General features: G+C 44.1%; 3 protein-coding genes across 9 annotated transcripts in view; 2 read left to right on the top strand and 1 right to left on the bottom strand.

Annotated features, from left to right (window-relative positions):
- The first annotated feature begins 17,857 nt into the window (after positions 1-17,857).
- On the top strand, positions 17,858-55,822 carry rtf2 (replication termination factor 2). Its single transcript, XM_035387826.1, has 9 exons — positions 17,858-18,042; positions 19,679-19,773; positions 20,701-20,794; positions 21,629-21,768; positions 27,095-27,173; positions 50,672-50,785; positions 51,922-51,976; positions 54,128-54,205; positions 54,887-55,822. The coding sequence occupies exons 1-9, from the start codon at positions 17,974-17,976 to the stop codon at positions 55,087-55,089; spliced, it is 927 nt and encodes a 308-aa protein (XP_035243717.1). The 5' UTR covers positions 17,858-17,973; the 3' UTR covers positions 55,090-55,822.
- Positions 32,151-46,116, bottom strand: gcnt7 (glucosaminyl (N-acetyl) transferase family member 7). Of its 5 annotated transcripts, none has more exons than XM_035387824.1 (4): positions 45,284-46,116; positions 35,061-36,088; positions 34,510-34,605; positions 32,151-34,169 (listed from the first exon to the last, which is right to left on the bottom strand). In XM_035387824.1, the coding sequence occupies exons 2-4, from the start codon at positions 36,067-36,069 to the stop codon at positions 33,916-33,918; spliced, it is 1,359 nt and encodes a 452-aa protein (XP_035243715.1). In that variant the 5' UTR covers positions 36,070-36,088; positions 45,284-46,116; the 3' UTR covers positions 32,151-33,915. The 5 variants fall into 5 exon arrangements, with proteins under 5 accessions (XP_035243715.1, XP_035243714.1, XP_035243713.1 ...); XM_035387823.1 differs by lacking the exon at positions 45,284-46,116 and adding an exon at positions 40,551-41,182; XM_035387822.1 differs by lacking the exon at positions 45,284-46,116 and adding an exon at positions 40,641-41,181.
- An 8,140-nt stretch (positions 55,823-63,962) lies between the features above and the next one.
- Positions 63,963-71,586, top strand: part of tfap2c (transcription factor AP-2 gamma (activating enhancer binding protein 2 gamma)) — a 17,546-nt gene continuing 9,922 nt past the window's right edge. For all 3 annotated transcript variants that reach the window (XM_035387302.1, XM_035387301.1, XM_035387300.1), the window contains exons 1-3: positions 63,963-64,317; positions 67,078-67,539; positions 67,683-67,734. In XM_035387302.1, coding sequence (XP_035243193.1) covers positions 64,270-64,317; positions 67,078-67,539; positions 67,683-67,734 — 562 coding nt within the window. In that variant the 5' untranslated portion in view covers positions 63,963-64,269. The remainder of the gene's footprint in view (positions 64,318-67,077; positions 67,540-67,682; positions 67,735-71,586) is intronic.

Genomic DNA, 71,586 nt, shown 5'->3' with positions numbered 1-71,586 from the left:
AGGAAAGAGGGGAGAGAGAGAAAGAGAGAGAGAGAGAGAGATGACGGGAGGTGAGCGGGGCTGAGGGGGAGACGCAGGAACGATCGGAGGGAAACATCTGGAGCTGATTTGGCGGCTCGGTGTGGACATGGCCGGCCCGCGCTCGTTTTGACTGCCATTCCTGGGGACGTTGCGGGCTGTTTGTTTTTGAATAGCAAGTGGGCTGTTAACCGGTGAGTGCGCAGTGTGGACAGTAGCGGGAAATTAAATAAACGGAGAATCAAAGGGTAGGGGGAGGCGCTTGTCACACCTAAATATTTCCCCTCGCAAACGCTTATCATTAGTATGGTTCCAGAGCAGATTTGATTGAATTCAATTTGTATAGCACTTTTTACAGAGACACACAAATAGGCTTTAAAGGAAAATAAGAAAACTATAAATAAGAAAACAACCCTGAAACGCTATAGAGTGGGAGCCCATCCACTGGCTGGCCTGGCATCCATAGTTGCAGTTAGGCTAAAATGACAACACTGAGTTCAAAGGACTAATAGGCCTCCAGTTTGCGTCATGATGGTTGTTGGCTTGCTTCTTTTTGGCTTGCATCAGAAGAGGGTTGGTACAGGGATTCTCTGTGAACTCTGTGTTTGGGGGAAAGGGCAGAGTAGCCATGCAGCCAATAGTCATAGGCAGTGAATAATTAAGGAGGGTTAAACTGTAATGCTGCTGAACCTACCTAAAGAAAAGGTTGCTGGCTCTATGCTGGCACTTACATAAGTCTTTATTTCACGGGGGTGCTGCTTTGTAAACAAGGCTTAAATAAAACAGCGATACAAAACATTACATATTACATTACGTTTATTTGGCAGACGTTTTCATCCGAAACGACACACAGTAAGAAACAACATATGCGTCAGGAGACGTCATTCCATAAATAAAGCTCACTGCTATTAAACCTGCACAGCGATGAGTGAACATACTCAGTGAAAGTGGCTTCAGTCTGAGTATGTGCAATGTTAATGTAGTAAGTGCTGCTAGGAGCAGTGCGGGAAATCAAAGGGCAGTAGGGCTGAGCAGCGGTCACTGGCTGAACCCGGTCCTCTGAACTTGATGACACATTGAGGACGTGCGAACGGGATTTGCTCCAGGAGAACCTTGCATCCAAGGCGGCCCAGTAACCAGGCCCTGGGCCCCAGACGCTGGGTTCGAGCCGTCACCGCACTTTGGCGTCCGCGCCGAGTCGACACTTGAACGCGCCGCGCCGGTTTTGGAGCCTGAAGCGTTTCAGCCAACGTTTCGCCGGTTGCTTAGGGACGGATGAAGTGCGAGTGAATTCATGGCAGAGGGAGCCCCTCTCTGCTGGAAAGGCATCGACTGTTAGCAGCACAGGATGGCCAAACAAAACAAACCCCGGGTGCGGCTCAGACGAACGGGGAGAGAGCAAAGCAGGAAGCCTGGGTGGGAAATGTGCAGCGCAAGCAGAAATTAAGAGAGCTTCCCTGAAGACAACAAAAAAAAAAATAATGATGCAACCTCAACTTCAACCGACTACTGTACACAACTCTGAGCGAACGCTGGTCGTCTTCCAGCGCCCAGTGCTTTTATGTGATTGTCATCCGGTCCAGCGACGAAGAGGGCCGCAATTACGAGCTGCTCTCCCATTTCACCGGGGGGGTGGGGGGCGGGGGGTTAGGGGGGGGGGGGCAGACGTGGCCGAATGCTGAAAAGCGAAAGTGTTTTCAGACGGAGGGAGGTGAAACTGTAGAGGGGACTGGGGTTTTCCTCAGAGAGAGCACGGGGGCTCTGACGCTAATTGGGAGTGATGTGTGTTTGGTAGCTGCAGCTCCAACAGCAGCCAGGCCGCCAGGGCGGACTGCCACATCTCATCCAGCGTCACGCGCAGCGCACTGCGTCGCACACACACACACACACACACACACACACACCAACACACACAGGTTCAGAAAAACGCCATTCCAGACCCCTCCACTCCTGTGTGTGTGTGTGTGTGTGTGTGTGCATGCAGGATGGCTGTGCATGTATGTGTGTGTGTGTGTGTGCATTCAGGATATGAGTGTGTGTATGTGTGTGTGTTACTTTTGATGGTTTGCCATCTTGTGTAGGTTTAGCTCTAGCTTCTTGGATAAATGGAAATAATTGGATGGCAAAAAATGTAAACAACAACAACTTCTACTGCTGCTTCTGATGCTACTGCTACTGCTTCTGTTGCTGCTACTACTACTACTGCTGCTGCTACTGCTGCTACTGTTGCTGCTACTACTACTGCTATTGCTACTGTTACTAATACTTTGCCTTTGGCAATCACACTACTACTATCTCACATTTTATTCTTCTTTATTCCACCCATTTTTTGGACCACAACTCCAGAGTTTTCGCACGACATACACGTGCAATATGTCAAATCGAGAGGCTTCATCAGGAATGGTGTGGTATTACTTTGTGGAAAGTTTCGGTGCACGCTTTCTGAAAAATGTGACTTTTTGTGGGCAATTTTGCCCCATAGAGAATGAATGGTGGAATGATGACCCTCCTGACATCACAATGCCCTCTAGCAGCTGAAGAGAGAGCATTGTGATATCACGAGGGTGAACATTCCGCCATTCATTTAAATTGCCAATGTTCATTATTTCATAGGTTTTGAACTGCTTGTCATAGAGAGTTTTGGGATGACTCATTGGACTTGGTAGAGTCCTTTGTTCATTGGTGAACCCTAATCCTAACCCTAGCTGTAACCCTAACCCTAACCCTAATCCTAGCTGTAACCCTAAATCTAACCCTAGCTGTAACCCGAACCCTAACCCTAACCCGAGCTAGAACCCTAACCCTAACCCGAGCTGTAACCCTAAACCTAATGTAAACCTAACCCAAGCTGTAACCCTAACCCTAACCCCAGCTGTAACCCTGACCCTAACCCTAGCTGTAAACGTACAGTTACAACTAGGGTTAGGGTTAGGGTTACAGCTAGGGTTAGTGTTCGGGGTACAGATAGGGTTAAGGTTTCAGCAAGGATTAGGGTTAGGGTTACAGCTAGGGTTAGGGTTAGGGTTACATCTAGGGTTAGGGTTAGGCTTACAGCTAGGGTTAGTGTTTGGGGTACAGATAGGGTTAGGGTTTCAGCAAGGGCTAGGGTTAGGCTTACAGCTAGGGTTAGGGTTTGGGTTAGGGTTACATCTAGGGTTAGGGTTAGGGTTACAGCTAGGGTTCGGGTTAGGATTAGGGTGAGAGATAGGATTAGGGTTAGGGTTACAGCTCGGATTAGGGTTAGGTTTAGGATTAAAGCGGGGGTTAGGGTTAGGGTTACAGCTAGGGTTAGGTAGGGTTAAGGTTATTGCTAGGGTGAGGGTTATGGTTAAGGTTAGGGTTACAGCTAGGGTTAGGGTTAGAGTTACAGCTTGGTTTAGGGTTTGGCTGACAGCTAGGGTTAGGGTTAGGGTTATTGCTAGGGTTAGGGTTAGAGTTACATTTAGGGTTTGGGTTACAGCTAGGGTTAGGGTTAGTGTTAGGGTTACAGCCAGGTTTAGACCTCTTTAGCAACCACCTCACAGCACCCTAGCAATCAACTAGAACACCCTAGCAACACCCTAGGAACTGCCTTGAACTCCATAGCAACCACCTAGCATCACCCTAGCAACCACCTTGTACACCCTAGCAACCGCCTAGAACTTCGTTGCAAACCACCTAGGAACATCCTAGCAACCACCTTGCACACCCTAGCAACTGCCTAGAACTCCATAGCAGCCACCTAGCAACACCCTAGCAACCACCTAGCATACCCTTGCAACCACCTTGCAACTCCCTAGCAACCACCTAGAACACCTTTGCATCTGCTTTGAACTCCATAGTAACCACCTAGCAAATCCCTAGCTACCATCTATAATACTCAGCAACCATGTATAACACCATAACATCTACCTAGCAACACCCTAACAACCACGTAAAACACCATAGCAACTACCTAGCAACACCCTAGTAACCCCTTAGAACACTCTAGAAACCGCATACAACACCATAGTAGCCACCTAGCAACAGCCTAGCAACTACCTTGAACACCATATCACACCAAGTTTTGATGAAGAGTTAATTTAGCTCTGTATGTGTCGCAGATCAACTCATTGCCGTGATATTATAGCACATACACAATACTCTGTTTCTGCTCATACTACAGCCACTGTTCACTCTGTTCAGCACAAATTTGACTTTGCCTTGACGGCAGCTACACTTCACAATTTCTGCAGGAATTGTCTAGTTGTCATTATTATTATTATTATTATTATTATTATTATTATTATTATTATCAGGGTGTATTCCTGTCTTTCACACAGTGATAGCTGGGATTGGCTCTAGCCCACACAACCCTGAACAGGAGTAAGTGCTTTAAATAACGGATGGACGGATAATAGTAAATTTTGTTTATGCAGCGGCACGAGAGCTGCAGAAACACTGACCTGAGGGTGACAGCTGGTAAACAGCAGCGAGAAACACTAAACACGAGCCCCGGCTTTCCCGCTGCTTACCAAACAAAGCCCAGGTAAAGCGGGGGAAGTGTTTGCTTAAACAGGAATGTCTTAATCCCCTCAATTTAATCTGAGGTGGGGGAGACAGTTGTGCCCCCCCCCCCCACCCCCCAGGAAGTTTCAGTGTGTGTGTGTGTGTGTGTGTGTGTGTGCTTGCAAGTGTTCATATGTGTGTGATTGTGCTTCACAGGTGCTGTCACACTGCAGTTTTGGGTGAATTGGGTTGATTACTTTAACTTGTTTAAGCATTTTACAAAAAGGTTGTAATTTCCAAAAGTAAATTAATTAATTAAAAAAAAATCCTGGTAATTTGGAAACTTTAAAATGTTGTGTCATTTTAAAATAAATTCATTGCTTAATGTACAACAATGAACTTACAGATCTCTCTGCTCTATTTCATTTGATTTAATAAAAATAAATATTTAGGATTCACATATTTTTTCAAATATATCTGCAAATTCATAAGCTGTATTTTTACCCCCAAAATGCTAATGTACACGGTTGATAAATGGCTGCTTGAGTGTTATTTACATTCAAATTTTTGTTGATGGAAAGATTTTAAAAAATGTTTTAAAACCATTTTTAATACGGAAATCTGTGCCTATCATGGTGCATTCATGGAGCTTATTCTGATCTGCCACAATGACGGGGCGGAGTCCACGATATCTTGACTGGTTGAACCTGTGGAGAATGGAATATAGCCCTACTCAGTTTCACTGTCACAATGCGGAAACTCTGCAAATGAATAATTGGCTTGTGGTGGCCATTTTGTTTCATGTAAAAATATGAATGAAAAAACTGCTGCTGTGTGAGAAGATGTAGCTGGTGTGCAAATTGGTATGTGTACTAAGTCTAACTTGGGGCAATCTATCTCCAAAAACTCATCATATTTTTGTGAATTCATTTGAATTTCATTTCAGTTTTTTTAAAGTAATGGGAGGAAAAAAATCTCATTCATATCAACATGGGGCCTTTTTTACTGTTTGAGTGATATTTTATATCCATTCAAGTTTTCATCTTTTAAATATTTATGTTCCCACCCCCTGCAGTAATCTACATTAGAGTCACAGCTGGTAAGTAGAGCCACATACAGTATTAGATGACAGCTTATTGCCATTGTTTACTAAACAAAGCTCATGCAGGGGATGTGTAACTGCTTGGTTAAACAGGAATGCTTTAAGTCTTCAAAGTATTCATCCCTCAGATAATCTGAGGAGGTGGGCAGTGCTGTAACTGCTTCCTCAGTGTGAGTATGTATGTCTGTGTGTCTGTGTGAGTATGTGTGTTTGTGTGTGTCTGTGAGAGTATGTGTGAGTATGTGCTTCTTTGTGAATGTGTGTGTTTATGTGTGTCTGTGTATGTGTGTTTATGTGTGTGTGAATATATGTGTTCATGTGTGTCTGTGTGAGTATACGTGTTTATGTGTTTCTGTCTGAGTATAGGTGTTTGTGTCTCTGTGTGAGTGTGTGTTTATATTGAGTAGAGTATGTGTGTTCATGTGTGTCTGTGTGAGTATAGGTGTTTATATGTGTCTGTGTGAGTATGTGTGTTCATGTGTTTCTGTGTGAGTATGTGTGTTTAAATGAGTACAGTATGTGTGTTTATGTGATGTGTGAGGTTGTCCTGCTTGCATGTACGTGTATATATGCGTGTTGAAGGAAATGTGTATGAGTGTGTATGTGAGTGTGTTTGTGTGTAGTAAGTGTATGTCTGTGTGTGTATGTGGCTGGTCTTGCATGTATGTGTGCCTGCCAAAATGTCATAGAAATTGGAGTTCATGTAATCTGCATGTAATTGGTATGTGCCCTTTAAATTCACAATTTTAATGATGAAGAAAGCCAGGCCACTCGGACGATTATATTTCCAGAAGTCCGATGTGATTTGAGCTGAGCAGGTTGCCACAATCGAGAAGTGGTGTGGCACCAGGGCATACAATGGTAAATGGTTCTGCATAATCAGATCATTGACAATCACCCACAGAGGGACAGCTTTCATCAACACCATGGGCAGATGAACCTTATATTGTTTCACTTTCAAATATCATCAACCAACGGTTACCATAGACCGTCAAATTCCACCAGGTGGAAAAAGGTCCTTTCCAATACCAAATGGAAGCCACAGACACGGACGCTCAGACACGTGTTTTTGGCTCCGTGTTTCGTTAAGCTGGATTTGCGTTAGCACCCACAGGGTCGTGCCTCTCCCTGTTAATTCCATCCACATTTTCCGTGTTTGTGCCTAGCGCCGGCGCTCGCTCGACGTGCCGACAGCGCTGGCTTTGTCCAGCTGTAATTGCGTTAGCACCTGCAGCGCCGTGCCGTTCCACTCGCGTTTTCGAAGTTTCCAGAGAGCGACGCTCGACGAGCTGACAGGTGGCCTCTGCCGTTCCTTTTCACAGAGGAAGTTCCTGTGTGATCGCATCGCTCAGCACCCGAAGGAGAATGGAGCTATTTACTATCAAAATCCTGTTTATGCATTTTTAGCGGTGGAACATTGGAAAAAAAAGGTTTCCGATCATGCGATTATTTTTCAGGAAAATGAATGAATGAATGAACAAAACATATATAACACTTTTCACCCTCACCCACCACCAATGTATAGCACCCAACTGGGTGATGCACAACAGCCATTTTGCGCCAGAACACTCATTATTACACATTAGCTGAATATACTTGGATAATGTCAAGTCCCTGACTTAATTTGAGCTTTAATGAATTAATTTATAATAATTAAATAATGCTTTATTCATCTCATGATCTGAAAGTGAAAGCAGGAACCTCACCTCATTCACCACCAATTCAGGAAAATACATTCTGAACCTGTTTTTGTTAATATGTGAAGTTCTGATTTATCCATATGTACAGATCAATTTTTTGCAATTTAATTAACAAATACATTTCGAACAATTATCATAAACAGCCCTGAAGGTGTATCACATGCATGGTGTGCATAGTAATGATACTTGCTATCCAGGAAGGATGACAGTTTACAACAATCATGAAAAGGCCAACTGAGGGGGAGTACTGTTTCTGTAGAATCCCAACAGCATTAATTCACTCTGACACTCTGATTCTCTGGCATTGAAACGTATACCTTGCCCTGTATACCATCATCGTGAAAGCATTTTGATTCGCGAAAGAACATTACAAAGCCCGGAGTAAAATTTCAGACCACAGGAAATACCGCTCTATATGCATACTGTAAACCTATGAATGTGTTTATCTAGCTTCTATTTGTATATCTCTCTCTCTCTATCTGCATCTGAATCTGCACATACTCATGAGCACACACACACACACAAACGCACACACACTCATGCACACGTACACGCACACACACACATTTATATATGTTTTTTTTTTGTTGTTGTTGTGAAGTTCAAGAGGTCACTTGTATGGGGACAAATGAACATATTTCTGCAAAAGCCATTCAGTGATTCACCTTCATCTGCAATAATTAAGCCTGAAAATGAAATACAATCACAGGAAAATACAGGGTAAAGTTATAGATACTTTAAGCTGCAAAAAGAATTCTTCCGCCCATTAAGAATATTTATTGTCAGCATTTTTAAGAAGAGGAACAGGAAGGTGCTCTCATCTTTTTTGGAAAACACCTGTGTGTGTGTGTGTGTGTGTGTGTGTGTACGTGCATGTGTGAACAACCCTTTTTAACCGCCATTGCACCCTACCATGCCAGTGGAAACATTTGTTGCCACAGGTAAGTCAAAGCCTATACATACAGTAGTTCATATAGAGGAATTTCATTGGACAGGCTATAAAATATTTATCCAAGTCACTGGATTTTTCTGTGCTGTCCTTCAGCTGTCAAACCTCAAACTTTCAGTGCAGTACGCTTTACCTCAAACCACCCTTTGTACAAAACTGCACAACAGCCTCCCTTTCCAGGTTGTGCTTTCACTCTGATTCACTGTGAGGTCACATCGATATAAATCACATCGCTATGCAAACCTGAAGCTCACTGGTTCTCACCTCTGCTTGCACTGGGGTTCAAAAGTGCACATGAGCCATATATATCATTTCTATAATACCCTAATTGCACTATTAGTCACCTGCTGGATGTTAATGAACAATAAATCTTATGTATAGCCTGGAGCACAAACCTGACATGTTTGTGCGTCACTTGAATCTAAATCTTCTTCATTGATCATGCAAGTTAAGACCTTTCAGTAGTTTTCTCAACAGGAAAAAAACAAGATTCTAAATGTCTATCTTTCGTGCTCATTCAGCCTAAAAAAAAATGTAAACCCACATATTAATTCATAAATAGCATGAAATATTGTTGCAGTTTTAAAATAATCATAGTTTTTAAGTTTTTATCTGACTGTCTTATAAAAGACTGTGTGCACAGAGTAATGTCACCTCACCATTAAGAATTTCATAAATTTCATAAGCGGCAGGGAGGATACTTACCAAAGTTTAAAATGGCGGTCGAAGGAAACTACATTATATCCAGCCATGACAGAGTAGCCATTTTCAGAACTATTGATTTGGGAAAGGTAATATACCGGAGAAGCGTTTGAGTCCATCAGAAGATTGCTACTAGAAAATATACTACATTCAAAGTTCAAACTATTAAATTTAAGTCCAAGGTCTAAAGATTCTAACGTTTTGAAACAGCTTTGCCTGTGGATTGTCTTTTTTTTATTTTTTAAACAAAGGCTGACATAAAAGTGCAATAAATTTACATTTTACAGACATAAAAAATAAAGAAATTAATAAATCAACTTATAGCAACTGAGAATTGGAATGGAATTGAAGCCAGAAGTGTACTGGTGCTAATATCAGGATTGGCACTGTAGTCTTATCACTTAGCAAAGTACTGCAGCTTTCTGGCCAAAAAAGTAAATGCCTGGGCATAAGAATAGAAAAACATAAAGATTTCATCTGTTACAATTCCCTGGGTACACGTCTCTGTACAGCAAACAATAACACATAACATAGCACATTGACCATTACAACTACAAATCATAACAAATGCTACTGTTGACATTATTAGCACAGCTAGAATAATTCCAAGAGCAGCATAAATTACTTCTGCTTCTGCTATGTAGCCAAAAAAAAGCTATTTATACAGGGCTTCGAGAAAGAATGAATCAGTCCCACACTCTCAGAGCACTGGAACAGGCGATTACAGGTTATTTCTGTGAATGGGGGCGATTATCTCATTATGCTATCAATCACTCTGGTCACCTAGAGGGCAAAAAAAAGAGAGGAAAAAAACACTCAGGGACCTATTCAATCAATACAAGTAGGGGGGGTGGGCTTCTAAATCAGCTCTAATAGGCTGACAGGCGAAGGTGAATGTGTGGGAAAGTGAACGAGGTTGGCTTCAATGGGAGTGTGTGCGTGTCCAGGTGTACCACGGAGAGCTTCCTGTTACAGCCTCTCCCCCCCACACGCACACACACCCTGACACACATCACTCACTTGAAGTGCAAGGATTGCAAGTACATTATACCTGAGGACTCAACCCCGGAAGCCAAAATCAAATAAAAAATGATGACACGTGTTCCACCGCAAGTGAAATCAACATGATTTGTGATCACTGGTGAGCGCTGTAGCTCCACCTCGAAGGCCCGCGGCTTTTTTCAGATTAACTCTTAAGCCAGGTCAGGCCTTGGCTGGATGTTTTTTTCCTTGACATTTTATCACCATTCAGTTTTTTGTACATTTTATTATTATTTTTTTTTTTAGGAAAATGGAAGTTCTTTACATCATCCTTTACTTACATAAATCATTCTTCTCCTTTTTTGTTCTCTTAACACTTCTTCAAACTTTTTAACTTCAAAATATTTATGTTAACCCATTAAGTTTTAACATCGACTAGAATGCCCTTAACTGTACATTTTAGTGCTGATGCAACAATTACTACTTATAATTGACAGCAATGGAGTTCCAGAACACTGACTTTGAATTTTGAAAAAACATTCCAAAAAACCCACTCTTCAAAGAGCTAAACATAATGTGCTTTTTTCCCATCAGGAACATTCTGTTATGTTACTTTATCACTGCAACATGACTGAAAGATGTGAGCATGTGGTGTGAGTGTCGGTCTGTAGGGGGCGTGCAAACACAGTCACAGCTCAAGTCCTTCTCCTCTGTTGGGACAGTCTGGCTGGGCAACCTGTTGCTCTGGCTCCTCTCTCCGCTAATCTCAACACTTAGCTAAACTCAACACTGCTGCTGCTCTGGCCGCTCTCTCAACTCAACACTGCCACTGTTCAGTTCTTCTCTCAACTCAACACTGCTACTGTTTGGCTCTTCCCTCAGCTCAACACTGCTACTGTTCAGTTCTTCTCTTAGCTCAACACCGCTACTGTTTGGCTCTTCTCTCAGCTCAACACTGCTACTGTTCAGTTTTTCTCTCAGCTCAACACTGCTACTGGTTAGCTCTTCTCTCAGCTCAACACTGCTACTGTTCAGTTCTTCTCTCAACTCAACGCTGCTGGTGTCTGGCTGTTTTCTGTACGTAACACTGCTACTGTTTGGCTCTTCTCTCAGCTCAACACTGCTACTGTTTGGCTCTTCTCTCAACTCAACACTGCTACTGTTCAGTTCTTCTCTCAACTCAACACTGCTACTGTTCTGTTCTTCTCTCAACTCAACACTGCTGACGTCTGGCTCTTCTCTGCACTTAACACTACTGCTGTTTGGCTCTTCTCTCAACTCAACACAGAAAATTTATTGACAGCCTTTAAAAATATTTACTGCTCCACTTCCCCTCCCCACGGGCACACAGCCCGTAATCTCCCTGCCCGTTTATTAGATCATTTGTCAAACGCAAGAGCTTTTCTTCTCTCTCTTCTCTTTCCCCCCCCCCCCCCAACTTTCTTCCTTCGGGAAAATTATTGTGCAACAGGGCAGCAGATTAACTCCTTCCATCCCTCCTCTTGGTCTTTTTAAAACACAATTTACAGCTGATTGGTCTCTGCTGTAAAGACAGCCAATTCCAGGAGGAATGCTCCAAAACATTTGTGCAAGGCCAGGCGCACTGGCCTTTATAAGAAACACATGTTGCTGCTGAGGGGTGGGAGGGTGGGGTTGGGGGGGAGGGGGGGGGGGGGACCGTGCCGGTGGACGGGCTGGAGACAAAAGGCTGCAGCTCATTTTGGGAACCCAGTGGAACAGGCAAGGGTGTTGGGGGAGTCGCCGGGCGGACACGGAGAGAGTTGGGGGAAAACCGAAGACACGCTTCGCCCCACACTTTGTGAGCGACACACCCACGGCCTCCCGCTTCCGTACCCATGAGGGCCCTGGGTGGGGCTCAGTCGGATTCAGCGGCGGGTAGGGGGGCCCCCGTCACCACCCTGGCCGGCGGTGGAGCTTCCCCCGGGGGACGGTACATTCGGCGCGTTCCCGTGCCCACAGGTATGTACCCCCCCCCCCCTCGTCCGTCTCAGCTCCCGGCGCCCACCCGTGCCCCCGCCAGCGAGCTGTCAGATCCCCTCTCCCGTCCCCCTCCTCCTAATGGGAGCCGACGGGCCTGGAGCGGCCAGCGGCTCGGGGAGTTTGTTCCACTCAGGCTGGCTGAAGCGCCCACTTTCCTAAACCTCAGCCTGCCGGTTCGCCGGGCGTGTGCCGCGACTCCCGACCCCTTTCTTCCCCCTGTTCCTCGCGGAAAAGACGGTGTTGGAGGTGACCTGCTCCGCGGGGCAGGAGGGCGGGACCACTGGCAGACGTATGAAGAACAGGAGGCTGGCAGCACCAGAAATGCAGTTTTACCGTTTAGCAGATATTTGCAGATTTGGCACCCAACGTGGAGCTGAGCATGTCCAGTTCCTTTATTTAAAATGGCCGATTATCTGCAACCACAGCCGCGTTCATGCACAAACACCACTGCCGATACCATGCAACAGATACCCACTCTGGGCTGGGCGGAGAGGTCTGATTGGAGTGTATGGTGTAATCATTGTCTGAGGAGCGGAAAGGGCAGTACTATCTGCAGCTTGGCATATCAGTGAGAGATTTGAGTTAAATGTGAGCAGACACCAGAAGCCCAATTGAGGGCAAACTGGGGCTCAAACAAGAGATTTAAAGGGCTTGCACAAGGTGCTATGAAGCCTTTTGGGCAAGGAAGGGGCAGATTCTCTGGGTTTTGTGGAAAAGGACCACGTAGGACCAGGTGGTTGCCCCAACCTGTCCTGAGAAGCTCAGCTGGTCATCAACGTTCACACCATGGTTTCCAGCTGAACGAGCGAAAGACCAAGTGATCAAAGCATCAATCTGCAAGGAACCTTTGGCTGGCATTAAATATAGATATAACCTATACATTATTAATTATAATTTATGAAGTTAGAACTCAACTTTCAGAAGACATTTTGATAATTACAGACTACATTACCCAGCATGCATCTGAGGTCACTGCTGCCTATGACCACAGGGAACAGTAGAGATGCTTCAGATGCAGTTGATGAAAATGGATGACAGGGATTTTCATTCAGCATCGGGATCCAAAGCACACACAATTGGCTGCGGGTAGTATTTCTCTCCATAAAAATTCCAAACGTGAAAGAGAGCTGTCAAATTAAACAGTGAAAACAGCAGGAGAAAGCACAGGCGTGCATGTGAATATGATGCAATGTTTTTGTATGTGTTAGCCTTCAATTACTATATATTAAATATCACATAGCTAGCTAATCTGTTTTCCAGTCTCTGTACCTTGGATCTTTGTGTTGTGACAAGGCTTTTCATAGCAGCAGTACCAAACTGGCAGCAGCGCCTCTCAGTAAAACAAAAATACATATTCTACATGCTTTGTTTAAAAACCATAATCCCCTCATTAAATGTGAGTTTGAAAAAAGTAACCGCTCAACCACAGAACTCAATACATCATACCAGAGTGACAACCAAACAGAAAGATTTGTGATTCTTTTTTTTACTCTGGAAAAAGAAAATTGAGTCTGATTCAAACTGTTGTGCTGTAGTGGCTATTTTGAAACAGCCTGTTCTCTTCAGTAGAGTTCAACCCATTCCCTCTACTGACAGGATAATTTGCAGTAGCATTGAAAATGGAGTTTGGCCAGCCATTAAATACTAGTAGCCTATACGTGATATTTTCTTGAATAAGCATTTAATAATATGTGCATGCAATGCATACATGCATACATACATATATAGACACACACACATACTAACAACTTAAAAGATTGATTGATAGATTTTGCCGGGTGGGAAAGGACAGATGTTTGAGAGTACATGTTCTCATGTTTTGATCGCCCACTCGGACCTATAGTTTCAGTCGGGCAGACGCTGCCAACACAAACAGGACAATTCCTCTACAATTAGAGACGCTAAATGCAGTTGACTTGGTGCCCCTCGCAGCTCGATGTCTGCAATTAAACCCGCTCTCATCCCCGCGAACTGCCTGGCTGGAACTGATTGCGCTCCAGCTCCGACTCGCGTTTTGATTGCGCGTATTACATCCCGCTCGTGCAAACGCATTCCAGCCCGATCGCGTCGCTAACAAGTCCCAGTACAGCACGTGGCCGAGTTTGGTATTTAGCATTATCACCGAGCGCACAGTTCACTCCGTCGTGTTCCAACTAAAGAGCTCCAGTCTCAATTAGAATATTGTTTTTTTCAATCACGACAGAATCGAAAATGAAAGAGGCCACAATTTCAGAGAACAGCACAAAGGGCCATGTGTACAGTCGAGGTTCTGACGGGTCTATTGCAACATCGCAGGACATTTATATTTATAGTTTTGCCTGGGGAGAGGAATTTAATGGGGATACAGTACCTTAAACAGAATGTTTTGTATCACCCGCCCCCCCCCCCCTTTTTTTATACAAACAGTTTAAATGTGTCAGTGACACATTAGCCCCTGAAAAAGAAAAAAATTGAATCAATACAATAAAATTAAAAAAAAAAAACATTTAAAAGCATACAATCACAGGGAGTTCTACAGAAGCTGGAAGGGACTGCAGGGCCTGAGGTGAGTATGTTCCTGCTGTGATGGATGTGCAGTTTAAAGAGCGAGAATTAGGATGTGTACACACACACTTTAGTGATGATGTGGTGATTGGCAATTCAGTGAGCAGAGAGGGGGAAGACTGTGGCATTGCTGCACCCATGTGAAAAATTGCCTTGTTAAACTTAATAACTGGTTGCACCACCTTCAGCAGCAATAACTGCAACCAAATGCTTCCTATAATTTCATATCAGTCTTTCACATTCCTGTGGGTGGAATTTTAGCCTATTGTTCTTTGCAGAACTGCTTTAATTCAGACAAATTTGTTAGTTTATGAGCATGACCTGCTCCCTTCAGGTCCTCCCACTGTATCTCTATTGGGTTTAAGCAAGGACTTTGACTAGGTAACTTTAAAACTTTCTTTTTTTCTTTTCAGTCATTCAGATGTGGACTTGCTTTTGTGTTTTGGATGATTTTCTTGGTGCATAACCCAATTATGAACCAGCTTCAGCTCACAGACAAATGATAGGACATTCTCCTTATGAATTTTCTGGTATAGAACAGAGTTCATGGTTCCTTCATTAAAGCGGTATATAGTTCTATGGATGTTCTTCTGGGATCTTTTGTGACTTACTGGAGGAGTTATCACTGTGCTCTTGGAGAAATTTTTGCAGGATGACCACACCTGGGAAGATTCACCACTGTTCCAAGTGTTCTCCATTTGGAGATAATGGCTCTCACCTTGGTTTAGTGGAGTCCCACAACCTTAGAAATGGCTTTGTCACCCTTTCCAGCCTGATATATTTCAACAACTTTTTTTCTCATCTCTTCTGGAATTTCCTTTGACCTCGGCATAATGTGTGCGAATAAACTTTGTGGTGACTACTTGACTGTGATGCTTAGGTTCAATATGAGTGAGTTTTAGATTCAACAGGCTGGCTCCAATCAAGCCTGGCTGTGTTCAATTAGATGAAACTATTTATCAATTCAATTTGGTTAATTGGTTGATTTTTTTTACTTTACTCTTTCACATTAGCGATATTTGATCATTTTCCCACAAAATAAATAACATAATAATTTAAGAAATGTGTTTTGTGTTTATTCAGTTTCCCATTGTCTAATATTAAATTTTGTTTAAAGATCTGAAACCGTTCAGTGTGACAAATATGCAGTAATAGAGGAAATCAGGAACATCAGGCAAAAGCTTTTTCACAACACTGTATGTGTCTTATAACAAGGGAAACAGACAGGAGCCAAAAGTGGGAACTTCGGGGGAGTGCGTGTGTGTGTGTGTGTGTGTGACGTGTGTGTGTGTGCGCTCGCGCATGTGTGTGTGTGGAAGGGAGTGAGGGGGAGGAATAGTAGTTTCATGCTTATTCACTTTTTATCCTTTAGTTACTGTAAACATGCTTATACTGAGAGTCCCATGAATAAACATGTCCATGCAAAGCAAGGGCATATTTTGTGTTTGGTCAACCATTGAAATGATTGGGGCCAGCTGAGGTAGGGCATTTGAAAGCGAGTTTGCAAACTGAAAGAGCACTCTACGTCTTAATGAGAATCCAAATAGCAAAACATTTAGCAATGAGGCAGAAGTAATCTAATTAGACCACTAACTGCATTTCTGCTTTACTGGAAGAGAAAATCGAACACATGGAAATCAAGAAAGAGAAGACTTTTTTCCTTTGTTTATTTTGCCTGTTTGGATAATTGAAAGGCTTGTTTTTACAATTTACTACTACTGCTAATACTAGCACAACTAGCCTACTACTACTACCACCACTACACTACTACTACTACTACTACTAATAATAATAATAATATTGACAAAAGGTCTCATCTGAAATGGCTACCTTTTTCCTTTGTACTATTCTTAATAAAGTGAATGAGGACTATTTTTTTGATCAAGTTTCCTGGGGAGAATCAATCACATAACCACAAGGGTCCACACACTAATGGTCACTTCTGACGCTAGTGTCAATGCTAAACCAATTGGCAATCGCAAGGCCCAGGAAATAGATATCATTACCTCTCACAAAGCTATCCTCTTAGAAAACCTTTATCTTTGAAAAAAGGGATGAAAAACCAATTTACTGTCTGCAAGTCAATCATTTTTCAAGAACTATTAATATCAGACTGGAAAAATAAGTACGAATTTTACACTGCATACAGGAATATTTTGAGCCAAGGGCAAAGTTAAATTCTGTCTCTCAGTTGTTGATCCCAAAAGCTGGGATAAAATAATATGCTGTCATAACTGCTGAGGTTTTAATGTATGAAATTAAGTGCACGCTTTATTCAATCTGACTCACGAATACAATGAACAGTTGTTCGATTGTGAAGCTTCCCTTGCATAAGATAGTAAAGAATCCCTTCTATGTAGGCAACTCAATAGGCATACTCTGGTAATATAATGGCATTCTGGCATAGTCGTTAGTCCTGCTAAACATTGAATAAGAGGGTTGCAGTTTCAGATCTCAAATGAAGTTCAACTGTTTTAACCTTAAGTGAGGTATTTACCCTGAATGACTGGAACAGACTTCAACTGACATGGGCAATGCGTGAAGGATAATAACGATCTTCATACTAACCAATGTCGCTGATTTCCTCAAGCTGCTCCCCAAAAAAGGGTAAGCTATGTAACTCACCCTGGCCAATGGCGTCTACAGAGGAAATGAGTAATGACCTCTATGACTTACATGACTAGTATGATGCATCGTGACCAGAGCGGCTTCATAAATATCCGTCAAGCATAAAGCTCACGTTGCCTTCTCTTCATCCTTCATTGCACTGCAGATATAAAACTCCCTTTGTCATTCTGGCTATTGGTGCAGATTGAATATCCCTAGCCGCTCTTGGCAAGAACATTATAGATATTATAAAAGTCTTTATATGCTAATCCCCACGGTTATGAAAGGTTCCCCGCATTTTTATTATTTTTTATGTTTCCAGGGGAACCTCTTAGGACATCTCATTCTCTGTTTCTGCACAACACTTATAATCCTCTGCTGAGGTAATTTACCAGTCACATTTACCAGACTGCTCCTTATCACTGTCATAACACAGCATTTTTCTTTGCAAATGAGATTTTAAAATCTGTTGATAATGTCCCAGATCTCTTTCATGGCTCACTATTCAACCATTATAGCCTGATGTAGATACAAACAAACTAGTTGAACTACCATTCCATTACTTCAATGAGGATATATAATAATTACAATCGGGAGCTATGTGGCTTTAATCTCATGGTGGCTCAATAGGGTAGCCTACAAAGTACTGTTCTCCATGGTTGTATAAGGCTTATACTGCCCCTCGCTGGGCAATAGTTGAATTCCTGCTTATTTCATGCATTCCGTGAAGTCATCCAAACACTAGGCGGCGGCAGCCTAATAATAATAATAATAAAAACATTCTTTACGGATCTTCTTGGAAAAAATTTCTTGTTTGTGTACAGATTCGTATTTTTTAAGGTTCACATTAGCTAATGTCTTTCCATTTTTGTCATAAATAACAATTTAATAAAACCGATACAATGGGATGCGATGGTGGCACAATTCCAAAAAGACATGAGCTGGTAAAAGGACCCAAAAAAGTCGAAAAGGTGGGTACTGTGTGGACAGGTTAGGTACCTCCTTAGCATTTCCTTCGTTCGCTTTGTTTTTGGCCTTGTCTGAGTTGTAGTGTGAGTGAATTATACTGCAAATAAAAGTTAAGAAATTACAATTTATTTTTCAAGTGAATGGGCTACTTTGAGAAAGTACACAAGCTAGCTTGTTAGCTACCAAGTCGATTACCTGGATAGCTGTTTGGCTCAGTAAATCGATCAACTGTAACATTAGCTAGCCTACGGCAAGTGAAATGACTGCTCGGTAGCTAGAATAAGCGAGTTTACTTGTCATAGCTAGTTAATAGTTAACTGACTTTAGTTACCGATTTTTATTTCCAAAACCAGACTTGTGTGAGCTTGGTTAGCAATCTTGTCCCAAGTTTCAATTTAACGATAATGACCTGATAGCGCTAGCGTGACGAATTTAGCTGTCGTTCTGTATCAGTACATCCAATGACAGCACGAATTAACATGGATAGCTAGTCTAGATTAGCTATTTATTTTACAAATTTTTCCAATCATTACAGATAGCTAGTCTAAGCAAGTTTGCTAGACATTGTACATAAAGCTAGACGTGAGGCCGAAAGTACGTTAGCTAAGCTGATTGAAATCGATAAAGCTGTTACCATGCGCACTGAAATGACAAGTTAACGACCACGTTAGACTACGTATTTGTCGGCGTTCTGGCGTAACTTTATCTTCATTTGTAAAACCATTACAACCGCCCAAACCACGGACTTGACATATAGGGAATGTACTAATTGGACCCATTACATTAGTCTACATTTATTCGGCAGACGCCTTTATCCAAAGCGGCGTACAATAAGGGCATACCGAACGTCAGAACACATTCATTTGGGCCCACTATTTAATGTTAGAGTCCCTTGCTTAGCAAGTTTTGTTCATATGTTTTTTATGGATGATGGTGCATTGAAGTCCGATTTAACATGCTCTGGGGAAAACCTCTCTGTCGCCACTTGGTTTTTATATCAGTTGTATACCAGGTACCAGACAGATGAATTATTACTGGATGACTCTGGTTTGGGGTTTGTGGCAGGTCGATTCTCAGCCTCTTCTCCCTTCTCTGTATTCCTGGAACTGTCTGATAACACAGATATAATCAGTAACGGCACCTTTGTTGCACATATTTTTTTTCTTCTAAATATTCATTTTCAGTTTTGGGAGATTGAATGAGTCATATTAATTCACACGTTCTTTGTTTTTGCTTATGATTTGAAGCATTTTAGGCTAACCAGCCGTCTAGTGCTTTTTTCTGTATTCAAGATTTAGAAAATAGTTAAATCGTCAAATTAACGGATGCACACATTGCAGGGGCATATTTCGGGCTGCTTGCAATCAGTTCGTTTTCCCTTTTTTTCGTTTGGAATTGACAGCTGTGCACCTCGCTGCTGTAATCCTCTTTTATTATTAATCCTCTAATCTAATACGATCGCTCTCAGACCGGCGACTACACAATCACACAGATTTGTATTTCGCAGTGCACAACGGTCTCCTTAAATAACGTACTTTATTGCTACTTTGCACGATTGCCGTTACCCAAATTAAGAAATTACATTTTTCTTCAATGTATTTTGTTGAAAAGCTGTAATGTTGTTTTTTGCCGGTGTAGATTGATAAAAACGCGGAGCTGATCGCGCGATGGAGCTATTGTGCGCTGAGCCAGGAGAAACTGCGACGCCCCATCGTAGCCTGCGAGCTGGGGAGGTAAGCCACCTTCAACCAATCGTTCGTTGAGTTTTGTGTATTGCCAGTTGTTTACAAACAGGACGTCACATGGCTACACATCGCAGCGAACATTTTCCAGTGGGAGTAAAAACAACAAAAAATCACCTTTGACCAGGAAAAAATAAACAGCTTACTAATTTGACCTGTGACGTGATAACTGGACAATTACCCCTTGACTCCTGAAACGATAATTAAGCCAAACTGAAACTAGTGGGTTTCAAAAAGGAATAGCCTACATGAAACACAAACGTATAGCAAATTAAAAAAACAACCTCTTATTAGCTATACGATTATAAAATACTGCTGAAAGGCGGTAAAGTTTATACTGCTTTCCAAACAGCTGACGGCAGGTAGTTGTTGCAAGCAGTAATTTACGTGGTATTCACGTTACAAATTCATTATGTAACAGTGTTGAAGTTTGTTTACTAGAATGAAGTAACAGTGTTTTGCAGTGTTACTGGCATACTTATTGCCTTCATACACATTATAGCACTTACTTATTGTTCACACGTTATCATTCATTGTTATGAGCACGTGCAGACCCTGACGTGTACGGTCATAATTTGTGCTCGATTCCCAAAAGGGCTTGAGTTTGTCTGGGGCAGGCTGCATGTGGCCACCTGCTGAATGTGGAACTTGATCACAATCTCTGCAGGAAGTGGGGTGGGAAATGGAATAGCAGGTGTTTTCCTGCTGTAGAAGTAGTGTAATAAAGATAGGCTGAGAGGTAGATGTTGTAGGTTTTGATTTGATGCATCTCAGTCACCTTAATCGCGTGAGAAACAAGACTGCAAGAGAAAAATGGCCGATATAGGTTTAGAAGCCAGTGGAGAATATTTAGCAGGTGATTGATGATGTGAAGGGTTAGTGCTACGTGGTTTAATTTTTGAATTTCTGCGTTTGCAGACTGTACAATAAAGATGCCGTGATCGAATACCTGTTGGACAAATCTGCGGAGAGACCCAACACGGAAGTGGTGGTACATATCCGTGGGATGAAGGTTCGTACTGTAAACTTATACTTTAATCAGTCTCGGCTTATGAGTGACATCACAAGCTGCCTGTTTAAGCAGTGTGGGAAAAGCTGGTAATTAATAGCGTGCCCACGGTGTGGAAAGGGAAAGACCATTGCAATTGTGAACGGGGACGGGTTAATTAAAGGCTGCCTTGCCGGTGTGTTTGTGTGTGTGCTTTCAAGCACGTGTGTGTGTGTAAAACCGCGTATGGCAGTGTTTCTGTGTTTGTTTTTTATGATATGTGTGTTGGGGGGGCAAGCCCATTCCTCTTTGTGTGTGTTTGTTTTTATGATATGTGTGTTTGTGTGTGTGTGTGTGTGGGCCACCCCATTCCTGTATTTGTGGGTTTGTTTTGATGATGTGTTTGTTTCTGTGTGTGTGTGTGTGTGTGGGTGTGTGTGATGGGGTGCAAGCCTATTCCTGTTTTTGTGTGTTTGTTTTGATGATGTGTTTGTTTCTGTGTGTGTGTGTGTGATGGGGTGCAAGCCCATTCCTGTTTTTGTGTGTTTGTTTTTATGATATATGTGTGCATATGTGTGTGTGTGTGTGGGCAAGCCCATTCCTCTTCACGCATGTTTGTTTTTATGATATGTATGTTTTCCGTGTGTGTGTGTGTGGGGGGGGGGGGGCGGCAAGCCCATTCCTGTTTCTGTGTGTTTGTTTTTATGATATGTGTGCGTCTCTCTGTTTGTGTGCGTGTCTGTTTTAGGTGTGTGTTTCTCTCTGTTTGTGTGCGTGTCTGTTTTAGGTGTGTGTTTCTCTCTGTTTGTGTGCGTGTCTGTTGTATGCTCATTAATGCACACGTGCGTCTCCCTCTAGGATCTGAAGGAGCTGAACCTGACGGACAACCCGGCCTGGGAGGGGGAGAGGGCCAACTCAAAGGGGGACCGCTACGAAGACCTGCACTGCGCCATGTTCATCTGCCCCGTGGTGGGCCTGGAGATGAACGGCAAACACAAGTAAGACCGCCCCCTTCGCCCCCCCTTCCCTGCCCCTCCCCTCTCAGGCCTCTGTCAGTTAACAAACATTGGCATTCCTTGGACTTTGCTCATTCGGTTGCATCCTAGAATTAAGACGCCTGCGGCTGTGTAGCGACAAACCGCTCGCGCTTTACTTCATCAGCCAGGGAACTCCCATTCGCCGGGGATTGGTCATTCGGTTGACAACAGCGTCTTAAAACCGTGATACCGCAGGCCTCTGCGTACGTACAGAGGAGCAGACACACAATGGGGTCATGCCCTTGTTGAGAAACTGGGATCAGTTCTCTGCGAATGGGTCCGCGGGTGCTGGCAATTTTATTTTTACAACCCATCATTTAAAAGTCGCAAGACTGTGCGCTGGACGTTAATTAAAGAAACGTTTCACATGATGACGAGCAGGTATAAAACTATAATGATAATGTTATTATTATTATTATTATTATTAGCGGACCCTATAGTGCCTTTGGAACGTGGTTTGACCCTGGCCCTACTAAAGCTTAACAAGCACTTTACTTTTTGGCTAGCACTTAATAGTAATAATAATAACAGGGATTAAAGTTCTCTGTCTCTACGACGGATTTCCGTCATTTGGATTACAGAAAGGCCATGAATAAGATCAGTGTAGATCCAAAGGAAAAAAAAGTGAGGGGAGGGGGGTGTTACGGGACTTAGGAATCGCGCTACCAGGTGATAGGTAGCTGATTTGTATAGGCATACAATCTACTTGGATGTCGGTAATTATATACACTCACCGGCCACTTTATTAGGTAGAACTTGGTAGTACCGGGCTAGCCTACTGACGCTGCTGGAAGACTGGGCAGAGGCTACTAGTTAAAGCCACAAACTGAAAATCATACACTTCCTTTCTTGACAATATAACAATGATATATATAATAACGAAACAATCGGAGACGATAATATAGCCCCACGGTGTACTGAAGCAGGCTAATCAATTAATCACGTCGCGGCGGACGCACATTCAACTTTAGTCTACACACAAGCCGACGTTAGATTAACACCAAAATATACATTTATGAACGTGACAAAATAAACCGAAACCCCCAAATTACGAGAGTCTTAATGTCCAGCAAGCAATAGAAATGGTTCAAATGCGAATTAAAGCCGCAAGCGGCGTTGGGAGGGGTCCAGGCATTGGCACAATTGCGCCCCTATGGAGCGATTTTTAAATGGTTTTGTCCTCATGATCATATACCTTCACCCAACATATCTACTGCATCGCCATGGATGTCTCCTAGCCGCTAGGTGTAAAGGCCTTTACTATGTCGTAACACTAAAGGCGGTTTTATACTTCTGCATAGTACACGTAAAAATGGGTCTGTGTAGGGGTTGTGCGCAATGTGCGGCATGTGCGGTTGCAGACCACGGCCGCATTGAAGACGCATACCTCCTCAAGAAATTAAAAGCACGTAGTTAGTAACCAGTGCCCGCATACGCCGTAAAGAAGATGATTGGTTGACTGCTGACATGAGGTCACTGGCATGTGGCTCTGACTAACAGGTTAACAGTTGATTCACAAAACCGATAGGCAACGTTAAATATGCGACTAAAAGCGCTTTTGTCAGGTGAATGTTTTCGTTGCAACAAGTTACATCTAGCTGAGCATTTTTATGGTCATTGGTGCAGTATTTAGTAGGTTTGGAAATATGAATGAAGGTGTTGTCTTTTGATCTATAATGGTCTGTAACAAAATCTAATTACGTGGCCTGGGCAACCTGTGCAATATGCCGCACATGTATAAATGATCTGGGCCTTCGCGAGTGCCGCACACAACGGAAACTATGCAGACTACGCAAAAGTATAAAACAGCATTTAGATGGTCCCGTGTGTATGTAGAGCTGCAGCGCTTCTGCGCCACAGCTAAAATAGGCGTCAGACACATATTCCAATCCATTGCTCAGCTTAGCAGAGAATGCACATTTCAGAGCGCCTCAGAAACAGAATAATAACACATAAATACACATTTCAAATAATAAATACAACATTGAGAAAAAACGAAGCAAAAAACGAAATATCAGCTCGCGACCTGCGTGCTGCGCGCAGAGTAGCCTACCGTATCATTTATTTAGACATTGGCAGATAAGCAAATTTTCAGTTACGCTGACCTATAAAACGCTATTCCAAAAGCAAAATCAGCCACCTTCCCTAAAAAAAAAAAAAAAATGCCAGGCAGTGTGTGTGTACATGCCCTAATGGGGGGCCTCCTCTGTAACTTGTTTTACAAATTGTAGAGGGGGAATATGGCTTGGCCCCACAGCCGGCGGTGGCTATGGGCTAACACGCGTCTTGCTCACCCAATCAAAGGTTCCATCCAACAGACCCCCCCCACCCCCGGTCGACCGGCCCTGCTTGGCCTGAAAAAAACTTTCAGTCAGAAGTTTTTTTTGTTGCTTTAATCCCTGCAATAATAATAATAGTAAATGGGCTGATGTATTACTATAGCAGCATCAGTGAAATTAGACATACATTTTCAGTGAAGTATAAGTGAGCTATTTTCTGTAAATAACAGTTAATTACTTATGACATTATGTAACAGTTATACATAGCCATACACATCAAGTTCAGTTCACACAGTAAACAATGGCTAGGTCAGAAAGTTATGGTAAATCAAACTAAAATGAGGCATGACAATGTGCTACAACGTCAAGATAACAATGAACGTGCAGTATAAGTGCTGGATGAAGATACGAGGGTAACGCGAAGGTGCTAGAGGAACAGCACATAAAGATACAAGCGATATGAGTCATCCTAGACTGGGAGTGCCCTGCAGAGTAGTGACAGAGTTAATCTGGATACAGTCTGAAGAGGTGCGTCTTCAGACCAGGGCGGAAAAAGGGCAAGGACCGAGCGGTGCATGCAGGAAAAACGCTTTGAAGACCGTCAGCATGCGCCAAGGGCGTGTCGGACAGTCACAAAGGGGGGGGGGGGGGGGGGGGGGGGGGGGGGGGGGTTGGTGGGGAGCACGCGGTGCACCGGCAAACACAGGGAACACGGGCGCCCGAAGCAGCCGCTCGTTTAAAGGGGTTTTCAGTTTGGGTTTGGCCGTAGATGGCCACACCTTCATACTGTGTAAGACCCGCTAACGCGTCGCTTCTTTTAGGGAAATAGCCTGTGCTGCGGGCGCCGGGAATAGGACCGAGGAGAACTCGCCGCAGGAGCGTTTTACTGGCCGCAGGAGCGTTTAGGACTGGGGGGGGGGGACGGGGGGGTCAGTCGGTTCAGAGTCCGAAGCCGCGGTCGTGGTGCTGATGAAGAGACCGGAGCCCGTGTTCTAACAGAAGGGAGGGTGGGGGCGGGAGTCTATTTGCACAGCTGGCCGGCGGGAACACGAGGGTGTCGCCAAACAATCGCCGGACCCGCGCGGGAACCCTTCTCATCCCTCGCGGCCACGCCCGACCAGAAGCGCAGCGCGAACGTTGGCCGCCTCAGAGTCGCCCGAGCGATATTTTTGGAAACACTTTTATTTCGTCGCACGCGCGAACGAAACCATGACATTAACGCATGAGCCGCGCAAAATCGGGCTTGTTCTGCTAGGTCATCCATCCGACTGTGGTGTACAAAAGAGTTAAAAAAAAAACATACATCTTTACAAATTCTGAACAACGTTACTAGCTAGCTACACAGTACACATCGGTTCTTGTAATGGTAAATGGACTGCATTTATATAGCGCTTTTATCCAAAGCACTTTACAATTGATGCCTCTCATTCGCCAGAGCAGTTAGGGGTTAGGTGTCTTGCTCATGGACACTTCGACACGCCGAGGGCGGGGTTTGAACCGGCAACCTTCCGACTGCCAGACAGTCGGTCTTACCTCCTGAGCTATGTCGCCCCCAGTAGTTGTAATGGCCAGTAGTTGTACAAAAAAGTTGCTGAAATTCCCATTGGTGCATATGCACAAAAATATGGCACAGTGTTCGCTGTTATGATTCCCTTTTTATTCACTTGCAAGCCACTTGGTGGTAGCTAGCTTCTCAGGGTGGCGAGTCCTAAGTTAACAAAATCATATCTTGTTGGGAGGATATGTTTCCTCTTTCTTTCCCTTTTTGAACACTTTGACTTGTCAGCTGTGAATTTGACTGTAAAATAAGCCCATTAAAATAACGGACTTTTGGTGGTTGTGCGAAAAGTCAACACAGCGATGTGTTACCAACCACGTGTTATCGCAGTGAGTAGCTGCAAGGCATGGTTCTCTTTATTTAGCGGTTACTGTGGGTCGTGTACGCGAGTTCACCTCGGTGGGAGTGGCTTTGGACCTTGCGCGGCTGGGTCTGAGCGCGTATCTTTGCAAAGCATCCCGGGACACAGCCGACATTAGCGTGCCGCCTCTGGTCTGTTACACGAACGCAAACGGCACCCGCGCGTATAATCTTCTCACAAGGCCCGAAAAGAGTATTCAAATTTAACTGTCAGCATGGAAAAGATTGTCATTGATGATGATCCAAGAATTCATATCTTTAAATCACAAATAAATATAATTGGCAGATACTGCCGTACTACACACAGGATTGGAGTGACATAATGTATGGAGGCCGAGTTTATATTTGTTCACGTAAATGTGTGATGTAACGGACGGAAAGTTCCGGAGCTGTTTTTATTGTTCTGGAGGTTTTTTTAATATGGTGCTTTGTGGAGTGGTGGGGTGGCCCGAGCGCGTAGGGGATGAACCTGCATTAGCAAGCACCGTAGGCCAAAGTAAGAGCTGGCCATGCTAAAGATAGGGAGAGCTCTGGAGGAGCAAGCTAAGCACATCGTTCAAACACAGCGTGTGGCTTCGGTGTTCTTCAGCCGGCCACCCAGACATCCCTTTGCACAGCCGTGACGTGAGGTTAAAAACTGCAGCTGAAATGCATGTGAGATGTGAGGGGAAACTCAGTTGAAAATTGCAGAGAACGGTGAACATGCCCAGTTTGGTTAAAATGGCCTGCTTTTGCATTCGTTTGCATTCAAAAAAAAGCCCGAGGCTTTGTTTATGAACGCAATGCACTGTGGGATTGCTGGCTCTGGCGAACGGGGATCTGGCCGCTAGCTATTCTTAATTTCACGCCGTCTGCATTTAAATTTGCATTCTCTTTCCAGGTGAGCCTCCATTTTAATGAACTACCGCATTAACAGGAGCCGTAGTCCCTGGGAATGATTAGTGGAGTTCCGTCGGTCATTATTATCAGCTCTGACCTCTCTCTCTCTCTCTCTCTCTCTCTCTCTCCCCCTCCCCCCCTCTATCTCTCTCTCTCTCTCTCTCTCCCCACCCCCCCTCTATCTCTCTCTCTCTCTCCCTCCCTCCCCCAGGTTCTGCTTCCTGCACACCTGCGGCTGCGTGTTCTCCGAGCGAGCCCTCCGGGAGGTCAAAACCGAGATCTGCCACAAGGTAAGGAGCGCTCTTCTCCCGCCGGGGGCCGGGCGTCGCCGTGGGAACGCTTTATTTAGCGCCTCCGAGGTTTTTAAGGCGGCGCTCGCAGGTCTCTCTGGCTCCGCGCCCCGCCTGCCAGCCGCTCGGCCGCGCATCATGAGCGCGGGGGTAAAGGTTCTTCCTTTCGCAGGTGAAAGGGGAACCGCCCGGGGCTTCCAGCCTTCTGAAACAATGGCGGGTCGCGTGCGTGCGCGGTGCGCAGTGCTCTCGCGCGTGCCTTGGCATCGCAAGAGTAGATTTACAGGGTAAATAAATGTAGCCAGGGCAGGGAATGTCAACATCTGGGTGGCGCGTCTCGGCGTTGGCGCTCCCGGAGCCCCGTGTGAAGTTCCCGCTCCAGGCATCGGCCTTCCCCGTGGTAAGCACAGACTCCTCCGCCGAGTTTAAAGGTGCCGCGTCACCTTTAAGGCGACCCGTTGCTCAAGCTCGCCGTTGCGCAACGCGGAGAGGGGGGGGGGGAATCAAAGAGCACGCTCGGGCCCTCGTGCCTCTGACGCGGTTACCGCGGCGACCGCCGAAAAACTCGCATCCGCGCGCGAGAGAAAAAGAGTCCGGCGAGGGGGGGGGGGGGTAATGTCATTACCTCAGACCGCAATCCCCGTGCGCAAACAGAAAACCCTCCCGCATCAGGACAGGACGTGCAGCACCTTACGCTCAACATGTCATGCTTTTAAAAAAAAAAAAAAAAACAAGCATCAATAAGGCCCCCTCTGCAGCCTGTAATTAGGATCGTTAAAGCGCACTTGTGGGTTTTGTGTGCATGTTAGCTGGATGAATGTGAAGTGGGCGTGGCCTGTTGCTCACATGACTCATGAGGGTGGATGTGCTCGTAAGTGGAACTTCGCTATCAGATTGCTTATCTTTATAAACTTTGTTTGCTGTTATTTCAAGCCCTGTTTAAACTTTTAATTTCCTGTCCTCTCTCCCACACATTGTCTGAGAGAACGTGGGTGGAGCCGTCTTTGTGCAATCAAATTCTTGGCTGGCGTTGAGCCCGCCAGCCTGATTTACCTTTGTTTTCCTTTTAAAGCAATCTTGCCGTCGTCATTCAATAATACAACAACTGTATCTTGGGGTATTGTCTTGCTTCTACAGATTTGACAGCATAGATGTAATCTACACCCTCAACTAATTCTAAATTCCCATATGTGCCAACCTGTATTGACTCTAATCCGTATCGACTCTAACAATTGATAATAGGCCACTGAAACAAGGCCCGTAAATGGAAGTGTGAGGTGACTGGTAGAAAGGTAGAAAAGGTAGAAAAAAAAAGGATGACCCTGGTAGACTGAATGATGACGAGATTTCTTGGAAAAGAATGAATCTCCAGAATCATGTAGATCATCTCATCTTCTAATGTCGTTCTTTGCGCATTGATCAGATACAAATGGTTTACTACCAAAATGGTTTATTACCAAAATTAAGGTTATTGTTATACCATATTGAGGGAATGCCATTTGTTGTATCTCAGCAGTTTTTCTACTGCTCAAAGATTTGATGTCTTTGTTACTCTGTGACAAAACTTCAACGTTCAGTGTGAGACCAGAAAACAACACATCCTGCAGGGTTTCCCTTACACTAACTTTATTTGGGCGGCCCGCCAAATAAGATTTTCTGCATTTAGTTGTTTATTAATTAAATAAAAGCCCCAATTGCCAACCGCCCCCCCCCCCCCCCCCCCCCCCTTATAAATAGTACTAGATAATGTTGCGTAGATAATACTGGATAGTAGTATTATCTCTTCATTGTAACTTGTTTGCTGTTGCTAAATCTTGGATAAGAAAGTCAAGTTTTGCAGTGTTAACGACGACTGAAGACTCACCTCTTCAGGCTGCACCTCTCCCCATCCTTCCCTACCCCCCTGTAAATGACTGTAAGCTTAGGGTTGTAACTAGGCTGCTGTTTCGTAGGTGACTTAGGTGCATTAACTGTTTTAACTACTGCTTGTATTTTTTCCATAGACTGCGTTGTTGCCGTTCTCGTTGTGTTAGTGTTAATCAGTTTAACCTTCAGGGTCCAAGTTGAACTATGCGGTTGTTCCCTGCACTTGGACCGGTACTTCTCTCTAGGGGTTTCGTCATACTTGTTCCTGGTTATGGTTGTACACTTTGTTGTACGTCGCTCTGGATAAGAGCGTCTGCCAAATGCCTGTAATGTAATGTAATGTAATTGAGGGCGGAAGAGGAATTGCTGCCCTGCACATCCTTCTTTTAGCTTCCCGCTATCTGTTTGTCCCTCTTCCCCTAGCACGTTCTTTCTGTGCTCCTCCCTCTTTATCTCGCCTCCTCTCTCCCTCTCTACAGTGTTATCTCAAGAGCTGTCGCATGCTTTGCGACCTCAGCGGGACCACACCAGCGTGCAGCTCTCATGCCTTAAAGCAGAGCGCACACACACGCGAGCGCTTGTGTTTGCGTAGGCCCCCCTTCTGCAAACCGCGCGGTTCCTGGTTGAACCGCTCTGAAATTTATCTCCTCTTAGCCTGTGTCACACTTTATCATAAGACCGCGTGTGCTGCCGCCGTGCCGAGCGGACGCTTCTGTCAAGCGTACCCTTAAATAGCGTTTCGGTCAGAGAAGCGAGGCCATTTTAATTCAGCCGCGCGCGAACGCCGTCCTCTCGATCGCGGCGGAAGGATTCCGTCGCCTGGATGCGGTTGGGACCCCCTCGCTTGACCCGCTCACGTGGGCTTCCCCTCTGCCGGGGCAGTGGCAGGACAGGACTGAGGCGCGAGTCCACACCGAAGGGACGGCCCGAATTTAACCGTTCTTCCCCGCGCTCCCGCCCCTTCGCTCGCCCGGGGGAAAAAAAAAAGCTTTTCTCATGAAAGCACTCCCTGCCCTCCCTCCCCCCCCCCCCCCCCCCCCCCCCCCGTGCTGCGGATTCAGGAGCGTCTATCTAACGTGCGTTCGTTTCCCGGTTGAGCGCGTCACGGAGGCGGAGGGGGTTAGGCTGCGGGGGGGGGGGGGGCGGGGGCGCCGAGGCCTCTGTTTGGCTGCAGGGCGCGGGTCTGAAGGACAGAGCATCCTCTGGAGCTGGCGGGGAGCTGGCAGCTCGCCGTGGAGACGGGGGCTCCGCTCCGGATTTGCACCGTAAGCGTCCGGCTCCCGCTCGGCTCGCCGCGGTCAATCATTAACCCGCCTACCTGCCCAGGCCGGCCAGCTTTCGCACCGCGGAATTTGCCTGGCGTACCGGATTGGCTTTATTTAATACCTCCTTTGGCTGTCCTGTATCCAGGACGTGCGTCATTTGGACCTTTACAATAATATCTTGGGCGATGTGGATGACAAATGTCCTATAATAAAAAACATAGTTATGTTACTTGCCAAAAGATTAATAATTCGAGCATCAAACGTAGAGGATTTGAGATTGCACAGATTTGCAAGAACCGGATGAACATCATTTTAAGATGGAGGGGATGATTGCCGTGAATGCTGGCAAACTTGCACAGCATACGGCCAGGTGGGAAAACATTGTAACACAGCAGGGTTGGTCTTAGTTGTTTATGTTTTGCATTTTCTTTACTTTTTATTTTTATTTGTGACTCTTAAGCAAGTGAGAGAATATGAATATATGTATGGGTGCAAAAAAAAAACCAAAAAAAAAACCTCCTTTTCAGACGTAGGCGTGAGGTAAGAGGCACAAATAAGGCAGGTGGATTCGTAGTCCCCGAGGGGATTAAAACTAGGAAATAACCTTCGGTCACCCGGCGCGGAGTGGGCATGGTCTGAACTTGGGTGAAACGGTGTTAAAGTTCAGGCTAATTCAACAGGGGCCGTCTCTCTCTCTCTCTCTCTGCAGGTAGACAGGCTTCCCTCTTTTAAACATTCCGGAACATTCTTTCAGGCATCTCTCATTTTAGTGTGGCTTTTGTCTCCTGAAAATGGCCTTCTCACATTAAAGTGTTCAGTAGCTGCCTGCAGGTCGTGCAGCGTTGGGCCGCCCCACCCTGGCGTTATACGGGAGTCTTAACGGTGAAGCCGTCCGTGCGTTCGGTTAGATTTGTTCTCGGTGAGGAGAGGGTCCAGCGGGGTCCATCCTCGGGCGCGTTCTGAAGTGAACACCGTTAGCGTTACTGAGCAAATAAACACATTTGGGAAGAGTCCGCAGAAATAACAGAAAACAGCAGCCTCTCGGAAACGGCGGGTTCTGGAGTATAATTCATTTATTTGACCGCCAGACGCTCTAACCAGAGCCGGCGACGTGACCGTGACGCGACAGCGGGATTCGTTTAACGCGTCGCACAGGAACAGCGAGAGCGCAGACGCAGAACGGCAAGCGGCAAAAGAGCGCGACTGAAGCTTTGAGCTGAAAGGACGGGGCTAAAACAGGGGCCCGGAACATTCCGGAGAACGGCTCGGCTCGGCTGCGTGACACACACACCGCCGCGCGCCCAGATGCTAAATACGACCCGGCGGCGGCGGCTGGCTGCCGTTATCTCCGGGTGACGCCGCGCGCGCCGCGCGCATCGTGGGATGGCGGTATCGGCGAGGCTGTGGTGGCTGATTAAAAAAGCCCTCCGCCGGCGCCGCGGGGACCGGAAAGCTCGCGGGGCCGTTTGTCCACGGTTACCCGCGTTTCCCGTGGGCTCGGAGCGAGCCGCGCACACACACACACACACAGGCTGCCCGGACGGCAGGAAACAGGCCGCACAGGACAGACTCCACAACGCCGGGGACAGTCCGGCGCCTCGTTCGTCTTCATAAAAGAGTAATCATCATTTCACAGAATAACTGCGATGTCGTTTCAGAATTTCTGAAGCCGTGTCCTTCGCACCTTTCACTGGACTTATGAAAAAAATAAAATTATAAAACGGCATCATGGTAAAAGTTTCTTTCTAAAGGCATTTCATAATTAAGCATATAACGTTGGCTATAGGGTATTTTTTCCCCCGAGACTGTTTATGTAAAAAAAAACAGTCAAAAAACAAAAAACAGGTGGTCATGCGATAACTTTTATGCATCTCTCAATACTCGGTTTGGCTCTTAAGTAGCTTATAAACACACACTTGCTTTTACACTAAATGCAGCATTTCAAGACATTGGCTTCATGGACATCACAATGTATTTTTAACATTTAACGCATTCACTAACGTTTCTCATAAAAAATATCTTTGATATACCTGGTAGTAGGCCAAAGGAGGAAACACCAGCTGTACAGAGGTAATTATTTAAAAAATCATTATTTATACACATATTATTTAATCCCATATATTATTTAATCCCATGTATTAAATAAGTCGCACAAACATTTTGTGAATTGTGAAGTCATAAAGTACCTTCTGATATTTCAATAAATATAATCTCGTAGCGCTTTATGCATATTATGGTATGCACTTTCACTCTTGTGTGTTGGTTAAACAGTGTTCTGTTGCATTTCCTGGGGTCTGTCTCTCCTTGTTTTTTAAAGGCCTGTCAGGCTCCTTTTGCAGGCTTCCAAAAATGGAAGCGCTTGGCGCACCTGACCCCCTTCACAGTGTTGAATCTGAATGTTGAGTCATTGTGAAAGCTGCCTTGCTCTGACCTCGGCGTCCGCGTTCCGAACTCGTACCGAAACAAAATGGCCGCTCCTCGCGTTCGGGGGGGCACGGCCCCGGACCAGAAGCGAACGAGGTGGGCGTTCCAGTTCTGGAGGGTAGTGACGTCGGTCTGGGAGTTGCGCGGAGTGGTGCGGAGGCGTCCCGTGCGGTCCGGAGCCCTAATGGGGACGGGGACCCAGGTGAGGGTCCCTCTCCCATCCCCCCCCCGGAATTAACAGTGCGTCACCCGCCTGGTGCCATTAGTTTACTCAGGCTGCTAATGAGGCTCCGCTCGCGTCCTCCGCACATGATGCAACACGGGAGACCTGGGGGCCCTTTCGCGAGGCTTTCTGCGCTCGCTGTTCTCTCTCACTGTCAGCCAATAATGGCTTTCATTACTGGAGGTAAATGAAGTGGCAGTAACTTAAGTTCGGCTTGCCGTTTAAACAAACCTTCTCCTCGTGCCGTGCGCTTTGCAGTATTCGTAGGTAACGTAGAATCTTCCAACACGATGGGCAGTACAGTAACAGTCGGATTACATTCAGAACTTTAATTATTAGGTAAATCTTCATGGCGTAGTCAATATTTAGCACATTCAGTAGACTTTTTCTCTAGTCCGTATGAAATTAGAAATTGCTTCTCCTGAGTTCCTGGCGTGTTGCAGGAGGTCCACGCTGGGAGCACATTCCAGCAAGCACACCGTGTTCTCACTGTGCTACTGACATGCTCTGCCAATGCCGTTAGCCCCTGGGCCAGTTGCATGTTTTGCATGTACACCACACAGTACTGTAGCGCTATAGCGCTGATGTGGCGAGAACCGTGTGCTTCCGATGACGTCAGCCGCCTAGCACCTGAAGAATGGAACCGAGTCGGCCGCGGTCGGCGTGCCAGGACACGTTCGATAGTGTCCTGAGGCAGGCCCTTGGTCTTAGCCGTCTCGATGAGCTCAAACCCTGGAATTTCTCAACTTTTAGAGCCCAGCCGACACTCAAGCTGATAGTCTTTACAGTGGGGGGGGGGGGGAGAAAAAAATTTGCAAGAAAACAAGCCGACCGTCTTTTGTGCGCTGAAACTGATATTGTCGCGATGTGCCCCCCTCGTACGCCGCGGGCCCTCAGCGCGGTTTCCGCCTTCGACGGGAGCGCGGACGGTCCGGCGGCTGCGACGGCGGGAAGTCGGCGGGCGCTAGGAAGGCCCGGTCGTGTCGTTGGCGTTGGCGCGCGCGCCGACCTCGTCGGTCTCCACGGCGAGCCGCCACCCGGGCTTCTCGGGGACCTCGGCTTGCCGGAGCACCTTCTGCCGGTGCCACTCCTCCATGCAGTCGGTGGCCTCGGGGAACGACAGCGTGGAGAACTTGTTGGCGAACATGTTGCTGTTCCTGTTGACGATCCACGGCAGGTCCCCGATCCCGTAGACGCAGATGTTCCTGACGTACTGCCCTGCGTAAGGAAAGCGGCGAACATCTTGGATGAGAATCCCATCGCCTTGTGGTTTTTCGAGTGGTCTAAGCTGAGCCTAAATGGATTACATTTACATTATACTGGCATGTAGCAGAGCGATTTACACAGTTTTTTTTTTACATAGCATTTACATTATATCTGTTTTTACAGATGGATATATATTGAAGTTAAGTACCTTGCTCAAGGGTACCACGGCAGTGTCCGACCTGGGAATCGAACCTGTGACCTTTAGGTTACAAGGCTAGCTCCTTACCCAGTATACCACACTGCCTGATCTAATCTGCAGTGTTAAAGGTGAGTGCGCTGAGGTGTGCTGTACCTTTGCAGCCAGAGTGCGCCTGTCCCTCCTGGTCTCCCCATTTAATTGCGCGGACACTCCCCTCCCAGCCCCCGTTTCTGTAGTTTCCTGGTGCATCTAGGAAAGGTAGGAAAAAAGCTGTCAGGGTGATGATGATGAAAAGATCTGAATCTCTGAAAGATTCTTTTTTTATTTTGAGTTGCAGTTTGCATGCTGCATCAAATCCAGAAGGCTAAAGCATTATTAGCACACTTGTTGTTGTAATTATTATTATTATTATAGTTTATCGGTTTTTTTATCCATAGTGACTTGCATCGTAAGTATTTTTTTATAAAAATGCATGAACACTATCTGTTAATGGTGCTAGGCAATTACTGAAGCAGTTCAGGTCAAGTACGCAGACTTGTGTTTATAGACGTGAGATTTGAACCTGCACCTGCTGCTGCTCCTTTACTACTGCACTGTGTTGCCACGGCATCCCACAATCCCCTAGCTTATTATTATTTTTAATGCGAATATTTGACTATATGGAATTGGCAGCCCCTGAAGCACTGTCTCAGGCTTGGACGTACCTGGTATGTGGTTCAGAGTCACCCAGTAGTGCTCGTCCGGGCTGTAGGTGTCCTTGGACCACTCCAGCAGGTCCCGGGCCACCCGGCTGTTCAGCACGTATTTCACGAACCCCCGGGTGAGGGAGTAGTACGCCGTCCCGAAGTAGATCTCCAGCTTGTGCGGCGGGGGCCCCTTCTTGTAGCCCCGGCCCCTGCGGGCGACGTGGGAGCCGGCCACCTCCTTGTACTGCATCTGGGTGCGGTACCTCATGGTCGGCGGCTGCTTGATGCCCGGCGTCATGTTGTGGTCCCTCCACGGCTCGCTGCGCAGGTAGCGCACCAGCTCCAGGTTGCTCATGATGGGGAAGTCCTGGCCGCAGAGGTTGACCACCTTCCTCCAGGCCACCGGCGACCTGGCCAGGTCCCGCATGCAGTTGATGTCGGCCTGGAGCCGGGAGAAGCCGGCGTACGTCACCCTCTCGCTGGCCGAGGCCAGGAAGACGTTGGGGAAGCAGCCGGCCAGCCTCTCCACGGCCGCCCGGTACCAGGGCTCCGCCTTGGCGTCCACGTGGACGCAGTAGACGTTCTGCGGCGCGTACACGGCGCGGAGCAGCCGCGCGAACATCTCCAGCTCCTTGTGTATGGTCACGATGAAGGCCAGGGGGTACTCCTCTTCCTCGCGGCTCAGGGGGCTGGTGATGAAGTGCAGGTCGCCGGTCACCGCGGAGCAGTTGAGGTCGGGAGCCGCGAGGTAGCCCTCCGTCAGGCAGTCCCTGCGCTCCCACGTCGAGCCCTCCCGGCCCCCCAGGATCGGCCTGCAGCCTGGGGGTAACGGTCTGCAGAGCTGGGTATCAGGGCTGTGTCGGGCATTGGGGCTGTGCTGGGAGGCGGAGCTGTTGGAGACCTTGGCCTTCAGGTAGATGGCGGGGCTGTTGGAGACCTTGGCCTTCAGGTAGATGGCGGAGCAGATGAAGATGCAAATCACCAGGCAGAACAGGAACCTGCACTTGGCACCCTTCAGCTGGAGCATACTACTGTCAACACGCAACCTGCAGGGAAAGAGAGCAGTATCAATACTCAAATCAAGACCCACAGTGGTCAACCTGCAGGGAGAGAGAGCAGTATCAATACTCAAATCAAGACCCACAGTGCTCAACCTGCAGGGAAAGAGAGCAGTATCAATACTCAAATCAAGACCCACAGTGCTCAACCTGCAGGGAGAGAGAGCAATATCAAGACCCACAGTGTTCAACCTGCAGGGAAAGAGCAATATCAAGACCCACAGCGTTCAACCTGCAGGGAGAGAGCAATATCAAGACCCACAGCGTTCAACCTGCAGGGAGAGAGCAATATCAAGACCCACAGCGTTCAACCTGCAGGGAGAGAGAGCACATGCAGAGAAAAATCTATTGGGTCTCGGAAGTTATTAAAAAGCTGCACAGAGGAGCTTACTCCAGCTTGGGTGAATGAGAGGCATCAATTGTAAAGCGCTTTGGATAAAAGCGCTATATAAATGCAGTCCATTTACCATTTAGCTTACTCGGTGTTCAGTCTTTCTGATGTCAGTGGACCATCATACCCAGCTCTGTGGAAGAGGTCTGTTGTTGCCCCTGTTCCGGAAAATCCATGTTCAAAGGGATACTTTGAGTGTAGACTAGCTGCAGTAACTTTCATAACAATGGAATGTTTTGAAAGGCTTTTGTTGTGTCTGCTGTGTAAATAAGTCAACGCCCTGTTAGAGCCATTTCAGTTTGCTTAATGATACAGACATGGCACAGACAATGCTATCACAAGTAACGTTCATCTTATCACTAGACATCTGGAGGACTCTGAGTCTTATGCATGTCTTCTGTTTGTTTATTTTAGTTCAGCATTTCGTCACTAACTGGTTCAACTCTTTCTTTGCACACCACACGCAACAGGTCAGAATTAAAAGGCCCTCTCTTTCAGTTGTTAATCAATGAATTACTCGGATGGCAACTAAGTACCTCGGTGGCTCATGGTACTCTGAGTTTTCAACGCCTTGCGCTGGCACTTGGTAACCTGGGCAACAATTTTGCTTTTCCTTGCTGAGCCTTTGTTACTGTTGCGGTCTGCATAATGCCACTGCGGCAATGTCAAGTGCATCTGTACACGTTGAAGAATGCTTCTGTTTTTCGTATGCGTAGTTCCGTATCTTAGTCTTATTACACGTAAGCTATTAGCATTTTATCAGCAACCGAAATTACCGAGCGGGCCTTCGACACACCCCTCTCGGATGTCGTACGCGCTCGTACAGGAGCCCCGTGGGGCTGCGTGGGCTCTCCAGCTCTCTCCTCGGCACACGTAAATGACTGTAGACACAGCAACCAGGATGCGTTCATTATCATATTTTTTGACGACACGCCCGCTCTTGGCCTGTTGAGTACGGTGTCTGTTTGTCACTATGAGACGCACATCATTTTCTGGAGTTGCGTGACAGACACAATCTTGTCCTCTACACTGAAAATACAGCGGGGGGCCATAACCCTGTAGTTACACACGACACTTGCATCGCTCGGGTTACATACTACAAAAGCTCGGGAGTCTGCATTGACACCTCGTTAAGCTTGAATGGTCATGTTGATTATATCTGTCCAAAGGAGAATGAATGTTCTCTTCAGGGCTTAGGTTTTTTTGGTGTGGGGCAAAGCATTGTGCTCCTCCTACCATTCCGTCCTTGGAAGTAAATTTAGTTATATGCACCTGCCGGGCTAACACAAAACATTTTCACAGTGTAGTGGCAGTGTTATTACACGGGCGAAACATTCCGGTAACGTTGTGGGAACGTTTTGCGTCAGCTGCCGGCGGTTTGGCAGTTTGTCCGTCCGTCTTAAGGCCGTAGCCCATTGGCTGCCGCCTAAAAACCACGGGGGCCCGCCAGTGCCCCTCCCCCCCCAGCCACGTGTGAGCGGTCTGTGATCGGGGTACCCTGGGAGAGACTCTCCGGTCCGTTACGCACCCTGCGCGGTGAGGACCATCTCCTGCCACCGGCGCGTGGACTGAATCGACACGGGCCGTCTCAGATTGCCATTATTACGGTCTCTGTTGTTCTTTTTTCTGTATTGCGCAAAGCTTTTCTTTTTTTGTATGGCGCCGTATGGTTGCGTATGCCGTGCCGTTTTTAATCCTGTGGAGAACTTTGCCCGAGCAATTTCAAAATCTTTTTGGCACGGCAAAGTTCCTTATCTTTTGTCTGTTGACAGCCTGCAGTTGTGGAAGTGTTCGCTCAGTCTTTGTGCCTCCAACTGGAAGGGCTAACGGTCGTGCTTTTGATCCTACGCTACTTGATAAACAGACTTTAATGTCTTTATATAACTTCGCTTGACAGAGTACACCATTACAGTGTGGTCATGAAAAATGCTATGGATGGAAAAATGCACATCTTTGATCACCAAGCCCATTGAATGGCGTTTCCTGGTTAGTGCGAATGATAACCAAGGCTTTTCAGAGGGAGACGTTTTTTTTCTCCAGTTTAACCTCGAAGGATTCTGTCAGGGCCTGTTTTATGGGTTTTGGGCAGTTTGGCTCCGATTCTAGGCGAGCGAGCAGCGTTTTCAGAGTAAGTGTGTGTGACTCATATTTCTGACAAACGTTCGAGGAACAAGTGGCAAATGCTATTCCGAAGCGGAAGATTGCTGAGAAACTCAAGAAGAACCTGGAAGAATTTCCCAAAATGGAGAGCGTTCAGTTGGCTGACGTTAAAACCTAGTGGGTCTTAACTAATTGCAGCTGCTCACCTGAGCTCGCTGGAACCTTTGTTAGTGCTGACGGTTCAGTTCGAGGTGCGAGAAATGAGCCTAAATATGTGTATGTACTCGTTTAATGAAATCCCCTGAGGGCCACTGCTGTTATCACAAAACCAATCTAACGCTTCTTTATATTGGTATCCACAACAAATAGGGGTTTAGTGGACAAACTGGTTCTCGTTATCAGAACAGAAGAGCGGATTGATTAGTCGTCGCAGAAGCCCTGAACCCCGAACTTTTTGTGTTTATAAATCCGTGTCTACAAATAAACAGTCTGTCTTTGAGATTCAATCTCATCTTGATCTTGATATGCAAATGTCACATGCCAGCATGACTCTCCGGGAAAAGAGATGCTGCATTTTCAGGAAACACCGGCGCAGCCGTTGGACTGAATGCCACACAACTCCTACCCCAGAATTCAGCCGAAGGCTAATGCGGTTTATGCTGAGAGCGCTCCCTCCCGGGTTTCATCACCAATATGTCACACGCAAACACCTCAGAAAATGAGATGCAGCATTCTTTGGCAAACACTGTTGATTGCTGCATAGAGAGAGAGAGAGAGAGAGAGAGAGAGAGCGCACCCATAAACACAAAATGAAGAAGAAGGAAGATGTTTTTTTTCATTTTGTGTTTGTGGGTGCGCTCTCTCTCTCTCCGTGCGGCAATCAGCGGTGTTTCTCAGAAATGCTGCATCTCCCTTCCTGTAGTGTCATGCTGGCATGTGACATTTCGGTTCCAAAACACAAAGGAAGCGGTCTCGGCATCAACTGAATTCTGGGGCAGGAGTTGTGCGGCATTCAGTCCGGCGGTGAACCGCGTTAACCAATCAGCCCAGGCGCTTAAAAGGCGTGCTGCTCCCCGCGTTTCGGGGCCGAGACCGGGAGCTCACACAGGGAGAGCAAGTTTTTGAGTTTCGTTCGGTTTGATTTCGGTTGAACAAGACGAAAAGCCACCGAAAAGCAGGAGGAGCCGGTCCGCTGGAACGCGGGCGAACTACGAGCGGAATTCTGTAAGGTGGAGGCGGAAGAGGGTTTCCCGAAAATGCAGCATCTCCCTTCCTGTAGTGTCATGCTGGCATGTGGCATTTCGGGTCCAAAAACACGAAGGGAGCGGTCTCGGCATAATCCGAATTATCCTTCGAGAGAGAGAGAGCGAGAGAGCGAGAGAGCGAGAGAGAGAGAGAGAGAGAGAGAGAGAGAGAGAGAGAGAGAGAGAGAGAGAGAGAGAGAGAGAGAGAGAGAGAGAGAGAGAGAGAGAGAGAGAGAGAGAGAGAGAGAGAGAGAGAGAGAGAGAGAGAGAGAGAGAGAGAGAGAGAGAGAGAGAGTACCCACATAAACACAAAATGAAATGAGTATCTTACCTCTTTCCCCTCACAGTAAGCATCCTTGTAATCATGGCACTGTACAAGGAACATGCTCTATTTTCCTTCTTCATATCAGTTTGCTTTCCTCATAACTAAGTACACTGATACATTGACGGTAGATGTCTGGAGACAGAAAGCATAGTGGAACCTGTCTTTCCAAACATTTCTAAGTCTCTTAAGTACGCGATTATGCATTTGATCTCACACTGATCCCGCGAACGTTTTTGCCGACGCCGCCGCTAAGCCTAGCGCACGATAACGCCGCGCGGCGCGGGCGTTTTCAGCAGACCTCAGCGCGCTTTGCCGAAACGTGTTCGGGACGGTAAGAGCGTAGGCGGTACGGTTTGGTTCTTTTAAAAAAAAAATATATATATTTTTTACCTTTGGCGGCGTTCTGGGAGAGCCCTCCGCAGCGTGCGAAGGGTGTAGCGAGCGCGGCGGCGTACGGGAGAGCGAGCGCTCGGGGCGAACCTCGGCTCCTGCGAAACAGAGTCCGTTGGCAGCGGGGACGGTTAAACATTAGCGAGAGTCCAGCGGAGAGGAGCGTCGGTGGTGGTGGTGGTGGAGGAGGCCGCCCGGGGTGGTGGGGGGGGGGGAGGGAGAAGAAGCTGCTTTTCGGGTCCCTCTCGGAGTTCCGCGGCGCGTCCGTGCCCTACGCCTGTCCTTACGTCTGCGGCTGAAGGTGCGATGACTGCGTCCCCTAGGAGACGGGCGGCTGTCCTCGCCTGGTAACCGCCTACTGCTTTCATCAAGCCTCAGCTCCAGCTCTGTCTCCTCCCCCCTCCCCTCGCTCTCGCTCTGTCTCCTTTTATCTCCCTCGCACACTTTTCCCCTGTCTTTTTTGCTGTCTCTCTCTCTGTCGCTTTCTTATGCTGTGTCCCTTGCTCCCTCTGTCATTCTTGCCCTCTCTCTCTCTCTCTCTCTCTCTCTCTGTTACTGTTGTACTCGCTCCCTCTCTCACTCAGTTGCTCTCCCCCTCTGTCTCTCTCTCACACACACAAGCACACTGCTCCCTCTCTGTCACCTGCTCTGTTTCTCTCTCTCTCTCTCTCTGGCTTTTCTCTCGCTTCTCTCTCCCGCTTCCTCCTCCTCCTCCCTCCCTCCCTCCCCCCCCCCCTCCTCTTTATCTCTCTCTCACACCGCCCGCGGGCTGTTTTTCCAGTCGCCGCAACCGCCTGATCAAAACAGCTGGGATCCCCGTTCCCGAGAGGGGCGGGCGGCCGGGCGTCTGGGGGAGAGCGGCGAGCGGGGGGGTCGTTTTCCCCGTCCGTCTTTCTTTCTTTTCCTTCCCCCCCCCCATTCGTTCGTTCGTTTGTTGCCGGGTCAGCTTTTGAGATTAGCCCTCTCGTGTTGACAGGGACAGAGGTCACATTGAGCCGGCGGGCCCCCTGGTGGCCATTTTGTTTTTAGCGCTTTTTTTTTTGGTTTCGCGTCCGTGCGCGCCTGTCCCCCTCTCTCTCTGGCTGAGGCGGCTGCATTACTTTTCACAAAATTTTTCTAAATAATTTATAATACAAAAACTGTATAATTATTTAATAATGTGAATAGCAGTGAGAGGCTCTGTGGTCTGATCCACTGCAAAAAAAAGCATCTTAGCCTCAAAGTGTTTCAGTTTTTTTCCTCTCAAGTAGAAAATAGCAGTCTGATTTTAAGTAACTGTTTAACTAGTGAATCGTCATACTCCATTGGCAAATTGGAAATGAGTGAAACTCGTGGAAATATGTTAGTCTTATTCAGCAAAAGAGCAATGCAGATAAGATTATAAGTGCAGGTGTAGGACTAAAACACCCGTTTCCGTTTGTTCTCTTAGCCGCGCGCCGCGCGGTTCCTGTCGCGCACGCGGTACCAGCCAGAGGAAATTAAACTCCTTTCTTCCTCCTGTCTCCCTCACGCCCTCGCGCCACCGCAGAGTCCTCTTTCAGCGCAGTCCTCCTTTCATTTCCCTTTCCTCCTTCACTTTACGGCGGCGCGAGCCCGGGCGAAGGACCCAAATCAGTTGAAGTCACAGCGTAAATGCTGCATGATATTATGTTGTGTTTTATGGGGTTGTAGCATTAAGATGAGAGGCCTGTTTTAGGGGGCTGCCACCCCCCCCCCCCCACCCCAGGAGAATGCATTCAGAGTTTTGTGGGTTAAAACCATGTGAAGCACTCTGGGGGGGGGGTTAGGGTTAATAATGGGGGGGGTGGGAACGACAAAACAAAACACCTGCGTCAGTTTTCAAAATTATAGTCCAGTCAGCGCGATTAACAATGGAACGGGTATCCTGTGTTAAAAACGGGTATAATTATACTGAGCCATTTCGTTCTGACGCGATCCTCTTAAACCAGATCCGTCTTCACAGATTCACAGATATGATGAATTCCAAATAACTTTAAAGGCGAACGATGCGGGATTTTTTCCTCGAAAAATATTACACAACAGCCGTGGTATGGCATGTCTACGGCATATCGTTGATCTATATACGCTCTATCTACGAATCCATCAGTTTTTACCTCGAAAAATATTACACAACAGCCATGGTATGGCATGCCTACGGCATATCATTGATCTATATACGATCTATCTGTGAATCCATCAGTCTTTACGCACTCTTGCCAAACCTGTGCACGTTTACATGCACTTATTGTTCTAAAATATGTTTGGGACATTTCTGGGCGTAGCATTCTTTTTTTGTGGGTGGGGGGTGGGGGTGGCTGCAGACCCTGTGGTTTAGGATTTCTCCACTACGCGGTGAGACAAAGACATCTTGTGTCATTTTTTATTTTTCTTCTCCCCTCGTGCGTTTCCTCTTTTTCCTCTCCTGTCGTGGCCAGTAATGACAGGCCTAGGATCCTCAGCCAGATGTCGCAAGGCAGGAAACGGCGGCTAGGTAGCAACCTGCCGCTGGCGTTGCTAAGCAGCAAAGCTTCCATAGGCTTTTCCAGATATGTACCCTCTGCCTTCTCAAGAATGGTATGGTGTTGAAAATTTAAATAGGTATTTGAATAATTGATTTTACCGCCATTTTCCTGTCACACCTTGACAGATGTGATCCACCTGTCCGACGGAGACCGAGGCGAAGCAGTGGCCGCTGGCGTGACGCGAAGATATCATGCAGAAAATGTAAATGTGTATTTGAATAATTGATTTTACCGCCGTTTACCTGTCACAGCTTGTCAGACGTGATTCACCTGTCCAACCGAGACTACTGCTTCACAGTGGCTGCTGGTGAGATGCGTGATCATAGGAACGTATGTTCCAGCTCTCTCCCTCAGCCCGCTGTGCATTTTGCTTTTTGCATAAGGCTAAATGCAGCATCACCCATAATCCCTCGTAACCAGCTGCTGGACACCAAGTGTACAGTCTTTGTTTCATCGCCTTTGGTAAACAATATCAGGATAGGGAAACCTACGCATTGGCCGTCGAAAAGAAGATTTGGACTAAAAACTGACTGACTCTGCCGGTGCTCACTGTGGCCAGTAGCTCCATGGGGCAATGCGCAGCTGCCGATTGTGGGGTGTGGAACTGCAAGGGTATGGGGGGGGGGGGGGGGGGGGGGGTCTGTCTGGGGTCAGTCTGTCTGGGACCCGTTTTTCATCTCTATCAACCAACCCAAACGATTGGGCGCCCGTGGACTGCATGTTAAAGCCGTGTTTTAAAAGGTCTTCCTCCGACTCCACTCTGCGAGAGCTCAGCTGCAGTCAGCGGAGTGTAAAGAAGCAGCTGGCGACTCCACGTGCTTCGGGGACTGCGGACGTCTGCGCCCTTTCAGATCGTCAGTGGGGTTTACGCGTGAACGTGGCTGCGGTTGCAGATAATTGGCCGTTCCAAACTAGGGTGGGAGCTGGGCATGTTCAGCCCTGTGCTGGGTGCCAAATTAATAGGAAAACAACAAAAAACAGAACTAACAAAAAAAGAAGGGGCTTCGCTCAGTACATCAGAAGCTTAAGCCTTTAAAGCCTCCCCATACCCCTCCCCCCCCCACTCCCACAACCACTGGTTGTTGCTAATTCCTCCGTTTGAGAAGATGCTCTCGTCCAGTCAAGTCCAAATTGACGTCGAGTAATTTCTGTGAGAAATGAGCCCGATGACTGAGAAGCCTGCTTTTAAGACACAGATCCTCTGGCATTACCCTGACCGCCTCAGGAGCTCGGCTCAGCCACTGCGCTAAGTGCCCGTGGGACGACCCGTGGCGTTACGGGCAGAGGAATCGAAGAGCAAGAACCAGAGGACAAGAAATACGCATCTAATATTTAACAAGCTGAAGCTGGGGTAGTGTGTTAACGGAGTAGCTTTGGCCTGATTTAGATAGAGTTTAGATTCACTTGAATCTTGAAATGGAGTAGTTAATGGGGTAGCTTTGGCCTGATTTAAGCAGAGTTTAGATTGACTTGAATCTTGAAATGGAGTAGTTAATGGAGTAGCTTTGGCCTGATTTAAGCAGAGTTTAGACTCACTTGAATCTCGAAAAGCAAGATGCTCCTGAATTGGGAGCACTGTAGAGCCCTAAATAGAATGACGTTTAGGGCCCCCCCAAAAGCTCATTCTAAAAGTCGGCACGCTGTGTGCCGACTGGGCCCCGTGGCCCCGGGGATGAGTCTCAGACCCTGACCGCAAGTCCAGAGCAGAGTTCACATTGGCCGAGGCTCCTCGGCTGTCTGCTACGTTAGCGCCCTGACACCCGCAGGCTAGCGTGTGAGTTAGGAAACCAGTGTGGTTGTGCTGGAAATGAGGAAACACCCCCCCCCCCCCCCCCCGCACCCCCTTCCCCAATAAAGACAACCCAATCGTTAATCGGGTTGGTTAGTCCTTATTAAAGCAGAAAAATACCCTGGTCCTCAGACATCAATATTTACATAACACATAAAATGTATGTCAGTATATCACATAGCACATACAGCTCTGTACAGCACACCGGATAAACTGTCATCACAGATTGTATTTGTACAGCGTGGAAAGTAAACACTTTTATTTTAATCCACACGAGGATTTAGGTACCTTTGTCGATGCAGCTCACAGAAGAGGAACGATATGATTACAATTTTTAAAATTTTTTACGTGATACGAGCTGTTACGTATTAAATGTATTAAAACGTAAAAATGTAAAAAAAAAAAAAAAAAATTAACGTTACCTGTGATTAGCTTTTGGGTGTCTTGCAAAAAAGGCTGTAGGCCCGCAAATGGAAAAAAATAAGCTTGTTTTTTTGGTCGCCAAATGCTGATATGGTGGCAGAGGAGCTCTTCTGAGACCACGCGAGGCGGCGCGTCTTCAGTCTGTCGCGAGTGGGCGGAAGTCACCGTGGCACGCAGTTTCAGATGAGCTTCGCATTCCTGTCCACGGCAGAGCGTTAATTTTGTTTTTCAGCCCGAGTCAGCGACCTTCGTTCACGCGCCAGTGTGCTCTGCCAGCCCCGGAGCTCAGGAGGCTTCCGTAGAACTGATAAAAACTCGGGGCGGTCTTTTCTGCTCTAATCCGGCAGTTTCTTGGAAACTTGCGTTGTCGTTGAATGGGTTCCTGTGGTGAGAAGCGCGTTCTCTCGTTTTACCGCGCATTTCCTCTGCGCCTCACTAACGTATTCACAAAGCGTGACTGCGGGAAAATCCATCAGTTCAAAGTCTTGCACCCCCCGTTGAATTTCCATTGACTCTCTGCCTTATCCACTGGGTGCCTCATTATGACGCACATTCGGATCATAGTGAATATTACAAAAAGAGATTTGACCTACGTCAGTTTCAGAGAAACATTTGATCATTCGCAGTTTTTAGTTCCCTTGAGAAATGAAGCAAAAGCTGGTGGGAAAACGGAAAAACTTCACATTTGACTCATCAATCAAACTGCACTTTATTTATATATCACAAGTCATACGTCAAATGCAGCTCCGAGTGCTAAACATGAAAAGCGGAAATAAGAGGCTCATATCTTGGTCACTAGCGAGTCCACCCTTTGTGATTGTAAAAAAGAAAGAAGAGAAACTTGGAGTACCGCAAGAGACAATACAAACACATTGCAATAGAAAATGACACGCAGAAGAACGCACGGTCATTCTGACCAACCTGACCCTCCCGAGTCGTTTCCTTCGCTCGCCTTGGTGCTGATGACCCCTGGTGGCCGACAGGGGTCACGCTGTGAGCGCAGGCGTTCGAATGGAAAGGGCCGGGCCTCTCGAAAAGAGCGTTTTTCACCCGTGACCCAAGATCTGTCAGATCAGATCAAATGAACTTTTTCTCTTTTTTGTTTGGAAACGTCTTATTCACTCATGTGTCACCTGCACTCAAGCATCTGTTGTATTCCAGCTACATTACTGCGTGACGCTTAAGCTGCGTTTCCACCGCAGGAACTATACCCCGGAACTAGGAACCTTTTGAGGAACTCAGTGCGTTTCCACCGCAGGAACTAGGGTCTAAATTTAGTTCCTGGGGCTTTATTTTACCCCCCAAAAGGTTCCTGCTCGGGGGGTAGCACTTTCCGAAAGTACAGGAACCTTTTGGGTGGAGCTTGCAGCGCTGAACATTTCTGATTGGTCGAGTACTCGAAGCATTTTTTTGTGTTTTTTGTTTTCAGGCGCCATGTTTAAAAATATGCAGGCGCAAACCAATTTATTTTCATAATAACTTTAAATCAAACTTGTATGTTATGCGGCGCAGTAGCCTACTTTTGGTTATAGCCTGCCAACGTCTTGGAATTATAACGTGTGCTCTTCTGCTCTTTTCTTGCTTTAGTATTCGTTTTATAAAATGCTAAGCATTCGTGCTGGGACAGCATATTAAGTACTAAAACATTCAAACGGATTAATTCGGTTGCTGAATATTTTCTTCCGGGTTTTCTTTGTTAGCTTGTTGTAATTGACTCAAAACGTTTGATACAGTTATGTGAGGTATGCGGTAGTTCTGCGTAATTAACATTGGTGATACAGTACAAGCAAACTGGAAATCACCTTCCGCACTTTTTGTCAGGGTAAAATAGCAGGTTAATTCTAGTAATCGTCGCTTTAGCTTTTTCAGACTGCCGTAATTTTACTCAATTTTACTGCCATTTTTCAATTTCACGAAAAGACCAGGAAGACTATGGACTAATTTATGGTGCATGGTTCGCATCTGGAGAGCACACTTCGCTGCTCGGCTAGCAGTAACTTCGAAGGAAAGCAAACGGTGGCTGTACCACTACTAATTTACATTTTCACGCAAGTCCGAGTTTTCGTTCTATTCTTGTCATTTTGCGATTAGCCTATATGGAATTGACGACGAGAAAATAATCAAACAGCAAATTGTTTACAACGTGTGCATGTTTTCTGCTGTTGTTGCTAGTTATACATATAAATGTGAATGCATTCTGTCGCTTCGGATGTCAAGACATGAAAGCGAATGTTCGCATAAAAACATAATGAATGTGTTTGAGAGGATATATGAAAATCAATAAATACAAAAGTAACCATATATAGTCATTGTTGGTAACCCGTTGTATATAAGTGGAATAAACCCCTCCGGGCTGTCCCGGTTATTAGAAAATAATGTAGGCTACTTCGGTGGTAGTATGGGGTTACAGAAGAAATCATATGACAGATGGACCGACGACAACGTCGCTTTTTCATACGTCAGTGGGCTAATTTGCCTAATCTTCGCGGTACTTTAGACCCCGGTGGAAACGCAGACAACCATTGGCTGAAGGAACCTTTTAGTTCCTGGTAAAGTAGTTCCTGGGACTGAAAGTTCCGGGTAATTTTGGTGGAAACGCGGCTTTAGTAAAAGTTCAGTCATCCAGAATGGTCCCAGAAGGCTGTTGACAGTAGAATTGCATTGCTTTCAAATACCACTAATGATTGTCTTTAAAACATATTTGCCATCTTACACCATATCACTAGGAAGGCCAATTTATTTTTACTTCCCCTTATCGCCCATCGGCATCAGACTTGTCCAGCATTACAGCGTTCTTTTTCTTCACCCATAGCGGCCTAGATCATGAAACCACATGTTGTGAAACTATTTTCTTGGAAAGAAATGATTTGCTGCAACACTGCCTTCTTGCAAAGCACAGATGGTGGTCAGAGACCTTATTTGGGTCAAATAGGTGTGCAAGAAAAACAGGCAACATACATACAGAGAAAATGCATGCGAGAGGTTAGGACTAACTCAGTGACACAGTAATCGATGATCTTCTCAGATGTTGGGAATATACTTCTGTTAACTTTGCCATCTCTGCTCTAAGTTCTTTGTTGCTCTGAAGAAAAGCCACATAGCTTGGGCTAAGAACGAAAGGTAATCCTCAAGAGAAACATGTTCCATAGCTAAAGAAATTAAAGTTAAAGTGGAATATTGGTAATGTGAGAGGGAACTCTTAGCTATTAGCTATTGGACAAGGGCATTGAGTGCTTGAAGGTTTAGTGACAATAGATTATACACCACTGTGTAAACATCACAATCCAACATACAAGTTGCGAAGAAGGATAAAAAATGGAGGAACGCTCTCTAGCTGTAGTACTGGGTAGCTACAGCACCACAGAGGGACTTGTGTTACACTAGCAGTAATGCAATGCAACAACAGAAAATATAGAGAACGTATGGCATTTGTTCTAATTCTTGAGACCGTGATTTAGAACTGTGATGATGATCATAAATATCGAAATACCCAGGATGTGGAAAAAAAAAAAGAAAACAAAATTACAATTATTAAATTCAGATTGTATTATAAAATGAAATGAATAATTAATATTACTATGATGATGTATTTATAAATACTAGTCGAGTACAGTTCATAATTCTGTTATCAACATGTATTATACCAGACGGTACAAATTAAAATGCAAATTAACCCGCCAGAGTTCCAGTTTGGAGGTGGAATGCCACAATGCTACACAAGTGGGCAGTATACTGAGAAAGCTGGGCAGGCAGGCTTTCAGAAATAATAAAACCAAGTAACCAAGACGTCACACTGGGGCGGTGTTGTTGATGTCACTTGTGTTTCTTGTGGAATGTATGGAAATGTAGTACTGGTATCTGCACAAGTTTGTAGGGACAACAGTACTACATTTCCATACATTTCACACTGGGGCGGTGTTGTTGATGTCACTTGTGTTTCTTGTGGAATGTATGGAAATGTAGTACTGTTGTCCCTACAAAGGTGTGCAGATACCACTTCTAAGCAAAACTATTTTCTTGAAAATAAAGGACACAACTGCATCGATTCCAACATACTTATTTCTAAAATATAGCGATTTTGTTGTATACGCTAAGGGAAAAATGTACGAAGGCATACTACAGGCACACTGAGAAAAGCACTAAATTTGCAAAACAAGACAAAACACAAAATGGAGACTGTACTTAAAGAAATACAAAGTGCTGTACTTTTAAAGTAATTTCTTCAGTCATAACAAATTCAGTAGGCTCTGCTTCTCCCTTCCTCTTATTCTGTTATTTGGAGTGCACTTTTACACACACACACACACACACACACACACACACACACACACACACACACACACACAGTCTTCCCTTACTCATCAGATTCACAGAGAATGCACAGCTTCGGTGGTTTGTGTGAGCAGGGGCCACACACACAAATCGGTTGCACTTCAGTTTTATTCTGACTGCGTTTTCGCGACCTGACACTGCGATTTCGGAGCTCATTCAAAGTCTCAGTTTCTGTTAATAATTGAAAATATGTCTGAGGCGTGGTCTCGGCAGAGTTCAAATCCATTTCTATAACTACAATGCCCACAATTATTCATGCCCTATACTGCTAGTGTAACATGCCCTAAAGTCGTAAAATTTTGAGTGATTGCGAAATTAGTTGATAACGGGCTTGATCGAGAAATTCATATGAAAGCGTCTGTCATCCAGTTGCTCAATAGTGTGCCGGACAAGAGAGTAACACATTCGCACATTCGTATTTCTTTTCTGAGTCGGTTTTTTGGAATTTAAAAAAGTAATTCTAAGCCCAAATATTTAGGAAAATTTGCAGAAGGAGGAGTGTACTGCATTTACAGTGTTGGTGCAGTTTTCATTTTAAAGTCTAATTTCCCAATGGCGTAGCCTCTGGCCTTCCTACTGTTAAAGGTTAATTGTGATTAGGGACACTTGATCTGTTGCCTTTGTGCGTACTGTTATCCGTGTTGTATCCTATTGCTGTGCTGCTTTTACACACACATGGAGGCGGAAAGATTAAATATTAAATAAATAATGGTAATAAATTGTCCAGATCATCACATTCAGTTTGATCTTGACAGACTTACGGGAAGCCTTACGAACACAAATAAAGCCATTGCAACAGTTCTGTGTACGTCTGCGCTGACGGTGGAAAACGTGCACGTCTGCTCCCCGTAAAGCCGTTCTGACAGAGCGGATGATGGAAGGACGTCGTTTGCAATGTAAAGCGCGGAGTCCCGTGCCGTGGCGGCGTTGCCTCTTGCCAGTGCTGTCTGTGGACGTAAATGAGCCGAGGCCGGCCATTGCGGCTCCGCGGCGGGCTAGGCCAGGTGCTGACCTGCCTGCCCAGGTGCGCTAACGCTCGCTCCCGTGTCCCGCAGTGCGGAGACCCCTTCCAGGATGACGACATCATGATTCTGAACGGGAGCAAAGAGGAGGTGGAGCGGCTCCAGCGGAGGATGGAGGAGAGGAGAGCGAGAGCGAAAGCGGGAAAGGTATCAAACCCTCCTTTCCTTTAATCCCACGTTACAGTATCAAACACTCCTTTCCTTTAATCCCATATGATATCAAACACTCCTTTCCTTTAATCCCATGCTACAGTATCAAACACTCCTTTCCTTTAATCCCATATGATATCAAACCCTCCTTTCCTTTAGTCCCACGTTACAGTATCAAACACTCCTTTCCTTTAATCCCATATGATATCAAACACTCCTTTCCTTTAATCCCATATGATATCAAACACTCCTTTCCTTTGATCCCATATGATATCAAACCCTCCTTTCCTTTAATCCCATGTTACAGTATCAAACACTCCTTTCCTTTAGTCCCACGTTACAGTATCAAACCCTCCTTTCCTTTAATCCCATGTTACAGTATCAAACACTCCTTTCCTTTAATCCCATATGATATCAAACCCTCCTTTCCTTTAGTCCCACGTTACAGTATCAAACACTCCTTTCCTTTAATCCCATATGATATCAAACACTCCTTTCCTTTAATCCCATATGATATCAAACACTCCTTTCCTTTGATCCCATATGATATCAAACCCTCCTTTCCTTTAATCTCATGTTACAGTATCAAACCCTCCTTTCCTTTAATCCCATATGATATCAAACCCTCCTTTCCTTTAATCTCACGTTACAGTATCAAACCCTCCTTTCCTTTAATCCCACGTTACAGTATCAAACCCTCCTTTCCTTTAATCCCACGTTGCAGTATCAAACACTCCTTTTCTTTAACCCTTCATATTATCAAACCCACTTTCCCTTTAATCCCAACATGTTATCGAATGCTCCTTTTTTAAACTGCTGATATTGCAGTTTACATTTTTTTATTCTGTTCATCACCCTAAGTCACTGTCCAGCACATGTCCATTTTAGCGTTAAGAAAATGAATAATTTACTAGACATTATGTTTCTCCCTCGAAGGGAACAATATATATACACTTAGCGGCCACTTCCTCATTAATGCAAATGGCCTGCTCTTCTGAACAGAGAATCATGTGGCTGCAGCTACATGGTGAAGGGATTTTGTTTTTAAAATGCGTTCCTCCCCAAGAGCATTAGCATGCTTGGAACTGAAAGCATTTCCAGACCTGCACTAATGTTCACTGTTTCTGCTTCAGAAGCCCAAGAAGAGTAAAGCTGCTGAGACTGTTTCAAAGCCAGAGGAAACAAAAGGTACATTATGTTGGGTTCTAACACAAATAATATGTATTTAAAAATTACATATTATATATATTTATATACATATTATATAAATTATATATATATATATTTTTTTAATATTCAAATTTCATCAAAGAGGAGCCAATAGAAATCTGTCAGGGTGTGTGCGGGGGTTCGGACCCAAATGCGGAGGGGAAAAAACTCAAACTCCAAAATGGGATGAACAAAAGACTTTACTAACAAGAAGGGAACACAAGAGAACAAAAGGCCTCGCAGGGCAACTCTTCAACACAAAGGTAAACTTCAAAATACCAAACACAGAAAATCCAAAATCCAAAAGCGCGTGGAAACAGATCATGGCAGGAACACATAGGGCAGGAACGTGATCAGAGGCATGACACAACCAAACAACCAACAAGGATCCAGCACTGAGTTCAGGAGACGGGAAACTTAAATAGGCCCCGACACAGACGAGACACAGGAGGGCTCCCTGAACAATCAGGCCACAGAGAGGGAAGGGAAAACGAGACAACCAGGAACCGATAATTGAACAATTGAAGACGATAATACAATTAAACAGGACACAAAACAGAAGTGCCGCCATCTGGTGGCCCAACAAGGAAAGACACAAACAGGAAAACAGAACCATGACAGAAATCACTGTTATGGTCGTCCATCTTGGGGCAGGTACCCTAGATACTCAAGTCTCCCCCAGGGGACTGGTAGTCCTGCTGGTTTTCATTCTTCTCCTCCAGTCAGGACTGATTTAAACCTGGAACACCAGGTGCGTTAATCTCTGGCCCCTCGGTATCATTAATCGACCAATGAACCGTCAGACGGAAAAGAAAACCAGCAGTACTGCTGCCTTCCAGGGCCTGGTTTGAGCACGCCTTCACTAGACTTGGTTGATGCTCCTTTCCTCCACTACCACCTTGTCTCCTTCTCCAGAATCCAATCTTCGTGTCCTCCCTCCCTCCCTCCCTCCCTCCAGTGTCCCAGTACTGGAGGAGACGAGCAAAGCGCACAAAGCTGTATTAGGGCTTAAACTAGTCTCCGCCCCTCTTTTCCTCCACATACTTTCAGGCAGGAGACGAGTGGTAGTGGGGGAGTGGAGGAAAGGAGGTTAGGAGTGAAAGGTGTTGGGACCCTTAGACTCTTGAAGTGGCTGAGTTGGTAAACACGCAAGCTCAGCCGGTTTCATTTCCTTTTTATTCTGTTCCTGAGAGCTTCCTGTTGACAACAATCTTGTGTATGATGCCATGTTTTTAACTGAAACTTGAATGCAATTTCCAGTAAATCAGTAAATTTGAAGGCCTCAAAAATCCATGAGAATGGCTCAGTCAGGGTATGAGAGAGAATCCTTCTGTGGGATTGACATTTACGTGGATTGATAGCAGTTTCCTAAAAGGATACCACAGATTGTGTATGAAAGCTACTTTCTTCAGTGCATCATTACATAATGCAGTAAAGCATAAATGGGATTTCCAACTGTACAGATGTTCCTTTCATAAAGAAGGGCAACAGGAAGAGGCAAAATAGAAAATGTCTCCTGTGAATAACAGCAATAAATTAAATTATGTGAACATCACAGGGAAAGTTAAAGCCGCAGGTCTTCTGCTACAAGGATGTTGCGAACATTCTAAAGGATGGCCATAGAATATTCCCCACTACCTTTAGATATAAACTGGAAAATTTCTCAAAATTATTGTCATGCGTTCTGGAATTTTCACACCTATGTTTGCCTGTCTTAGTCTCTAGGCCAGAGATCGGCAAATCACGGTCCTCGAGGGCCGAGAACTGCTGGTTTTCCACCCTTCCCTTGCCTGGGAGTCAGGTGTGAAGACAGTCTGGCCAATCAGTAGCACTAATTACCCGGGAGAAAAGAAAACCAGGGCTGGATTTGGATTTGAGGGCCGGAGTTGATGATCCGTGCTGTAGGGCATTATCCTGGATTTATTTTCAGTTCTAATTCTGTATTTATCGCATCTATGGTTATGTTTTGCCATGGTCCTAATTTCAGATGCGGGATACAGATTTGATTTTCTTCTCTTGCCCAACTCGATCGGGTCCATCCTGAAATGCAACCGCACGGATAAATCTCTCCCTTTAGGTTCTCTCAGCGTTTTTGTGAATGTAACGTTTTTTTTTTTGGTTTACCCTCAGAAAACCCCGCCCCTCCCAAAGCCAGCTCCTCAGAGCCCAAAGTGGCGGAGCAGAACGGCGAAGATGGCGGCTCCTCGGGTCAGTACTGCGCAGCGCCCGTCCTGGAGCGCGCCCGTCCCGCTCCGCGCACAGTACAGCAGCGCCTCACGCCTTCTCATACGCTTACAAGGCTGTCCGTGTTGGGTGCCAGTCTTGTGCTTTGTTACCGGTGTTACTGTTGAATATCATTACATAAACTTGAGTTTGTTGCACTTGTAGGCTTTCTGGGGTTTTAGCCCTGTAATAAATAGTGATGGATAAATCTGAGCCATCGTCTGAGCTGCCACTAATTTGATCGACATTGACTGACTGACTGACCGTGTTGGCCATTTATACCTACACCCTGAGCCGACCAGAGGAGGATGGGTTCCCCCCTTGAGTCTGGTTCCTTCCAAGGTTTCTTCCTATCTGTTATCAGAGAGTTTTTCCTTGCCACTGTTGCCTTAGGCTTGCTGCTGTGGGGGTATAGGCCAGGGTTGTCTGCGAAGCGTATTGTGATGATTGTTTGTGAAGTGCGCTATGTAAATAAATATAGATTTGATTTGTATAGCCAATAGAAGCGACGCGTTGATGCGCTTTGGTTTTCGGCGTGACGGTGTCTCCTGAGGGATCTAGTCGATCTCTGTCACCTGTCTCTGGCATTCCTCCCAGTGCAAGGCTTAACACCATCTGTCCCTCTCTCTGTCCCTCCCTCCCTCCATCCCCTTTCTCCCTCCACAGGCCCAGGGCCCTCCTCCTCCTCCTCCTCTTCCTCCTCCTCCAAGCTCTCCAAGCCTGCAGCCGCGGCGGGAAGCAAGCGCTCCATCCAGGAAATGGCGGAGAAGTCGGAGACCTACAAGTCCCTGTTCACCACCCACAGCACCGCCAAACGCACCAAGGACCAGACCTCCAACTGGGTCACCCACACCCCTTACCACTTCTAACCCGCCCCCCATCCTACCCCTGTACCCCCCCACAGCCTCAGCAGTTACCTAGATACCGCTATATCCTGCTCCTCAGCAAGCCAAAATGTTACTCTACCAAAACACCCTATAGCCAGACCTGGGTCGGTTCTATTTCAGTTGAGATAAGTGACCACTGTGAAGTTTCAGCCTGTGAGGTGTCCTTGCCTCTCCTGTAGTACTGTGAGGCATGTGGCATGTCAATTCAGTCAGTAATTTAAATGTCTTCATAGAACATTCTGGGCATTTTTCTAATTGGTGGATTCAGTTTCAGGTAGCTTTTTGAATGGACTGAATTGAAATGGAATTGAGCTCTACCTTGCTTCTCACCCGTCTGTGGTTATTAGCCCCAGTATTGCTTTTATATTATTACACTGCTGAACTGCTGCCTGTGTGAGATTTTATTATTTTTAACTTGTAATGTGATGAAGGGTAGTAAACCGAATGCTTCAAAAAATCATTTTCTTTTTTTTTGTAATTCCCCCGGTTCACTATGATATTTTTTTTTTTTGTATTTGAATGGTGCATCTTGAAGGAAGGAAATCTTCAAAGATGGAGTGCAGTCTGGATCTGGTTGTGGTTCTGGATCTTCATTTTTTCGTTCGGCATAAGGTTCTGCGGGTTCTACATTGTAATGATTTGCATCCTTTTCTTCTTATTGTTTGTTTCTGTAGAACAGACAATGGATTGAGTGGAATAAAGATATTGAAAATGAGTTTTTTGTTTAAATCCTGATTGCAAATGCAAGACCAGTCCTCCTGCCAATGATAAACCCTCCTGAGGAGTCCTCCTGCCAATCAATGGAGCGTTCGTGTGAAATTGGTACTTCTGATCTCCCAGTGCAGTGGATGATGTAGGACGGGTCCCCTGTCCTGTGTTGGGTTGAGGCCAGCTCCTTTCTCCCTGGTCACTGAAGGTCTCACAGTGCCGACTGTATTGCGGTTCCCCAGTGGTTCCTGGCCAAAGTGTCACAGCGGTTCTGTCAGTCTGTCCACCAGCTCATACCACAGGTACATTTTCTTCATATTCCGTCTTCACAGCTGGCGCACGGTGAGCATTCTGGCACAAAATGGCCGCTGACATTATTATGTGTCACATACGGGAGATGCTACACATTGGTGATGGTTAAGATGACATTTCTCCCTGCACTCACTATTCATTGATTTGAGGCAATGAGAAAGGCACTATGTAAGTGCAATTGTTATTGTTTGGATAATTGTCAACTCGTTGGGCCTCATCCACAAAATATGTGTACGATCGCATTTGATCGTAAACTGTCTAAGAACGTTCCCAAGAATAAAAAAATCAGTATTTGTTCATGGCTGTTTGCTTATTTTTATCACATGAACAGGATTGCGCATAACATTTACAAATCGTCAGCTTTCATCATCTCATACACTTGGGATACACACAAAAATAAAGGTCTGCACATGTCATGAATCCCATATTGGTTTTTCATTGGAATTTTTTAAAGAAAAAAGTAAGAATAATTTATGAAACTTTTTTTAGGAATGAGGCCCACTGTGTATGTTTTTAGGCAATAGATTGCCACAAGGTGGCAGCAGAGGTTAAGCAAAGCCGGGACAGTCAGGACACTGTAACTTCGGCAAAAAGTCTAAACGCATTTAAATGTCATGAACGTATTTTGCTGACGTTCATAAATAGTAATGCAATGTTCAAGCAGCCATTTAAGTAACTAGATGATACAGACGGCTACTGTGGGTCAGTGTTTTTTTTTACATTTTTTTAACATTTATTTTTTAATCAAGCCAGAGTTAGTCTTAATGTATTGAATGGTGCATACAGTCAGGTCCACAATAAATGGCACCATGATAAAGATGCAGAAAAAAAGACTAGACAAGGAATAACACCATTCCAGAGATACAGAGTTTTTGCCTGTGTGCGCCAGATATTGTACTTCACTAATGATTCAGTGGAAGCAACAGAAATAACAGCAAGTTATTAATTTTTTTTCCAAAAAATAAATACACATCATTTTCAGAGTTATTGGCACCCATGTGATTAGTACGTAGTGCAGTCTTCTCTGGCAAGGATAACGAGCCCTGGGTCTTTTCGATGATGTTGGATAAGGAGGGAGAGCACATTTGGAGGGATCTCAAACCGTTCCTCCATGCAGAACCTTTCAACGTCCCTGATATCCTTAGGCTTTAATTCCGGAGACTGAGGGCCCCTTTGCAAAACATTGATTTTGCTTTTCACAGAATCTTTTCTGTGTTGATTCTGAGGTAGGTTTTTTTTTTTTTTTTGCAGTAGCTAAAATGTCTTTGTACTTCATGGATTTCGCTGTGCCATTGCTTTTTACAAGAGTCCCACTGACAGAAAAACAGCCCCAAAGACTCAGTGATCCACCACATTAGACAGTAGGTATGGTACGTTGCCCTCTTTTTATGCAGACAGTGTATATGGCCAGTAAGTTACATTTTTGTCTCACCTGAACAGTACTAGGTTCCAGGTGCAGTTCCTGTGGTGTTTGGCAAAGTCTAGATCAGGGGTAGGCAACCCTGGTCCTGAGGAACCTGAGATGGTCTTGGTCTTTGCTCAGTCCAAACCTACAATATTACTGGATTCATTTTTGAATGATCACTGGATTCATTTTAAATGATCACTGGATTCATTATGAACGATCAGGTTTAATGAACGCAGGGGCCCATGCGCTGGAGGCACTCAGCATTTCACCAATCAGAATATTAGGACTCAGACATACAAACAGTTACAGCTTTAAAAAAATGATTTAGGGTGTAATTATCCTTTAATCATCCATCAAACTTCCGTGATAGAGCTCCGATGGAACAAAAACCAGACACGGCATTGGTACTCCCGGACCGGGGTGCACTTGTGTCCTCTTGAAGGCTTAAATTCTTGCGCTAACAGAGCCCAATGGAATGTTTATCTGTGTATTTTTTGGTGTCATTTCTTGATTTTTGTTGGGAAATAACAATCTGTCTCTTTTGATTTGACAGTTATTTGGCTTTCCCAATGGTGATGGATGACAATGAGTTTATCTCATTTTTTATACCCTTGTGAAACAGGAAGTGATGCAAGCCCACGATAGAGTTCCTTTAGACTGAGACGAATTTACGTACAGTAGATTCAGCAGATTTAGCAGCACCTTGACGGGCAACAATTTTGACATGTAGGCAATGTTTTGAGAATAAAAATAGTTATATTATTATTATTATTATTATTATTATTATAAGTATATAGTTTTGCAATGCATAAAATCTGTTCATTATATGTGTTTAGTGTTAGTTGTTTTTGTTTTTTTAGTTTTCACCAAGGATAACAAAAATACTAGATCTGGCTTAATGTCTTATTTCGGTTATAATTTGGCGATTAACAATCAAAACTCCAACGCCAGTATTTGCAGTTAGACCAGAAGCAGATATGTTTCGTTCATGGGCACATACACCTCCATCGTATAATCACATTTGAAATCTACATTCGATATGTTGCCTCGGGTGAGACTGTCATGAAAGAAAGAACTGACGTTGCTCTTACTTTTCAGACTTGTTTGAAAATTCACTTGTAGAGAATGGCCTGTGGGCCCTTGCTGGTATTTAAAAACACCGCTAATAGTCACTGTCAAGATAAATAGCTTTTGGGGGAAGGAATGGATGACACTTGGAATCTAATAATGATGACCTTTCGAGTGAATATTCTTAAATAAATCCTCAGCTCAGCGTTTTGCAGGTTGAATATTTGTGGACGTATAGATCATGATCCATCAAATGTTAATAATTCTTTGCTCGTTTATTTGACTATCGGAGTACAACCGAAGGAGCCGGACACACAAAAGGCAGATGCGCGCTTGTTTAACCAAAGACTGTTGGGCGTGGATAATAAAACGTTTGAAGTTGCTTTTAGGAAAATGTATTCGAAGGAGTGCATTTGCAGTTTTTTTCCTGTGATTTGCCGAGATAGTCAACCTCGTTGTGCTTAATGGTTAAGTTTGATTGATCACATTAGACTTTTCTACGTGTATGCGCGTAGGTTATCAAACTGCTTTCCAGTACGTGTCGAATCCAAATCTGTTGCGTTTGGCGTACTCCAAAATGTGACCCATAATTTGGTTTGCCAATAAATGCGACGATGATCGTTTCTTATATTATAGGGTAAGGACACTAGGCCTGTTACATTTGTGTAGAGTAGCCTAATTCACGTCGCCTACATCATGAGTTGATTTCTCTGTGGAAAATCTATAATTCAGAAATGCAGATGTTGCATGTATCGTTTAAAACGTCGGGAATTACGGGAATACGTAATTCTATGTCTCCAATTATATTGTATGGTTCTTGTCATTTTAAAGAAATACAGACTGTTTTTAAAATGCAGTACTATCCTCACCAAGAAGAAAAAAAAGATCTCCGCAAAACTTAATTTAAATTTCAGTTTATTTTACATGAAAACGTAAAACGCGAAAAGACTAGACGTTATTTCGGAAGCACATGCTTCTTGTATTATTATTATTATTATTATTATTATTATTATTATTATTATTATCCTACCTTAGTTTTATTTAGCCTACTTCTTCATATTATTGGCCATATGATGAACAGTAAAATTTCCGTTTGTATACTTAGGCAAACGCATCAAATGCTTGGGGGTATTACTGTACAGTACATTGAAATTTCCCGCATGAAAATATCTTCATGGTGTTAAAATAAAGCACAGCTATTTTTACATTTTAAATGAATTCTCATTTGCTGTTCAGTGGCATGGTCTTGGAATCAGACACGTAGCCTGAGACTCACGTGTGCGACGGCTCCCCCCCCTTTTTTTATCAGGTCGGAGCCATAAATTTAGCTCTTGAATAGCCCGTGTAAGCTTTATGAGTTTCATCCTATAATTGAATCGTGACACAACATGCTGGACCATTTCAGCTTTCAGGCTGAATGTGTCTTGTGAGGAATCCAATCGATCTTTGTCAGCTATAGTGATTGGAATGCTTGATACCAGTGGAATGTTTTGTGCGCAGGTGAATCACAGTATAGTGCGCATGTGCGAGTGTATGGGTGTCAAGATCCAGGTGTAATCGGCAGCACAGACCACTAACGCATCAGCCGTAGCCTCTCCTTTGGAATTGTTTAGCGATCAGCGCAGATGTCTTTATTGGAGAGGTTAGACTGGCAGGTAAGTTAAGATATTTGGCCATAAATGCAGATTCATTTGACACAATCGGTGATTTAGGAGATATATATATATATTTTTAGATGGAAAATAAAACTTGACGGTCGGCACCTGTACTGACAACCGTAGCCTAATTATGAAGCATATGGCCAGCGACATTTTGTTCGTGTTAAATGAAAAGTTAATTCCACATCCAGAGGGTTTCTGTGTTTTCAGTGCTAATCGAAGCGGATTACGTTTTGGCAGGAGTACCTGACATATGCTTCATTGAGCGATAACGACTTTTGTTGCCTCCTAAAAATAAATAAATAAATAAATAGCATCCCAAGTATGTAATTTTCCACTAATAGCATACAGGTAATTCGTCCAATGTATGTCAGATTATTTTTTCTTTTTCATGTAATTTTGGAACAAGCTGTAAAGCATAAAGGTAAACTAGCTGCTGTAATCCTATTTGGGACTGTCAATATTGCTGTTTGTTACACTATAAATCAAAGATGGCCTTGAGGCGTCCCACGTTTTAATGATGGGTGTATTGAAGAAATTGCCCTATATGCGTTGCAGGCCACAGTTGGTTGAAAGGAATAAAAATGTATCCCAAGGGTAATTTGGACAAATACGAATGTTGAACGGTTACTGCTAGTACTACTAAGTAATAATAATAATAATAATAATAATAATAATAATAATAATAATAATAATAATACTACTACTACTACTAATACTAATAATAATAATAATAATAATAAATAATAATAATAATACTACTACTACTACTACTACTACTACTACTAATAATAATAATAATAATAATAGGCTATTTGACACAGCATTATATCATTATATGCGATAAGGTTTTCCGTCGGGCCTGCATAATTTACAGGTTTTGGGCAAGTGGCAAGATAGGAATATTAGACTATTACTGGTATAATTCAATTAAAAATTTCTTGTACGAAGGGAAGGCGGGCTGTAGCAATTTTCTTTAGAATCTACGTGAAAAATAATAACGGCCACTTTTTTTTAATGTTCAGACAACAAGGTGAATGCTATTAATACATAGAAACATGGTGAAAAATAGGCCTATTTTGACCGCAATTTGTTTTACAGATTATTTGCTAGACCTTACATTTAACAAGTTAGCAACCAACATCACAATAACAAAGGTACACATTTCAAATGTCTAATTTTACATTTCATCCAAGCCTAATGGGTATTAACTAACCTTTTCTTTCTCAGGCGTGCACTAGACGTTTTATTGCACTGGCACATACAGATTTCTTTCAAGAAACAACTAGCCCATATGAAAATTCAATTTCTTGGAAAAGATCACTTGGCTGTCGCGTAATACGGACACCACTAATTGACGATTTAGTGACACAAATGGTAACAAACAATACGACCGACACTCAGATCAGATCACGGTAAATATAAAACAAAAATGAAGCTAATAGCATGTAGCCTAATGTTTCAATAATTGTGATTTTCTGACGCCTGAAACAGCGTACAAAAATTAGACATTGAAAGAGACCAGTCTGTAATTCAATGTGTTCTTAAAAACAATGTCAAAGACTGAGTCAAACAATGTAACACAGGTGTCAAACACGCAAGGCAAAACGTGCAAATGGCTACGAATGATTTAATAGTGTGTGCAGTTTCATTTCAACTGTCAGCAACACGAAAAGCTGTTATTCCGGACGTCTGCGTTTGAGAAATGTATCACGTGGACGACCCCTAAATGTTCTAGGCAAATTAAAGGGAAGCAAATTGGGACAAATTCATAGAGAATTTCCATAAGCCTCTTTGTTTAAATAGGCACAATGAATATCACACTCAGTTCCCGAACACCCGTTCCAGTTGTTCCAATGTAAAAGTCATATAGAATAAAAGCTGTCTATTAAAGTTCCACCTACTGAAGTTGTGAGGATATGACAACATCACTGTGCATGGGTATAATACAAGGAGCTGTTTATCACTATTCACTGTGTTCAACAAATTGATTGTTGTGATGTTTCACGGCGCATGTTATACTCGGTTAGAGAAATCCGTGAGTACGCCTACGGGCGATGGGTAGTCTGAAATCACCACGTGGGCATTTATTTCTGGGCCATATCACAAATAGCAAGTATGTGCGAGATTAATCAGTTGGATGATTCCGTTTTCCTCGCAGACTTTCCAGTTGAACCTGGACAAGACGAGTTCAATATCTAGGCTGAGTTCATTCCATCAAAATGACATTCCCCCCTAAAAAATAAACCGTACTATCCTTATCCTAACTATGTCCAGTTTATATGCGAGTTCACTGCGTGATGTGGATACATACAACAGCCTACAGTGACTGTTAACAGATATGTCTTAACTTTCACATCAACACTATTGTGTAGCACATGAACGGAGAGAAGATCTTAGTTTTAGACCTGTTTTCTTGTTTTAGACCTGTTTCCCGCCCCTCGTCTAGTAGGTACGCATGAAGTAGCCAACTAGCTATTTCATTTTTCACTGGGAACTAAATCAAATGTTGAATATGTCATCATTTAAAACACAAAAACCTCTGTTTTCGAACTTTGCTGCAACGCACCCAAGCGTAGCCTATCACCGCAACCTTGGGCTTAAAATAAGTTTTCAATACGGTTCAACTCCACCAAACGCGGGAATTGAAATTAGAGACAAGCAGCCAGATTTAAGTTACTGGTGTTTGGGAAAACACCCTACAGCCGGTAAAAAAAGGGGTTGTAGCCTACCTCGTATTGTTTACTTGTTGCAGCAATATCGCCAATGACACATTTTCAAATTGGATTCCCAATCGATTCCAAGGGAAAGATTTTCCAAGTTCACAATACTGAGAACACCACTCAAGAGCAGTAGAAAGGAAGGGACCCGTTTGTGCAACATAAATCGCATTCATTACCTCATTTGATGACAATTAATTTGCGCTGTTGGCAGTTGCCAAGTTCTGTCAAAATTATGTAGAGATGATCTAAAGGTCGCACTGAGATCCTCAGTTCATTAAGTTTGATATTTGTGATAGAGATAAAAGGTGCAGACTGCCAGATATCCAACCTGTTCTGGCAAGTAGGCAATAAAGCATGTACATTCAGTTGCGTGATTTAATGACACCCCGCGCTCTTCTCGCTGCTTTGAATTTGAGTGATATTTAGCCATTTACTTCTCGTTTAATGACTCATTCCTTTGGCACCGGTTTGTGAATGATCGTAAGTTTTACCTGTGTCTACTCGTGGGCTCCGGGCAGCGGCGGAATAGGCCGATTCAATAAACTACAATGGTTTCATTGTGTCGCGTTGCACATTTTCACATTAAAATTAGTTATTATTATTATTATTATTATTTGCATTCATAATAATAATTATAAGAAGTCACCACCATTATCAACACCTCATGAGATATGAAGCTTTTACATGGCAAATATGGAAGTACTTCATAGGTTCATTAGATGTTAAACGTATATGTCTCTAAATCATGTTTGCTGTTTTATGTCTGTGAATATAATATACATAGAAACAGACGGACAGTAAAGGGATTGGTCAGTTGTTCAATGAGTCACATAGTAACCAATTGGCTGTAACTGCCTTTCCAATAGAAAAGATGACATCATCTAAAGCACCACCTCTAAGGGGTGGCTATGCAAATATAATACTCCTTGCAAGGACTGTGTACCGAGCCAAAACGAGCAGGGTATCTACACCGTTGTGACCGTCAGAGGGAGTAGAGATACTTAAATTCAATGCTTTGCTAAACGCTTCCGACTGTGGCGTGTACTGCGTCTGTCTGCAAGCGGATGGTTGTTGACAGTCTGTTTCGCATATTTTGCACTTTAGAATCAAAACCTCTCGCACCTTTACATCACGCTGACGGCTAAGTCCCAAATAAGCCATTGCTATCTGTACTAGAAAGAGAGGTTGATTGCAGGAACAGCTAGTTTCACTACCTGGATTTATACGAAGACCCAGTCACCGACAACATTGCTGATTTCAGTTTGGGTCGATTCAGCGTGAAACAATGTTGTGGAAGTTAGCTGATAACGTCAAATACGAGGAGGACTGCGAGGTATGTAGCCTATCTTAACCTCTGGATATGGTTTTGAAAATTGTGTGACGTTCTTCCTACCACTAAAGGCAATTACAGACTACAGCGTTTTAGGTGGAAACGAACTTGTGTATTTGTGTTTTAGGCTAGTTAATTATGCTTTTGGAGATATGTTGAACGTAAGGTTGATAAGTTGCTGTAACATATAACGATAACTATGATATAACTATTAATCAAATTGTTATAATAGTAACGTTTCAGTTACATAAGAAACATTTATTCAATTTTGTAACTGCTATAACCATGATTAAATTAATTATTACAGCGACAGTACCCAAATTCGTTTTGGTTGCAATTCGATTGTTTTATGCTTCCCAGGTGTCTGAACCGCCTAATTATTTTCACAAATAGTGATTGGACTGGGAAGACAGGCGTCACAATTGATAACATATCCGTCATTATGTAGGTTATGTGTTATCGGGTATAGATTTGTAGCCCACATTATTAATTGTTGTCATGTCAGCATTAGGCCTACCGCAATGTTTTGGGGGCTGTATATTCAGTAGCCTACACGTTCTTGTTTCTCCTTTTGATTTTGGGAAACTGCACGATCGGTAGACTGGTTTCTGTGTGTGAGCATGAACACCCGTACCTGTGCCATGTTTGATCACGTTGTATAGTCGACGAACTGAACTAAAACTAGGCTATAATGTGGTTTTTGATCGCCGCCTTAGTTACAGACTAGAGCGTTAGGAATTAACCAACCAGTTTAACTGGTGCGGCCCCTCCTTAAACTCATTACCCTGTTCTCTGTCGAAAATCTTTACAGATTTTCCTCTTCTAAATGTCAACATTAGCCTACCTGTATAATATTCACGTTTATTCACGTTTGTCTGTATATGTGCGATTGGCCAGTAGGCCTATCTCTGGTAGGTAATAACATGAAAATAATTTCAATGAAAAAGCATTTGCATTTTTTAGCTATTTATTGATGAAGTTGTATTTGCAAGGTGACTAGTAAGTGTCATTTAATACCATCTTACAATGAAAAGGTCTGCATTGCGATGTATGCGTTTTATGAATGGACAAGGGCAGTTGCCGTCGTACGGTGTACGCAGAAATAAGCGGCCTGAAACTCTTGGTGTGTAAACCTTTCTCTGTGTAGCCTATTTATTATTTCACATCATAATGTTTCCGTATTTTATTTCAACATCCTGTCCCTTCAAATTGGCAACAGGGGTAGGTAATATAATGCCCCCCTCCCCCCATGTCCTCGAAACTTGGACGAAAGGGAGCCATTTCACGACCCTGTTGTGCTCAATTAACCCTTGACCTTTTGCAAAGACATTAATAACTTTTTTACTTAAACTTAGGCCTATAGTTTTGCACAGGTCTCCTAAAATGTATGATGTTACATTAGGTTGGCTATAGCTCCTACAAAACCAAATAAGCGACAAAAGGTTGTTCGCGTAATTATTACATCTCTGAAAACGAAATGCCAAAGCGAAAAAGGCAACTTGCATTTGGAGTTTGGATCAAGCTGATAGTCTAGTCTATGTTTTTTGCAATATCCCCCAGATTTTAGTATATTGCCCCAGAGCAGTCCTCAAAAATATCAAATAAAAGGTAACCCAGCATTCAAATCCAAAATAGCGTTGTCACACGCATGGGGGTTTTCGCGTGAGTATGGTCAATGCAATGCAAAACGCTTTGTCTAGTTGCATCGAGTCATAATTAAATGGCAAAATTAAGAAGACACTACTTTTCCATATAAACACATTTTAATTCAAACACGGGCTGAATAGTGTTTTATTATATGTTGTGAATATCCTATTATTGTTGTTGTTGTTGTTGTTATTATTATTATTATTATTATTATTATTATTACTACTACTACTACTACTACTACTACTACTATTATTAACATCATTATTATTTACCAGACATACTAAACGTTGCACTTCATCTGGCCCAGGATCTCAACATGGCGTTTAAAACGTATAGCTGAATGTAAACGGATTACTGTGCAGTTTTTAATGTGAAGGCTTCACTTCAGACGTTATTGTTGATTACTGTGGTCTCCCTTGCAATATGATGGCTGGAGAGGGTGTTCATTGGAAGAATATGAGTTTCCATGCTCAGCGTTCCGCATCGGTCGAATTGCCTTCCACTTTCAAAATCAAAATAATGCTGGATGTTTACATTGAATCCACGTGAGAGTAACGTAGCTAACCTGGGACTTGTTTTAAACTTGGTGAACTGGCCCGCTTATGGGGGGTTTAAGTGAAATATGAAAGCGGATTTGTCAGAACTTCATATGGAATTTAAAATAATATTCTTAAGTGCGTTTAAATGGCTTCTGAGAAAATGCTCCCCATGTTGAAGGAAGTGAACATTGCATGACGAATCACTCGGATAAGTTTGTTCAAATTTAAATTAATGAAAACATGCCAGATCTTAACTTGGGGTGTGTAATGTGCGCGCCAATTAGTCGAGTAAATGTTAGACGGTTAATGCCCGTGTCAACAGGAATTCGTTTTTATCTGGGATGAAAATCCTTCATAGGTGTTGCCGTCACTAAGACAGTCGATACAGTGTAGCCCTTAAGCAATGAATATGAATATTTTAGACAACTGTGGAAGCTCAGTTGTAAACTGTTTGTGTAATAATTTGCCTATTCTCAGATATTGACACGTATGAACATGAGCTCAATTTAGTACATGCTATCTCTTTATTGTTGTTATTAATATCGCTGTCCCCCCTTCTCTCCAACTACCAAAGGAAAGACACGACGGGAGCAGCAATGGGAACCCCCGACTGCCCCACCTGCCTGCGGTGAGCCAGCACCTATACAGCCCGTCTCCTTCTCTATCACATTCGGGCAGCTCAGACTTCCAGCCGCCCTACTTTCCGCCACCGTACCAGCCAATATCATACCCCCAGTCCAGTGACCCGTATTCCCACCTCAGCGACCCGTTCAACATAAACTCCCTACATCAGTCCCAATCAACTAATCAACAGCAATCCTGGCCCGGGCGTCAAAGTCAAGATGGAATCGGCAGCCATGGCCGTAGTGGCTTAGCCAGTCAGATTCTTGGACTTGAAGGAGGCTCCACCGGCGTGCGGAGAGAGGCATTCCGAAGGCCGGAGCTTCTCCCCCCGCACGTGCACGGCATCGACTCGGCCGTTATCAGCGACAATTTAGGATTGCACGAGATGGCCCATAGCTTGGACGACGTGCAGGTGAGTCTTGCTTTAATATTTTAATTGATTGTTATTTTTTCTTTTTTGGGGAAATGATATATATTCGATAATCTATAAACAAATTAAAATATGTAACCATTTTTTGTATGAACGTGTTACATCCAGTGCTTTTTTTCTCTCAGCACGTCGACGATCACAGTATTATCGTGGCAGACCAGACTGTCATTAAAAAAGGTTGGTATAACTATTTCTCTTTAAAAATATAAACTGGCAATAAATAATTATTGTGCATATAGATTATCATATCATATTAGAATACGATGCGGCTCGTCGTTTTGCTCTATTTTATTATGTTTAAGTTTCAAAAGCTGCCATTAACAAATTAACATAAAAAGTAAATTATCATAGCTTTCACGCCCATTATACACTTTCATATACACTTTTGTTGCAAAACCGGGAATGTCAGTTTTTCCTGAATGTATACTTTTTTTTCTTATCAGTATTTAAATTAGTTCAAATATTTGCAAGACACGGAATTAGGAGACTATGGACATTGTGTAGAATGTAGGGCACATTTTGTTAGAAAATCCCAATGCATTTTCCTTTAACATATAGTGCTGTCACACTGTTTTGCGTTAGTTCCTTCAAGTAATGTGATCTCATCTCGCATGAAGTAAGATTAATAGGAACGTCATTCGGTTGTTAAATGTTCCAGTTTTAATTTGCTTTTTAAGACGTAATTGACTGAACCGTTCCCCTTAACAAGCGTGTGCCCACTCCACTTGCAAATTATTTGAATAAGGTGGAGCATGTATTGAAAACCAAGAGTGTTCGAATAATTATGAATGCAAAATTCTCCTTTTTATATTGGCGTTAAAATGGGAGATTAGTGCGTGGTGTGCTGTTGATACGTGGGAACAACGAGCTGCCGCACTTTATCCAGAAATAGCGTTTAAATGCATGCTTTACTAGCAAAGCATGGTAATAATTACTACTTTTCTAAAAACAGCACGTCTGCCTATTGGCTAAAAGGTATAACAAGTCGCAGAAGCTATCACGTTTATGTAGACGAGTGTTCGAACGTAATCCTTTAAAATATTTGGTTTTCTTTCATTTAAAAACCGGGCAGATAATAGATCAAAATAAAAAATAAAAAAAAACCAGCCTGAGTACCTCTGTAGACTTAGGCCAATTCCGTAACCATAGAATATTTAGCCTTTTGTACATTCGCCTATAGCTCGTGAATAACCTACTTCTTTTCCTTCAAATGTTGAGGCTTGCAGTGACTATCCCAAACGTCACGGAAACAGTTTTTCATATTGTTTTAATATTAGAGTAAAAAAGCACATCTCACCTACATCATAACGTCACTGAAATACATGACAATGAAGAATGGAAACATTTTGTAATTGAATTAGTCCATGCTCCAGAGTTTGTTCCAGGCTTACAATTTTTCTAAAAACTTAAAAGCAACAAGCACCTCATGCAAGCATTTCTCCAAAGGCTTTTCATGACTGTATATGTATGTATCTGAATGTAAAGTATGATTTCATTTACATGCACTATATATTGGTATCTAGCCTATATATATATATATATATATATATAAGTTGACAAACTGGCAGCTTCAGGGAGAGGGGGATAATTTTTTGACTTGAGGTTGGGTCCAGTGTGGGGGGTTTCAACCCGAATCCACCAACCCCCCACACATACAGAATATAAAAAGAAAAATTATGGTGGTAAATAAAATGTAACTTAAGTGCCTGGGTACTCGGGTGTTAAAGCTGGCGTTTGAATACGGGAAACGCATTCAAACTTAACCGTGAGTTTGTGCTGATGCTACTCCAGGGAAGGGCCCGTCGGTGACCTCTCAACGATATTAAGCACCTAGGTGTCCTCGGCTTTTTGTTGAAGTGAGGAGTGAGAACTGTATTTGAAATTCAGGTGCTCCTCCCTGAGTTCCAAATTGTGAAGCGTGGAAAGAGGAGTGGCCTGGTCTGGAGCTTGCTGACACCCCTAAGCCTTTGTTAATCATGAGGAGCACTTAACTAATCCAGGTTTGATCCTCCTGAGTTGTTTTCATACTGAACTGACTTTTGAATAGAGGCGCATTAAAATGCCCCTTCCCGAATAACTGGCTTGCTGACAAAATTCTGGATGCACCGCTGCTTAAGGATGTTGTGCAACTGCAAAACCTCTTTTGAAAGAGATTTAAGAAAAGGAAGAGGGGAAAAAAAAAACTGTCATAACCTTTTGTCCTTTTAGTTTTCTGTCTTTGTTCTTTTGAATTTCTTTTTAACAGTTCACACCAGGGAGCTGAATTCTCAACCTTTGAAAGCTTACAAACTTACTTACAAATACTTTATTTTTTGGGGTTAGAATTTTTGGCTTGCTGAGGAATTATGATGGTTATGTAGTTTTCAGAAAATGTGTTGCTGCACCATGATATGTGATAAAAGATCACAGTCCTTAATCTTTAATTAATTAATGTGAAGAGATTAGATTTATTTATTGAAGGCAAGCAAACTTTAATTTTGCATTCATTATAGTATGCATTGAGGCCTACACTGGCAAATCATCCTGTAGGCTGTATGTTGAGAAACTGACATTTCATTGTTAAAGCAACTTTTATCATTAAACTTCCATTACTTGTTCAAGCAGTATACATTCAGAAATTGTAAATTGCAATGAAAATGGGTAGAGTGACTTATTTACTTATTTATCAGAATAAATGCATTTCTGGTGGATATTTCCAAAGTACCCCTAGCTAGTCTGAGGCCATCACTAATAATTATAATGTAGGCCTATATATGCCCACATTTAAAAGGCTATCTAGCAGCTGTCACAGAAAAAATCTCAGCCATTCTCAACAAAACTTCAGCTTCCAATGAGATCCAATGTGTGACAGATTCAAGTTAACATACTGATAAAAATTAATGGGTGCATGAAACTTCATTTGATCATAAAATAATTTTTTTTTTCTTGAGAGGGTTGATGGTGAGATTCCATTCTTTTCAAGACAGATTTACTTTTTCTCTTTGTAACTCAATAAATGAACTTGACTGGCAGCCATTTTTGCCTTTTCTCCACAGTTTTAGAATCAATGCTACAGATCCTTAATTTTGAAAAGAAGGAAGCTTTGCTGTGTTCTGGAGAGGAAGTGTTGTATATAATAACGTAAACATTGTTTAAAAATATTATTGATAAAGAAGAGCAATCATGGGTCTTCAGAGAATATTGGAAAAAGAAACTGCTGAACATGCCATAGTCTTTAACTTTTTCAACAATTAATTTAGATTGCATGTTGGTCATATTTGATTCAGGACAGCTTAAGATTTTGCCTACTATGAGTGCACTTGTGAAACCTGATTTGCTATTAACTTTTGATAGATAATTCATTTTGCAACTATAAGAAGCACAAGGAAGACTTGAATATCTTTACAAGTGCAATGAGAAAATAGGACACCAAAAAAGGGAATTAGATATATATCATTTAATGTGTCAGTTATTTTGAAATGAAACTGAGTAAGCACAAAACACATTTTTTTTTTTTTTTTAAACTAACGAAACACCAGTATCACCCTTGTGAAAAAGTAATTGCCCCCTTATTTACTCAATCTACCAATTAACCAAATTTAATTGATAATTCGATTCAGCTAATGGAACACCACCAGGTTTGAATGTAAACCTCACTCCTAATGAACCATACCATCACAAAGTTTCTGCAAGTACACTATGCTATGAACTATGCGAAGGAACCTTCAGAAGAGATGAGAAAGAAAAAAAAAACTGATGGAAATATATCATTTTGAGAAGGGTTATAAATCCATTTTTAAGATCCCATCCAACCATAGTGAGAACCATTATCTCCAAATGAAGAACACTTGGAACAGTGGTGAATCTTCCCAGGATTGGCCGCACTGCCAAATTTCTCTTTGGACACAGCAAAAACTAATTCTGGAAGTCATAAAATATCCATGAAGAACAACCAATAACTGCAGACCTCTGTTCAGGACTCCACAATAAGAAAGCAACTTGGCAAAAATGGGATTCATGGGAGAGTAGCAAGGTGGAAGCCACTGCTAA

The sequence above is a fragment of the Anguilla anguilla genome, chromosome 13, assembly GCF_013347855.1.
Source record: "Anguilla anguilla isolate fAngAng1 chromosome 13, fAngAng1.pri, whole genome shotgun sequence".
Lineage (NCBI taxonomy): Eukaryota > Metazoa > Chordata > Actinopteri > Anguilliformes > Anguillidae > Anguilla > Anguilla anguilla.
This window is presented reverse-complemented; position numbering and strand designations above follow the sequence as displayed.

Excerpts from the sequence above, each read along its gene's own strand:
- rtf2 (XM_035387826.1), top strand. The coding sequence starts at position 17,974 with ATGGGATGCGATGGTGGCACAATTCCAAAAAGACATGAGCTGGTAAAA. Across the intron at positions 18,043-19,678 it reads GACCCAAAAAAGTCGAAAAG|ATTGATAAAAACGCGGAGCT; the intron begins GTGGGTACTGTG and ends TTGCCGGTGTAG. Across the intron at positions 19,774-20,700 it reads GTAGCCTGCGAGCTGGGGAG|ACTGTACAATAAAGATGCCG; the intron begins GTAAGCCACCTT and ends CTGCGTTTGCAG.
- gcnt7 (XM_035387821.1), bottom strand. The coding sequence starts at position 40,240 with ATGAAGAAGGAAAATAGAGCATGTTCCTTGTACAGTGCCATGATTACA. Across the intron at positions 36,089-40,166 it reads CTTACTGTGAGGGGAAAGAG|GTTGCGTGTTGACAGTAGTA; the intron begins GTAAGATACTCA and ends CTTTCCCTGCAG. Across the intron at positions 34,170-34,509 it reads GGCGCACTCTGGCTGCAAAG|GGCAGTACGTCAGGAACATC; the intron begins GTACAGCACACC and ends TTCCTTACGCAG.